Source organism: Vicugna pacos, chromosome 23, assembly GCF_048564905.1.
Source record: "Vicugna pacos chromosome 23, VicPac4, whole genome shotgun sequence".
In the NCBI taxonomy this organism is placed as follows: domain Eukaryota; kingdom Metazoa; phylum Chordata; class Mammalia; order Artiodactyla; family Camelidae; genus Vicugna; species Vicugna pacos.
Genome location: NC_133009.1, coordinates 36,426,346 through 36,498,434, shown reverse-complemented (window position 1 = coordinate 36,498,434; position 72,089 = coordinate 36,426,346). Strand labels below are relative to the sequence as shown.

General features: G+C 41.2%; 1 long non-coding RNA gene across 1 annotated transcript; it reads left to right on the top strand.

The window, feature by feature from the left end:
* Positions 1 to 35,704: 35,704 nt before the first annotated feature.
* On the top strand, positions 35,705 to 39,513 carry LOC140688645 (uncharacterized). Its single transcript, XR_012063360.1, has 2 exons — positions 35,705 to 35,999; positions 36,658 to 39,513. It is a non-coding gene; the product is annotated as an uncharacterized lncRNA (long non-coding RNA).
* Positions 39,514 to 72,089: the final 32,576 nt, after the last annotated feature.

Below are 72,089 nucleotides of genomic sequence, written 5' to 3'. Positions count from 1 at the left end.
GGTTAGTTTCTTCTGCAGCCTCCCCTTGGCTTGCGGACGGCTGCTCTCCGCAGCCTCTTTACAGGCTCTTTTCTCTGTGTGCTGCATCCCTGGTACGTCTTTATGTCACAGTCTCCTCTTCCTACCAGGACACCAGTTAGATTGGATTAGGCTCCACTCTCAGGGCTTCATTTTAACGTAGTAACCTCTTTAAGGTCTGTCTCCAAATACAGCCACATTTTGAGGAACTGGGGGAGGGGAGGGCTTCAACATGTGGATTTGGGGAGGAAACACAATTTAGTCCATAGTATTGTTTGTAAGTAATGCTCTATTGTTTGAAGAGTTATACATTTCTTGGCTTTTATTTTCATGCTTCAATTAAGAGTAAAGAACCATCTATCTTTGGCCATTATCTTTCTGACTTAACAAGTAGGCATGTGCCTAATACACAGAAATGGAAATCTCTTACTTGTTCTAATTCATTAATATAGGATTAAAATGTACTGTTTATCTACCTAATGCTTCTTTTTCTTTATTTTTTTTAAACATTTTTGATTGAAGTATAGTTAAATTACACTGTTGTGTTAGTTTCAGGTGTACAGCAAAGTGATTCAGTGATATATATATGAATATATATATTCTTTTTCAGATTCCTTTCCATTATAGGCTGTTACAAGATACTGAATACAGTTCCCTGTGCTCTACAGTAGGGCCTTGTTGTTTATCTGTTTTATATATAGTGCTGTGTGTCTGTTAACCCCCAAACCCCTAATTTATCTGCACCCCCACCCACCTGCACTTTCCTGTTTGGTTACCATAAGTCTGTCTTCTATGTCTGTGAGTCTGTTTCTGTTTTGTAAGTAAGTTCATTTGTGCCATTTTTTAGATTCCACATATAAGTGATGAGACATGATATTTGTCTTACTTCACTTAATATGACCATCGCCAGGTCCATCCAAATTGCTGCAAATAGCATTATTTTGTTCTTTTTTATGGCTGAATAGTATTCTGTTGTTTATACACACCACATCTTCTTTATCCATTCATCTATTGATGGACACTTAGGTTGCTCCCATGTCTTGGCTACTGTAAATGTGCTGCTGTGAACATTGGGGTACATGTATCTTTTTGAATTATAGTTTTCTCTGGATATATGCCCAGGAGTGGGATTGCTGGATCATATGGTAATTCTATTTTTAGTTATTTAAGGAACTTCCATACTGTTCTCCATAGTGGCTGCACGAATTTACATTCCCACAACAGTATAGGAGGGTTCCCTTTTCTCCACACCCTTTCCAGCATTTTTTTGATCACGGCCATTCTGACTGGTGTCAGGTGATACCTCGCTGTAGTTCTGATTTGCCTTTCTCCAGTAATTAGCAATACTGAGCACTTCTTCATGTGCCTGTTGGGCATCTTTATGTCTTCTTTGGAGAAATGTCTATGCAGGTCTTTTGCCTGTTTTTTGATTGGCTGATTATTTATCTTTCTGCTATTAAGCTATATGAGCTGTTGATATATCTTGGAAATGAATCCCTTGTCAGGCACATCATTTGCAAACATTTTCTCCCATTCTCTAGGTTGACTTTCATTTTGTTGATCATTTCCTTTGATGTGCAAAAGCTTTTAAGTTAATTAGGTCCCATTTGTCTAGTTTGGCTTTTACTTCCACTACTAGGAGACAGATCCAAAAAAAATTGCTGCAATTTACATCAAAGGATGTTTTACCTATGTTTTCCTCTAGAGGTTTTATAATATCCGATCTTACATTTAGGTGTTTAATCTATTTTGAGTTTATTTTTGTATATGGTGTTAGAGAATGTTCTAAGTTCATTCTTTTCCACCGAACTGTCCAGTGTTCCCAGCACCACTTACTGAAGAGACTGCCTTCTCTATGTTGTATGTTCCTGCCTCCTTTGTCACAGATTAATTGACTATAAGTATGTGGGTTTATTTCTGGACGTTCTATCCTGTTCCCTTGATTTATGTATCTGCTCTTGTGCCAGTACCATGCTGTTTTGATTACTGTAGCTTTGTGTTTTCATCTGAAATCAGGGAGTGTGATTCCTCCAGCTCTGTTCCTCTTTCTCAAGATTTTTTTGTTTATTTGGGGCCTTCTGTGTTTCTATACAAACTTTAAAGTGTCTTGTTCTAAGAATGTGGAGAATGCCATTGGTAATGTGATAGGGATTGCATTGACTCTGTAGATTGCCTTGGCCAGGCTCCTGTCAAATTACTGCTTTTGTCCTGGGTCCCAGTGCATGTGAGATTTTGTGTGGCCCTTTAAGAGTGAAGTCTTTGTTTCCCCTCCTGTGGGGCTCCTTTAGCTAAGCCCCATTGGCCTTCAAAGCCAAATGCTCTGGGTGTTCATCTTCCCAGTGCCAGATCCCCAGGCTGGGGAGCCCGATGTGGGGCTCAGAACTCTTGCTCCTGTGGGAGAAGCTCTGCAGTATAATTATTTTCCAGTTTGTGGGTCACCGACCCAGGGGGTATGGGATTTGATTATATCATGAGTCTGCCCCTCTCACTGTGGTCCCTTCTTTATGTCTTTAGTTGTAGAAGATCTTTTCTGGTAGGTTCCAGTCTTTTCCCTCCATGGTTGTTCTGCAGATAGTTGTGACTATGGTGCGCCGGTGAGAGGAGGGGAGCTCAGGGTCTTCCTACTCCAGCGTCTTGGCTGCTCCCCAGAGAGAAGTTTGAATAAAATATTAGATGTGAAGGTGCCTGGCACAAAGAACTAAATCTGGAGATTAATCTAAAGTCTCTCCCACAACTAAAGCGTTATGGAAGTGCTCGATTGTTGTCAGTCTTCCACAAAATAAAATCATTCTACCTGCTGAATTTACAGCATGCACAAGTTATTCTCTGCTTAATGAATATTCATTACTGACCTAGATTGCAAGCTCCTCACAAGAGGAGCTAAAAAGGGGCACGCACTGTGAATGGAGTCATCGAGAAAGAAGAAGTCGGTCTAAATATTGGCAGAATCCTAACCGGTGGACCTCGTCTTATTCCTCCAACGCATTTGAAAACTTCCTAGGCAGTGCGCTTAACATGTCTTTTTGCTGAAAGGTAACTTTGATGGCTGCTGTCAGGTGATCTCTGTCATCCATCAGAGCAATCTGGCTCCACGTCACAGAAAATACAGGAGTTGAAATCCCAAGAAAACTCAACTATTCAATCAAGTGGTGACAAACATACTAATTTAACATCACTGGCCCACGGAGAATACCATACTGTCTTCAGAGAAGAAGAACGGAACCATCAATTATGGCAGCTGAGTAGTAATCTGGGCCATAACACTGCAGTGGGAAACTCAGCTTGCAGTACACTGATGAAGCCTTCAAGTCAAGAAATGCGTCGTGGAAGACAAAACCAAATGGGAAAAAGAAACTTGAAAGACCTGTAGTAACGCGTCGACAGAGAAGACATAGTATGGAGTGTAACAGAATCAGGAGGCCAGGGTAATGGTTCTTGACTGTCAGTTATCTTCGAAGAGCATCATACAATTGGATTGCCATAAACTGCACTGGATCTAATTCATGCTCTTCTGGCTTTTCATGCTTATTTTTCCCTCAGAGAGAAAAATCAAACAGACACATTATTAGAAAAAAGAAAGCAGAACCTCACTGTTGTATGGAAGGTGTTAAAAATAAAAATATTAACAATGAATTTACTTCTATCCCAAATTTCAGGGATATCAATTTGCTTCTTAAACATTTAATTTTACTGTGCCAAATTCTAAGTGATGGGAGTTTGTGGTTTAAAGCATTTAGTTTCCCTTAACACCACTGTAACAGCTGATACTTGTGATTAATAATATATATCTTTTAAATCAATGTTTTATCATCATATTAAAATTGTGTTTTTAAAGAGCTTACGCTCCCTTGGCTAGAATTAGTTAATTTACACTAATGATGCTTTGATTAAGAGAATTTCTTTTTCTTTGGATGTAGCTGGTGTTTAGAAAATTTGTTTAACAGCTCGATATTAAAATTACATTTTATTAATTGGAGCTGGGATTTGATTTCTTGCATGTTAAATGTGGTAGCTCCTGGAAACATCACTTAGACCATTGCTGGTTTACTGCACAGGTTGGTTAAGGTCAAGGAGACCAAATCCCAGCTTAGCTTTCAGAGATGACAGATCATGTCTGTTCTGATCAGGGAAGCACCATGGGTATAAAGGAGTCCTCTCTCTGGGCTCACACCACTTTGCTATTTTAAGATCTTCAATATTTTATGTATTGTGCATTTGTCAGATGGGGAGATGCTTTCCCCCGCTGAAAAGGCATTTTTACTGAGGAAGCTGTAGTCAAAAATAAGAGCTTATGTTCCAGTTAGTAAGCGTTGACCAAAACTGTAAACATACAAGGCCTATTTATGCAAGGGAAATAACCTAAACATAGCTGTAACCCATGAATTAGTTTTTCACCTTGATTTTTGCCTTTATAGTGTATTTTTTCTTAAAAACAGAATGATCTTGAAATTAAATATATATATAATAATTCTTTCAAGTAAAAAAATCAGTATTTAAGGCTATTTTTAATTCTGTAGCTTTCTGTGTTTAATCGCACAATTTTCTAATTGTGCCTTCCATAGAAGTGTCACTCCGATTTCTCATGCCACCCCAAGGTGCGAGTTCAGGCCGGGGAATTTGGCTGAAAGACTAGTCATGATAAAAAGAAAAGTGAGGGAAAAGAACAAGCTGAGCTTTCTCTGTCACATCATCTCCCTCTTCGGGCGAAAGCCCCTAGAACAGAAGGGCCGGGCTCCTGGCCCCGCCTGCCGCCCCGGCCCCTTCGCGTTCTCTGTTCTCTGGGGCGGGAGGCCGGCACGGCAGCAACGGTGGCTCAGGAGCCCGCTCGCTCGCCCCAGGGCCGGGAGGCCGGCCGGCTGCTTCCCCTGGCGTAGCTCCTCGAGGAGACCACGGCCCCAGCGGCAGTGCTGCCCCTAAGTACCTGTGTGGCTGGCTTGCGGCCCTGCTTAGGGACCTGGGTTTCGTCTCCCTGTAGTTTGACCACTAGTGCGCGCGGGGATTCTGATTCTGGTATCTCCATGCTCCAGTTAGATGTGTCTTTTCAAGTAAACGCAGTGCCTGGCCGAACCGCTCTCTGCTTCACCGCTGGCAAGAGCTGGCTTCTTACCCAAGTCCGTCTCACCCCGTTCCTCGTGATCCATCACAGCGGTTGCTCTTAGGCTTCATCACTCACATTTTACGATGACCTTGTCTAGTGATGAAACAGGATGTACAAACCAGCGTGGCCTCCCTATTCTGTACGTGTTCAGCGGTGGTTTTTTGGCCACAAGGGACATTTTTTAATATTTATTGCTTTCAGATTACCTCATATTAGGTTTGACTCACCATCAGTCTACCCTGATGGCAACGTATTAATCTGGTATATAACATACTCCATTCCATTTATAACGTATTTTGGAGATTTTAAAGGGGAGACTCAAAGTGCAGTTTTATTATCATCTTCCCAATCTTAGACTTAAATTTTTTCTATCAAAGTGTGTTCATTTTTTTTGGTATAAAAATAATTTTATTTGACAGAGGAGTTAGAAGCAATAGATTAAGAAACTCAGGTTTTCTTTGTATCATCTCTTGTCAGTGACAAACAGCAACCATGTCTTTTTTGGCATTAGCATACATTTATTTTCTTTATAGAACTTCATCATTAACTATAGTTTTTTTCTTATTTGCTTGCTTGTTTATTGCCTTTATTCCCTAGTAAAGTGTAGTGTATGGGAGTTAAAATTTTTCATCAAGACAAAGGATTTTGAAAATTTTGATTTTTTTCCAAAAGGAGGCTATCCAGGTATTTTTGAATCTCCACAACATCATATTTATTTGTCAAGTTTGCGTATCGCATCCAGAAAATGCCCTTCATTTTTTTGTAGCAGGCTTTGTAGTATATGCCTGAAGTATATTAGTCCTGTTTCTCTTTCCTTTTTTTATTTCTCATAAATGCCAAGCAGATAAACCCACCCTTGGATTCATGGGTTTCAACTGCAAACTCATAATTTCTTTAATTGGGCTACTACAGTGTTTCACCTACATTAATTATGCCTGTTTGAATTAGGTTACACTCCTACCATTTCATGTTGACCAGGAGTCTAATCACATCAGATTACAAGGAGTCCTCTGAAGCTTATTATTGTGCTGAACTAAAGCCTCAATTTATTTTAATTAACTTGCTGATTCACATTATCAACTTATTACTCATAACATACATGCTAGCCTATAGACAGTGCTGTCTCCAAGCTAACACCTCCTGAAACTGTGTCTTATTTTTTGCATAATTTTTTTCATACTCCAGTGTGTGTGTGCTTATCTGGGAACTTTTCTTCTCCATCTTCCCCTCTGCTAAAAACTTTGATGGAGGAAAGTGAAAAATAATGCTAATAAAATGTAAAATATCATCTCATCATAGCATTCTTTGTGCTTCATTAACTTAAAGCTGAATCCGCCCGACATTATGTGGAAAACCATGAGGGTCTCAGTTATGTGCACTCATTTTTATTGTTTTTTCCTGTCCCCTTGCTGGTGTCTGCCACTTCGGAGGCCACTTGAGTTCTGTTCTTCACCACTACTACCACAGTGGGTGTCCCTGTGACAACCATGATGACACTGCCAAGGCCGCTCTTTCCTGGGACAGGTGGTTAAGGCACCTTGACAGCTGCCTTCACTGGCGTTCTGTGGAGGTGCATAATGCCCTCGAAATTCATCAAGTGCTTTTTGTATCAATAGTAATCCACTGGGTAGATCTCTGTCTTTGAGTTGGTGTAATGTGATTACATTTACGTTTGATGTAATTATTCATCTGTTAGGGATTAAGCCTGACATTTTAGTTTCTTGTTTGCTGTTTGTTCCCTCTGTTTTTCACTTCTCTATTTTTTGTTTCCTATGGATTACTTGGACAATTTTTAGACTTCCATTTTGATTTACTTATTGTGGCTTTTAAGAGTGTATCTCTTTGTATGGATTTTTTAAAGTGATTGTTCTGGATATATTACAGTACATATATGCAGTTTATCACATTCTGCTTGTTAGTGTTGATATCTTACCCAGTTCAAGTAAAGTATAGTAACTTTACCTCCCTTAGGCCCCTTTAAATTCTCCTGACTACAATAAGATTGTCTTAAACATCTTCTCTACATAGGTTGAAAATTACTTCAGGCAGTGTCATATTTTTGCTTCAAACATCAAATATAATTTAGAAAACTAAGAAAAGAAGGAAAATCTATTGCATTTTCCCATATTTTTACTTTTTCTGTTGCTCTGATGTTTCAAGATTAAAAAAAAAATCTTTGTTCCAAGAACTTCCTTTAGAAATTTTTCATTTTTCAGCACAGCACTCCTGGCAACAAATTCTGCTAGTTGTCCTTCTGAGAATGTCTTGATTTCTCTTCATTCCTAAAGGATATTTTCACTGGATACCGGATGCTGGTTGACAGTATTTTTCTTTCAGCACTTGAAAAATGTACCATTTTCTTCTGGTCTTCATGAATTCTGATGAGAAATTTACTGTTATTCAAATTGTTTTTACCTTATAGCTAAGGTATAGTTTCTTTTGCTGCTTTCAAGATTTTTTTCTTTCTCTTTTGTTTTCAGAAGTAATATTATGGTGAGTCTTGGTACAGCTTGAGGGGTTTGTCTTGTGTAGGTTCCATTGTGCTTCCTGAATCTGTAGTTTATATTTTTTGATAAATTTGATACATTTGCAGCCATTATTTTTTTAAGTACTGTTTTCAGTCCCCCTTTCTTTCTCCTTTCCTCTGGGACTCTACCCTAATGACACAGATGTTCAGTCTCTGCTGCAGCCCCACACAGCTCTGAGGTTCTGTTCAGTTTGGCAGTGCGATTACCTTTTCTCATTCAAGTTGAGATTTTCCTGGTTCTTGGTATGACAAGCAATTTTCTGTGTATTCTGGACATTTGGGGTATTACGCAATGAGTGTCTGGGTCATATTTAAACCTTCTATGTCTTCTATTTTGGCAGGTCTCCTCTGACACTGCCCTGGTGAAGGAAGTGTGGCATTAGCTCATTACTGCCAGGTTTGCCACCTGGCCCTCACCAATACCCCAAGGAGGAGAGGTGCCTTGCTCCCGCTTCCCACGTGGTCTCTACTGATACAAGGATGGGGAAGCAGTCCTCGTTATTGCCGGGAGGCTGTGAAAGTCCTCGAGTCCGACTTATCCTCTGCTGACACTAATTTAGAAGGGAGGGAGTCGGGAGTATCATTATTCCTATGTCAGAATGTCAGTCCAGCCTCCACACGTGATCTCCGCTGTGACCCTGCCGAGGGGGACGGATGGTACTTCGGGATGGGAATAACATTTCCAGATCTTTGCTACTCAGCCTCCTCTGACTCCACCACGGTGGGGGAATTGGGACACCTTGTGACAGTCTGAGGATGGTGGAGTCCAGGCTCCCGTCTTTGCCTCTGCTGGCAGAGTTGGGGTGAGGCTGCAGGACTGTTTGTCTTGATGTCTGACTGGAGTCGGGCTGTTATTGTCAAGTGTTTGGTTTTGCTGGGCTCCTTTCCTGGCCCCTGGGCCAGAGGGAGCAGGCTTCCCTTGGGACACCTTTGCCTGTGTCTGGTGGCATTCCTGGGTTTCTAAATTCTCTAGCACCCAATCCAGGATATAAGAGACTATAAGAAAATGAGGAAACACCACCATGTCATCCCTTGGTTCCCATGGTCCCTAATCAGTCTTCCCCCCACTTACAGAGCCTTCCTATGTTTCTTTTATACACAGCGTCCAAGAGTTTCTAGCTGTACTTAGAGGAACAGGGAGGGAGAACTATGTCTATTCCAGTTTTGACATTTAGCTTTCTCCTTTCCTCTGGGACTCTACCCTAATGACACAGATGTTCAGTCTCTGCTGCAGCCCCACACAGCTCTGAGGGTCTGTTCAGTTTGGCAGTGCGATTACCTTTTCTCATTCAAGTTGAGAGTCACAAATTGACCTTTGCACCTTCAGTCTAAACATTTGGTTCCAGGTTTGGAAAGTAGTATTGCTAAAGCAACAGATGCTCCTTTAGTAACAATAAAGTGAAAGTCCCATTACTCACAATGCTGAAATCGAGACACTATTAACCCACTCTATTCCTATATGCACTAAGGGCGTTACACTACCCTTAAAAATTCATAATGAGAAACTGTTTTTAAGCAAATAGTTATAGATAAAAGTGAAAAGGGGATGTAAGTCATACTCATTTCCCATGAGATTTCAAAATAGAAAGTTTTTGAAAAAAATTTTTTGTTTACAAAAATGTGCAAGATTTGGCTTTCGAAATGAAAACAATGTTCTATTTCACCACCATAACTGTTCAGGAAAGTTTCGTATGATTTGCATCATCTAATTGTGTATAGTATTATTACTTTTCAACAGACAAGTTTTTTCCTACTGTGATACAGTGCTTCCAATTATTTTACCTATATGTGAATTTTTATTTCTAAATCTAAGTTACTGCATCTTCTGGGAAAGAATTCTGTCCCACAGGTGGTGCTCAATAAATGCTGTAAACTAAATGAGCCTGAAAAAGCAACATGAAATTTTCATTTTTTTCTTGATCGTAGATGATTTACTTCAGGTCCTGGAACACAGAATTTAAGAGATGGAAAGAATCTAAGTGCTTTTTCACACCGATTAGCCATCTTGAATCCATGGCCAGCAGAGATGACAGGGAACAAACGTTGAAACAGTGAGGTTGAGGTCACAGTATAAATATATCCTAAGAAAGGTAAACTTTACAGGCCAATCTAGGACTGAGGGCAGGCGTCTCATTTAAAGAGATGAGAGCTTAGCAGTCAGTAATGAAAAGAGTGATACGAGAGAAAATTTATAATCTAGGGTATTAATTTGTGATTCATAAGAAGCTTTGCAAAGACAATCTTCAGAACTTTGGATGAGTTGTTTCTACCCTGTTCTGAAATAAAAAATTTTCCTTCTTTTTTTGTGGTATGTGCCGATAAGTCAGAAACGTCTGTAGCAAAACAAACTTTATTTCCTTTTTGTTTGTACAGGTTTTTGCACATGTTAAATACAAATATTTCTGTTCAGAAAATAATAGCACACATTTCACGTTGGAAAAAAAATCCAATAACTTGTAGTCTTACTGTTTTGTCTGTATTAATATATCAAGAGGTTCCAGATCCAAAAATACAAACTGCTGAGAATACAGCTATAACCAGCCCCATCTCTGAGACTGCTGTAGCTGTATTTGTAGGAAGGACTAAGCTTGTCATGGGAAGAAATGCATTGTAAGAGAGAGAAATGCAGCTGGATCCGAGGTCAGATGGAAAGATACTGAGATGATCGAAGCCTGATCGCTCAGATTCAGTGTGGACCTTTTTGTCTCTTCTATGCATCACCCACAACTCCAGACCTGAGCCAGTGCCCTGAAGAGAAGCAGTGGCCCTGTGAACACCGCCACCGTTAGGAGGGCTCTGAGCAAGGAGCTGCTGCTCTGTGGAGGGGCACCTCCTCGGGGCCAGGCCTGGGTCCCTGCAGGGAGTGGCCTGGGAGCCTTGCAACCACCCCTGGGGGGCAGATCGGAGCTTGACAAAGGGAAAGTCGCTGGAGGCCTTCCCGGCCTCTATCTGAGACATCCTTTGGATCTCCTCACCATCCTAGTGGACCGGAACATGGGCTAGAAATGTCTAGGGGGTAGCAATTCTGAAATGTGAGCTGAGCCGATGAGAACAGTTTGTTTCCATTGCAATGACTTTTATATATTCTCTAGATTGATGCAGTCTGGAAAGACACCAATTACTTTAGAAACCTAACTTATTTTTAGAATTCATACTCCTTTTGAACTCATTTATAGCACACATTTGAAACTTTGTTGTACTAGTTTATAGCCACCTCTTGCCACTGACCAAATAAAAAATAGTTTGATCAACCACTCTTTCCAGAAGACTTGGTTCCAGGGACTTCTGCCAATCTACAAATATTTGCTGCTGTGTTTCAAAATACAGCTCAGTGTTTTTGAGCTATTATTATTTACAGTGATAAATGGGACTTATTTTATTTTTATTTTAAAAACCTGAAATATTTTTGTTCTGTTTTAAGCCTGGTTGTTTCTACTGGAGGTCTCAAGAGTACCCCTTTGCTGCTGCTAAAAAAGCTTCCACACCTTAGTTCTGCCATTAAGTGGCTCCATGACCTTGGGCAAGTGAGTCATGGAGCCTCTGATGGTTAAGCCCCTGGGCTGTGGCCTTCCCAGGGCTTTCTTCTCTTTTGTGCCCCCTCCAACCCACCCCTTAGTGAGACAGGAAGGCTACAGGGGCTGAAGGCGCCTTCTTGCTGAAGTGAGGTAAGGCTTGGGTGAAGCTTTTCATCCGAGAGTAGACCTTTGCTATGAAGTAGCACTGGTCATACTTCAAAATGGTTACTTTTCTCATCTTCTTACCAAAGACAGGAACAGATTTCTGTTGGTTCCTCATACCTGGTAGTCTTTTCTGGAGGTAAAATCTGTAAAAGTATTGGGAATCCCTCCAAATTACAGCCCCGAGGAGTTTTCACTCTCAAGGAAGTCCTCACTCAGACTCCAGCAATTTATCCAAATTACAATTTCACTGTCAATTCACCTTTAAACCTCGGGCTCCAGCAACTGAGCTGAACTCGGCTGTGCTTCTCCGTTATCTGCCTGCTTCTGTGGATTTTTGCATGCTCGTTTGCCCTGCAATCTCAAGAAAATTCTTGGTTTTTTCCTTCCAATTTGTTAAAATCTTTTCTTGCTGTAAGATCTGGAATAACAATTTCCAAGCTCCCTGTACGTTGGAGCTGAAAGTACCATTGTTTTTAAACAAAAAATTGGCGTTAACTGCACTATGACTTGTCTCATGTTCGTTTATGAGTTGTACTCCTAACAGCTACCTTAATGGAGGCAGAAGTGGTTAATGTACGTAGTAAAATTGCTTTATGCACTTCCGATAGTGTTTCTTGGCAACATTAGCATGTGTAACTCACAGAAATGGTTCTCACACCTCCAGAGATGGTATCTGTGGTATGAAATTTCAGTAACTCTCAGAGGGCTGGGGACAAGGGATTTTTTTTTTTTTCTGTATTGGGAGACTAGGGAAAGAAATCTAAACTGTGCAGACTGACGTGACACGTTTCCCTCAGTCACTGATACATGTAAACGCATTTTGACCCAAACACTGAGCACCGCGTACGTCGGCTTCAATCCAGGCGGCCTGAAAGGCGCCGCCTGTCCGCCCGGCACGCGCGCCGCCCGCGGCACGACGCCCGCGGCCGGGGCGGCGTCGCCTCCTCCCGGCGGCGGCGGCGGGCGGAGCGCGGCCCTTCCCGCGGCAGCGGCGGGGAGCACGAAGTGAGGCAAGACGCGCCCAGGCTGCTCGCGTTTCTTCCCGTCCTGCTTGTCAGAAAGGAAGTTAGGAGCCAGAGGTGAGCGATCCAAGGAGCATACGCTGGCCACACCCTGTGTCGCCTTTCTGCCCTGCTAGGAACTTCACACATTTTCTCAGCTTCCAGAGAAGACCCGCAGAGCCATCTGGCAGCGAGACTTCTGCGGTGGGTCAGGCGAGGCTCTCTGTGACCTCTGTGCCCGGCGAAACAGTCGTAGCTGGTGAAAATTACTTTAAAAGCCAGCTACTTAAAGTCTCCAGGGGCTGTCATGAGGACATAAGCCAACGGAGAAACACTTCCTGAAGGGAAGCTACGAGTCTGAGCGCCGCTGTGAACGCACGCAGCACGCGGGCTCGCCTCCCGCCCAGCGCCGCGCGCCGGGGGCGCGGCTCGGGGCGGGCCGGGGCGCGGCGGCCTGCTTCACCCCTGGCGCCCAGCCTCGGGCAGCGCGTTCCTCCCGCGGGAGGCGAGGCCCCGGAATTCTCGTCGCCGCAGCTCCGAGCTGCAGAAGCCCTGTTCCAGGCAGACGAGGTGGAGAGCTCCTTTCTTCCACCCAAACCCACCCACAGGGTGAAAGCGCAACTCCAGGCATGAGGGACAGAAGCCGGGGCTGGCGGTGCCCACCCCAGCTCCCCCCGAGGAACGATGCCAGAGGCCGCCCGAAGTGAGGGAGCCAGACCTCACTGACCGGGTCCAGCTGAATCACCACACCAGAAAACAAACAAAAACTCACGGTGCTGGGGAAGTCAGCATCCAGAGTTGGCTGCAATATATTATCTAAAATGTCCACTTTTTACCCCAAAATATGAAGTACCCAAAGAAAGTTTAAACAATACACAAGAAGAAAAATTAGATACAGAAACTGCCTTCGAAATGGCCTAGACAGTGGGTTTAGAAGATTAAGACTACAAAGCAGCTGCTACAAACATGTCAGAAAAACTAAAGGAAACTATGATTAAAGAATTTTAAAAAGAGGTAGGAATGACAGAGTCTCATCAAGTGGGGACTGTTGAAGAGAGGTAGAAATTATGAGAAAGAACCAAGTGGAAGGTCTGGCACTGAAAAGTGTAACAATCAAAATGAAATACTGACAAGAGGGGATGAAGAATAGATTTGAGCTGGTGGAAGAAAGAATCAGTGAACTTGGAAATACACAAAGATACAATCTGAAGAACAGAGGACAAAAAGAATGAAGGAAAATGAAGAAAGCTTCTGAGATTACATATGCCAACATTTGCATCATAGGTGTATCTGGAAGAAAGGAGAGAAAAAGAAGAGTATTTTTTAAATGGCTGAACATTTCCTAAATTTGATGAAGAGCATTAATCTACACATCTTAATTGCTCAACAAACTTAGATAAAAGCACAAAGATCCATACCCAGACACATCACAATCAAATGTTGAAAACCAAAAAGAAACAGAAAAACCTTGAACACAGCAAAAGAAAAATGACTCTCCACATACAGGGGAACCCCAATATGATTAAAAGCCGAATTTTCATCAGAAACAATGGCTTCCAAAAGACAAGTGCTATTCAACATGTTGAAAGAAAAAAAAAGCTGCCTACCAAGAACCTTATATCCACTAAAGCTATCTTTCAGAAATGAAGGCAAAACACATACCCATATGAATAACAGCTGAGAGAATGCATTGATAGCAGGCTGTCTTATAAGAAACACCAAGGAAAATTCTTCAGGCAAAAAGCAAGTGACCTAGATAGCATTTCAAATCCATGTGACCAAACAAAGAGACTAGTAAAGATAGGTATATAATTAGAAAAGACAGTTTAATGGCATATTTCTTTTCTCTTCTTCACTGATTTTAAAGCAAATGCATGAAGCAATTTCTACATAATTGTACTGTTGGGTCTTTATCATACAGAAATGTAATGTATGTGTAATACAAGATACAACAGCACAAAGGGGGTCGGTGGAGCAAAGCTGCATTGGAGTGAGGAAGTGACACCAGATGGTAACTCAAACAGGAAGAAATGCAAGCAAGGTTAATACAACAAACTCTATAAAAATATACTTGCTCTCCTTTCTTTTCTTAGTTTTTTAGGAGACATGAAGTTATGTAAAGTAATAGTGATAACATTGTATTGCTGGGTTGATAGCATATATATAAACATATTATATATAATACTCTTGCTCCAAAAAAGAGGGGGGAGAAAATGAAGTAGTAAATTTTTGGTATTTCACTTAATTAAGTTAGTATAAATCTGAAGTGGATTCTATTAAGATGTACATTTTAAGCCCTGGAGCAAACACTAAGAAAATTAAATTTTAAGTTAAAACTATTAAAGGAATTAAAATGTTACACCAGGAAATGCCCACATAATGTGAAAAGAAACAGGAAAGGAGGAACAGACAACAAAAAGACATGAGGCATCGGAAGACAAAAAGTAAAGTGGCAGACTTAAGCCCAATCACATCAATAATGACAGTGAGTGTGAACGTTCTCAACATTCCAGTCAAAAGCCGGGATTGTGAGACTGGATGAAAAACAAGATCCAACCGTACACTGTCTACAGGAGGCACGCTTTAGTTTCAAAGATAAAAATATGTTGAAAGTACAAGAATGGAAAATTATACACTATGCAAATAGCAGCCCTAAAAGAACTGGGGTGCCTGTACTAATATCAAACAGAATAGACTTTAAAGCAAAGAAAATGTTACTAGAGACAGAGAAGGACATTTAATCATGGGGGAAAAGGTCAACCCATCAGGAAGATACACACAATTATATGCATCTAACAACAGAGTTCCCAAATACATAAAGCAAAACTTGACAAACTGAAGGGGTGAAAGACACAAACAACAACTAGAGACTTTTAAAACCTATTTTCAATAACAAATAGAACAACTCTTTAGGACATCAGTAAGAATACAGAAGACTTTAAAAACACTATAAACCAATTAGAATTAACAGACATAGATAGACTATTCCACCCTGCAGAATGGACATTCTTCTCAAGCACACATGAAACATTACTCAGGATGGACCACATGCTGAGCTTTAAAACAAATGTTAACAAATTTAACAGTATTGCAACAGTATTGTGGATTAAAACAATAGAGAAAATGGACCAAATCAAAAGACATTAATTTGAGAATATCAACAAATTGACAAATGATTAGCTAGCATGACCATGCTAAAAAGAGATCTCAAATTACTAAAATCAGAAATGAAAGAGTGGATATCACTATTGCCTTCACAAAAATTAGTATGATTACAAGGAAAAACCATGAACAACTGTATGTGAATAAATGAAATAATTTTGATGAAATGGCCAAATCCTAGCAAGATATTAACAAACTAAATGAACTTGGTAAGAAATGGAACATTTAAGCAAATTTATAATTAGTAAAGAAACTGAATTAGAAATTTGAAAACTTCTGTAAGAGAAAGTCCAGTTCCAGATGGCTTCACAGGTAATTCTACAAAACATTAAAAAAAAAATTACCAATTCTTCATAGCTCCTCTGAAAAACAGGAGAAGGGAGAGCACTTCCAAACTCACTCTTTGAGGCCGACATTAATCTGACACCAAAACCAGACAAAGACAACTCATGAAAATAAAACTACATATCAATAGCCCTTATGATTATTGACACAGAAATTCTCAATGAAAATTTGCAAACTGAATCTAGCAATATAAGAAGAAAAGAAATTATATACCATGGCCAAGTGGGATTTATCCCAGGTTAATTTAAAATATGAAAACTAATTATACCATATTAATAAAGGACAAAACCACATAATCATGTCAGTAGACCACAAGAAAAAAAATGATAAAAATCCAACATGCTTGCATGGTTAAAAAAAAAACTTCAGAAACCAGGAGAAGTTTCCCTAAGTAACAGTGGTCATCTATGCAAAACTGACAGCTAACATTTAATGGTTGAAGACTGCATGCTTTCCCCATAAGATCAGGAACAAAAACAAGGATGTCCACTCACACCGCTTCTATTCAATATCTTACTGGAAGTTCTAGCCAGGACAGTTAGGCTAGCAGGGAAAGTACAAGGCCCAGGTTGGAAAGAAAGAAATAAACTACACCTCCATTTGCAGACGGCGTGATCTTGAATACAGAAAACAAGAAATTCACTAAAAAACTATTAGAACTAATACGTAGGTTCAGCAGCATTGCAGGACACAAAATCAATATATTAAAATCAATTGTATTTCTACACATTAGCAATAAGCAATATGAAATGATTTATTAAGAAAATTCCAGCAGCATCAAAAAGAATAAAACAGTTAGGAATAAATTTAACAAAAGAAGTGCAAAATTTGTACTCAGAAAACTACAGAACATTCTTGAAAGAAATTACTAAAGACCTAAAAGAATGGAAAAACATCCTGTGTTCAGAGATCAGAGGACTTAAGATGTCAAGATGGCAATATTCACTAAGTTGGTCTACAGATTCAACACGATTTTAATCAAAATCTCAGCTTCCTTTTTTTGGGGCATAAATTTACAAACTATTTCTAAAATTCATATAAAATTTCAAAGGACCTAGATTAGCCAAAACGATCTGTAAAAAGAAGAACAAAATTGTAAGGACCACACTTCATGATTTCAGGACTTTCTACAAAGCTGGCATAATCAAGGCAGAGTGGTGCTGGCATACAGACTGACATACAGATCAATGAAACAGAATTGAGAGTCCAGAAATAAACTGCAATCTTTATGGTCAATTGATTTTCAGCAAGGGTGTCAAATGACTCAATGGGGGAAAATAATCTTTTCAACAAATGGTGCTGGAACTACTGGATAGCCACATGCAGAAGAATGAAGATGAACCCATTCTATACACCACACACAAAACTAACTCAGAATTGATCATAGGCTTACACTGACTAAAACTATAAAACTCTTAGAAGAAAGCACAGAAGTAAATCTTTATGACTTTGAGTTAAGTAATGGCTTCTTAAATACAGTACTAAAAGCAAAACCTACCAAATAAAAAGTAGATAAACTGGATTTTATCAGACTAAAAACTGTTATACAACAAAAAAAATCATAATAGTGACAACACCAAAATGGTATACAGAAAACCCACAGAATGGGGAAAAAACTGTGAATCATTTATCTATAAGGGACTTGTTAACTAGAATATATTTTGAACTCTTACAACTCAACAATAAAAAGACAACACAAGTTTAAAATGCACGAAGGATCTGAATAGACATGTCTCTAAAAAGATAAACAAACGGAGAGTAAGCACCTGAAAAGATGTTCAGCGTCATTAGTCATTAGGGAAATGCAAGCCAAAAGCACAAGGAAATGCCATTCTACACCCATCTGGATATTTATAATCAAATAGGTAGACAATAGCGTGTGTTGGAGACGTGGACAAATAAAAATGCTTACATATTCCTGGTGGGAATGTAAAATTGGGCAGCTGCCTTGGAAAATAGTTTGGCAGTTCTCAAAATGTTAAACATAGTCACTACGGCAATTTCATTCCTAGGTATATATACTCAAGAGAAATGAAAACCTACATTCATACAAAAATCTTATCCATGAGTATATATAGTACTATTATTCATAATTGCCAAAAAATGGAACAGCCCAAATGCTCATTAATTTACTGATGGAAAAGTGAAATATAACATATCTATATCTATACACATATACACAGTGGAATATTATTCAGCCATAAAAAGGAACAAAGTACCAACTCATACTACAATATAGATGAACCTTGAAATCATTATGCTAGTATAAGAAGCCTGTCACTAAAGACAACAAACTGTATGATTTCATTATATAAAATGTCCAGAGTAGACAGATCTCTAAAAACTAATAAGTGGTTGCCCAAGGATGGGGGACAGAATGGGAGTGACTGCTAATAATTACAGGTTTCTTTTGGGGGTGATAAAAATATTCTAAAATTAGATTCTGGCGACAGCTGCACACCTCTGTGAATATACTAAAAAACACTGAATAGGCGTATACTTTTAATAGGTGAATTGTATGGTATGTGAATTATATCTCGATAAAGCTGTTAAAAAGACAGTATTGCAGTATTTCGACTAGTCTAAATGGGAATAATTTCTAGTAAATTACAGACTGAATTCCATTAAATACAGAAAAGTTATGGCTGTGTGGATGGAACAGCCATGGAAAGTCCAGGTTTGGTTCATAGCTCTGAGACTGGGATTATGCTTTCAAATTAATTACAAGTTAACATCTGTGTCTGCCTATAAATGTCCATGAAAAGTTGTGGTAAGTTTTAAAATCAAATCTACTCACTGGTCTTACTCCAAAAGTTGCTAGCCTGCCAAAGGTCAAAAAATGAGACTGTGTTTAGTCTCCGTATGCAAAGCCAAAGGAGAGGCAGGACAAACAAGAGTTCTTTCTCCTCTGGGTAATGTCCCCCCAGCTCTTATTCCCCAAAGGAAGGGCAAGATTTTTTTTAACATTTTTATTGTGGTCTGATTCCTGTACAGTAAACAACACATATTTCAGATGTACACTTTGATAAATTTTGATAGATGTACACACCGATGAACCCACCACCACAATAACATCAAGATAGCTAACATTTCCATCACTCCCCAAGAGGTGCAATTTTTGAATTCTCAATTTATCCCTTCCCACCCCCTTAACTCCCTAGTAACCATACGTTTGTTCTCTGTCAGTCTGTTTCTGTTTTGTAGATAAGTTCATTTGTGTCCTTTTTTACATTCTACATGTAAGTGGTATCAACATGGATGGACCTGGAGATCATCATTCCAAGGACAAGCTTTTAATATATCTTTAGATGCCAAATGTCCACGTGAAGAAAAAAGAAAGAAATTCTATGAAATATGTAAATAATCTAATCCCCCAATTCAGTTGCTTCTGCTTGACTCTTTTTTTTTATTTTTGAATAGAATGCTCACTTCAAAACATCACACTATTAGCAAAATGCATTCTGAATCCAAAACAAGTTGTTTGCGCTTCTGTGACAGAGTTCAGCTTTTACACGTTACTATACTTTGTATGGTAATTAGACATTACTATAATTTGTATTTTCCTAAGGAAAACAACTATTATCTGAACACAATTTTGTTTTCCAAGTCGATTTGAAGAGTCATTAATTGGACTTTGAGATAAATCAATTTAGGAGGACAAGATGGGATGTAGAAATACATCTTGAAAGTGATTAATGACATCAAAGGAAATAATGAATAGCATGTTCCTTGGAAATGGACTGTAAGCGTTCAGTGTCGAGTGATATTCTACATCTGCAGTTCTCAGCCCGCCACCTAAGACCCAATTTTTCTGCCATTATAAACACAGCTGTGATATGTTTTCTGCAACTGTAACTGCAAAAGAAAGAGAGAAGAATATTACGCTATTGATATATTACTATTGATGCTGCTTTTGTAAAATCAATGGCTTTTGGGGGGTGCGGAATACTTCAGTGGCCAACAGATGGGCGGAGTTGCTTAGAAGATGGAAATCCTGCAGCCAAAAGAAATGGGTAAGTGGAGGCAGACAGTGACCAAGGGCTCTTCTTGGGGCATCATGGCCCTGATCCTAAGTGCTGTGAGTTAATTCTTACTACTTCTTCTGATAGCTGGTATTTATTGAGTTACTTTTTAATTTACTTAAAATGTTTTTAGAAAGTTGAAGTACAGTCAGTTTATACTGTGTCAGTTTCTGGAGTACAGCATGTTTCAGGCGTAAGTGTACATACGTATATTCCATTTCACATTCTCTTTCATCATAGGTTACTCTAAGATACTGAATATAGTTCCCTGTGCTGTACCGTAGAAACTTGTTGTTTATCTGTTTTATATATAGTAGTGAGTATCTGTAAATCTCGAATTCCCGATTTATCCCTTCCCACCCCCTTTATTGATTTATTTTTAAGTAGCATTTCCCCATTGGACAATGTAAACAAGTCAAGGCTTAAAGTGAGATGAGAGAACGTGGGAAATCCGTAACTGGACGTGCTCACAGGGAGAACCAAAGTTAAGGTCCTCTTCCTCCCACCCTCCCACCACGTTTACAGATTCGATTTACATTAACCTGGGAAGGGTAAGTTTTGGATAACAATGTTCAGTTTCCTTAATGTCACCCAGACTTCTCAAAATCACTTTAATCTTCATATTGAATTTTCTGTTTTATCTTGCAAAAGTAACCATATAAAGCCCAAATAAAACAAAACATCTGTTGATCAGAACCAACCAGATATATACACACAATTAATAGAAACTTGGACAAACAAGTTTGCTGTTTGTTCCTTGTGGAAACTGGAAAACACATTATATATTTAGATGGTTACACATCATTCTCTTCACTACCTCCACCCCCGTGAAAAATGCATTATGGTAAGTTTTATTTAGAAAGAAAAAGACATTTAGTTGTTATTATACAAGCAGCACATGTGAATGCTCCTGCTTGAATAGAACAATAAACAGAATGAATTATCTAATTTTTGACATAATTATATTATAGGAACAGCTTTCTAATATATACTTTATCCTCTGCTAAATTTGTTGGTTGTGATGGCAAAATGATGTGAATGGTAAGGAGTAAGAAGTTTGAAATTCTGGACTATTTTTGAAAGTAAATATTCATTTACAAAACAAGAAACAGAAAACCGTGCAGACAGTGCAGTCTTGTAGTGGCTGCAGGCAAAGACTCACTCGGTTTAGCCCTGTTCCCACGAGCACTGGCTCTCTCACCTTGAAGGTGTAACCTCACTGAACCTCAACGCTTCATCTCTGGAACTGGATAATAATTTGCCTGCTTCATAAAAGAGTTATCAAAACGAACATTTAAAAATCTACTTTAATGATCTGTATTGTTACTAAACCCTGTTCTTCTAAAGATATTCAATTAAATATCAATAAAAGCACCTACTTTATATTACTTCTACAACTATACACAGTAATCTTAAAGTGAGGTCAACTCAAAATGCATTACATAGGTGCTATTTAAGTTTAAAGAGAAATCTTACAGTAGTTAATTTTATTAGCCTGTGCATATTACGTGCTTATTCAAGAACTGACCTACAGGTAGAGATGCTCTTTAAATCAGGCATGAGAAGACTGTACCCAAAGGCACGTCACAGTCTTCTGACGTTCCGAACTGAGACAGCGCTTCAGCACTGTCCTTCAGGGCCACTTTAAACAGCAAAATCATCAACAAAAAGCACAAAAAATGTGAAAAATGTGTCACTAAATAGACCAGAAAAAGGATCCTTGTCTACAGTTTGGCACCTGAAACAGAAGATGGAACATCACCTTGTGTGACCCCGGTGGGAACGTGCGCACTGACTCGTCACCTCCTCATGTTCACCTGCGACCACAGAAGTGCCACGGGTATAGGTTTTAGTGAGAAGGCAAATTTTAAATTTTTTATTAGATTTATTGGAACTTTATTTTCATACAAATGACTTTGTATTCATATCTGAAAAATGACTGGCTTTTTTTCTTTTTCTCATTTTATCAAGGTATTTCCCCTTTTTTAGAGTATAGTTCTGTGTATTTTCACAAATATGCAAACAAAATCAAGATATAGAACACTTACACACCTCAGAAAGTCCCCCATGCTCTTGCACAGTCACCCTGTCGCCAGCCCATCTCAATGCAATCAGTTGCATTTCTGTCCCCATAGTTTTGCCTTTCCCAGAATGACGTATGAACAGAATCCTGTAGTATGAAGCCTTTTAAGTCTGCCTTCTCTCATCAGTCTAAAGCACCTGCTCTGCATATTTGCATAAATGCAATATACGTAATTCATCCACATTGTTACCCACATCAGTAGTTTGTCTCTTCTTTTTGCTGAGTTGTTTTGCATTGTGTGAATAGCCACAATTCGTTTTTCCATCTCCATATGAAGGACATCTTGGTTGTTTCCAGTTTTGGGCTGTCAATGGGTAATGGACATTAGTGTGCAGAAGTTTATGTAAATGTAAGTTTTCATTTCTCTAGAGCAAATACTGAGCAAGAGGATTGTTGGATTATATGGTTAGTGTATGTTAATTTTACCAGAAACTGCCAAACTGTTTCCAAAGTGGCTGTACCATTTTGTTTCTACCAGCAATGTTTGAAAAGTTCCAGTTGCTTTAAACATCTTTGCTGGCATTTGATACTGACAGTTTTTGTTTGTTTGTGAATACTTCCGTTCTAATAGATGTGTTGTGGTATCTCATTATGGTTTGGTTTGCATTTCTCTGATGACTATTAATATTTAGAATTTTTTTCGTGTGCTTATTTACCATTGATATATCTTCTTTTGTGATGTGTCTGTACAAGTCATCTTCGTATTTTAAAATCAGATTATTGCTTTTCTTACTATTGTGTTTAGAGTATTACATATTCTAGATATAAATCCTTTATCAGATATGTGAATTAAAAATCTTTAATTCTAATCTGTGGCTTATCTTTTCATTCTCTTAACAGTGTCTGTTGAAGAACAGAAGTTTCAAATTTTGGTGAAGTCCAGTTTAATTGCTTTTGTTTATGGCTAATTCTTTTACTCTTGCATCTAGAAAACTTTATCTAACGTCGCATCTTGAAGACTTTCTCCTGTATTTTTTCCCCAGCATTGCTACGGTTTTTGATTTTTAGTTTAGAGCTATGATTCATATTAAGTTGAGGTATGCACATGGTAGAAGGCATGGGATGAGGCTCATTTTTAAAAAAATATGTGACTGTCCAATTGATATGTTATAATTTGTTGAAAAGAATTATCCTTTCTCCATTGTCAAATCTTTATCAAAAGTCAATTTATTATATATATATGGAGCTATATTTTTGGACTCTATTCTATTTCATTGGTCTATAATCTTTCCCTTCAACAGTATCACATTATCTTGTTTACTACAACTTTGCAATCTATCTTAAAGAATTGAAATTGGAGGTAGTGTGAATTCTCCAACTTTTCACTTTCACAAAATTGTTTTGGCTCTTTTTGTTCCTTTGCCTTTTTATGTAAATACTGGAATTAACACATCAGTTTCCATCAAACATTCTGCTGGAATTTGATTGAATTTACATTGAACCTATAGATAACCATGGGGAGAATTGGCATATTAACGATGCTGGGATTTCTAATTCATGAACATAGTATATCGTTCCATTTATTTAGAACTTCTTCAGTTTCTTTCATCAGTATTTTGTAGTTCTCTGTATATAGATTTTGCACAGATTTTGCCAGGTTTTTTCCAAAGTATGTCATATATTTTGATGCTCTTAACTTAAATTTCCAGTTATTCATTGCTGGTACATAGAAATACTATTGATTCTTTTCTTGACTTTTTATCCTGGAAATTTTACAAGTCACTTAGTAAGTCTAGTAGCAATTTTGTAATTTTTTTGAATTTCTATGTAGGCAATTATTCTTCTACAAAAAGAGACAATTTTATTTCTTACCAATTTGTCTGCCTTTTATCTGGTTTTGTTGTCAGATTGTATTGCCTAGGTTATCCGGTACAATACTGAATAGGAGTAGTGAAAGATGACATATTTGCTTTGTTCCTGATCTTACTGGAAAACAATTAAGTCTTTGATAATTCAGTCTGATATTGGCTGTAGCTTTTTCTTTTTTTATAGATACTCCTTATCAAATTGAAGAAGATCCTATTTTCCTAGTTTGCTGACTGATTTTTACTTTCAGTTGATGCTGAAATGTGTCAAATTTTTTCCTCTTCTATTAAGTTGGATGCTTCTTTGTCTTTAGGTTGTTGATATGGTGAATTATATTAATTACTTTAAAAATATTGGACTGGTCTTTTATTCCAAGATAAACCCCACTTGGTCATGAATATTATCCTTTCAATACAGAGTTGGATCCAATTTGCTAAATTTTAGTTTGGAATTTTTATATCCATCTCCATGAGGCATAATGACCAGTAGTTTTATTCACTTGAATTTTCACTGTCTCACTTTGGAATCGAGTTAATTCTCTCTTTGGTGAATGGCTTGGAAAGTATTCTCTTATCTCAAATTTGTGGAAGAGTTTATGTAGAATTGGTATAATTTATTCCTTAGATATTTGATGGAATTCACTGGTGAAACCATATAGGCCTGGGGTTTCCATTTTGGGAAGTTTTTAACTGTAGATTCAATTATTTAAAGGTGTAATTGTAGGTTCTGCAGTAATGACCCCTCTCGTATTCTTGATATTAGCAATTTGTGTCTTTTATTTTATTTTCTAAAATCTTGCTAGTGGTTTATCAATGTTCTCAATCTTTTCAAAGAAACAATTGTGTTTTATTTGAATTGATTTTTCTCTTTAAACAACACAGAACATTATGTTTTCTATTTTATTAATTTTTTTCTCTTAATTATTAAATAACATAATTGAATGTAATAAATATATATATTTATATATAATTATATATATAATCAGTATAGTCATATATAACTATATCATATAATTAAATATAATTATATGTAATTATTATAATTATCTTAATTATTTCCTTATTTTTGCTTTTTGGGGGTTTGATTTGCTGTTTTATTTCAATGTCTCTTGCTGGTAGCATAGGTAATTGATTTTAGACCTTTATTTTCCAATATAGGTGTTTAGTGCTATAAATGATTTCATCTAAATACTGATTGAATCTCATAACTTTATTTCATTCAATTCTCCTTTTACTTTCTTCTTTAACCCATATTATTTAGTTGCCAAATATTCAGGTATTTTCTAGATATCCTTCTGTTACTGATTTCCAAGTTAATAACTGTGGTCAGATAATAAATTTGATAATTTAAGTTTTTTTAAATTTACTGAGTTTTTTTTAATGAGTCTGCATTCTGCTATTTTTATGTAGAGTCTTCTATGAATCTCAGTCAGGCCCAGGTGACTGATGGTATTGTTTAAGTCTTCTATGCCTTAACTGATTTTCTGTCCACCACTTATTAAGAAAAGGATATTGAAGTCACTGACTATAGCTATTGTTTGCTGCATGTCTTCTTAGCTCTGTCATATATTCCATTATGCATTTCTTCATAAATTGTGAAGCTCTGTCATAAAGTACACAAGCTTATAGGATTGTTACATACTCTTCACAAATTGACCCTTTTATTGAAATGACCTTCCTTACCTCTGGTACTATTCTATAATCTGAATCAACTTTTTTCTTATATTAATGTAGCCACCCCAGTTTTTTTGGGGGGATTAGTATTAGCGTGATATATCTTTTTCCTTCTTTTAACTTTTAACCTAATTGTGTTTGTATTTTGCATAGATTCTCGTAGGCAGCATATAATTGAGTATTGCAAATTTTATATATATATATATAAAATATATATATTTGACAGTCTCTGTGTTTTAAATGGTTTATTTAGACCCTTTACATTTAATATGTGTATCATTATGTTTGTGTTTAAATATACCATTTGCTATTCATTTTCTATATGTCTCATTTCTTTGTTCCTTTTTACCACATGATCTGCCTTCTTTTGAATCAACTGACTATTTTTGAATTAAATTTTATCACCACTGTTGGCTTATTAGCTATAATGTTTTGCTGTCATTTTAGTATTTGAATGTACGTGTGTAATTCATCAGTCTACTTGCACGCACATTTCTTTTCCCATGCCAGGTCTTTGTGCTATTGTCACACATTTTACTCTACATCTGTTATGAATCCTACAATAGGAAATGTTTTAAACAGCAAATTAACATTTTTAAACAAATTTGTTAATGTATATTTTACATATCACAAAATCTACCCATCTCAAATGTCAATTCAAGGATTTTTAGTAACTTTAGCAAGTGGTACATTCATTATATATGATTATTTCAAGTTGCTGATCTTTTACATTCAAATGCATTTAAACAACACTGCATTTTTCTTCTCCTCTCCCCACATTTACTGTCTGTGTGACATCATATTTTAAATCCTTTTATTTCGTGTATCCCTTAACTACTTATTGTGGACATAGATGATTTTACTACTTTTGTCATTTAAGTGTCCTACCAGCTTTATAAATGTTTGATCTACTACCTTTACTATGTATTTGCCTTACTAAGGAGATTCTGCCCTTTGTATTTTTCATAGTTTTAGTTGTGGCCCTTCCTTTTTCCCTTTAGGAAGTCTCTTTAACGTTTCTTGTAAAGCTGGATTCGTGGTACTGAGCTCCTTTAACTTCTGCTTGTCTGTAAAGCTTTTGATCTCTCCTTCAACTCTGAATGAAGGCCTCGCTGGGCAGAGTATTCTTGGTGTAGATTTGTCCATTTCATCGCTTTACATAGCATGCCGCTCCCTTCTGGCATGCATAGTTTCTGCTGAAAAGCCATCTGATGGCTTTATGGGAGTCCCTTGTACGTAATTTGACGTTTTCCTCGTGCTACCTTTAGTATTCTCTCCTTAACTTTAACTTTTTGCCATTTCGATTACCATGTGTCTTGGTGTGGTCCTCTTCGGGTTGATCCTGTTTGGGACTCTCTTTGCTTCCTGGACCTGGATGTTTGTTGCCTCCCCCAGGTTAGGAAAGTTTTCAGCTATGTCTTCTGACATATTCTCTGCCCCTTTCTCTCTCCTGCTTCTGGGACGCCTATAATAAGAATGTCAGTACATCTGATGTTGTCCCAATGGTCTCTTAAACTGTCCTCATTTTAAAAAATTCTTTTTTCTTTTTTCTGTTCAGCTTGAGTGGTTCCCATTACTCTGTCTTCCAGCTCACTGATCTGTTCCTGTGTATCATCTACTCTTCTGTTGATTCCTTCTAACGTATTTTAAAATTTCAGTTATTGTATTATTCAGTTTTATTTGGCTCTTCTTTATATTTTCTAACTCTCTGTGAAAAAACTTCTAACTTCCCACTCTATTTATCCATCCGTGTCCCAAGTTCTTTGAGTGTGTTTATGATCATTACCTTAAGTTCTTTATCGGGTAGATTGCCTATCTTCATTTCACTTATTTCTTCTTCTGGGGTTTTATCTTGTTCCTTTGTTTGGAACATAATTCTCTGTTGTCTCATTTGGCCTAATTTGCTGTTTTGCTTTCTATGTGTCTTAGTTATATTTTTCAATCTTGGAGAAGTGGCCTTATGTAGGAAGTGTCCTATGGGGCCCAGCAGCATACTCCCCTCTGGTAACCAAAGCTATATGCTTTACGACTGTTCTCTGTCGGCAGCATGACTCCTTCTCTTCTCTGACTTTGGGGTTCTGGGGCCCCAGAGTTGGTACTGGACTGCAGGTGGGCAGGGCTGTGGCCCAATGGGTCCTTGAAATGATGTCTGGCCACTGGTGGGTAAAACCAGGTCTCAGTGCTACTGTCAGTCCACTGGTGGAGTGGGCTGTGTCCTGGCTTCTCTGGCTGTGAAGCCCTGGGGGTATCAAAGTTACTGTTGGCCCAGAGGCAGGTGGGGTTGTGGCTCAGGAGATTCCTGGGCTGGTGTTTACCCCTTGGTCTGTCAGGCTGGGTCCAGGAGCTAGTGCTGCTCTGCCGATGGGTGGGGCCACATCCCTGCCCAGCTAGCTGTCTGGCCTGGGGTATTCCAGGACTGGTGCTAACTGGCTGGTGGGTGGGTCTGGGTCTCAACACTAATAAGCTAGAGGGAGGATTCCAAAATGGTGCTCCCAGCACCAGTGCCCTTGTGGAGGGATCAGCTCCACAAGATGGCTGCTGCCGGCGTCTGCATCCCAGCGTGAATTTCGGCTGCTTCCTGCATCTCCAAGAGGCTCCCCAAGTTTAGCAAGTTTAGCAAGTTGGTCTGACCCAGGATCCTTCTGAATTACTGCTTCTGCCCTGAGTCCTAGAGCATGTGCGGTTTTTGTGCACCTTTTAAAAGTGGAATCTCTATTTCCCACAGCTCTCTGGTTCTCCCCAAAGTAAGCCCCACTGGCCTTCAAAGTCAAATGTTCTGGGGGCTTATCTTCCCAGTGTAGGATCCCGGGCTGGGGAGCCCGAGGTGGGGCTTAGATCCTCCACTCCGTGGAGAGAACCTCTGTAGATGAAGTCACCCTCATCTGCAGACTGTCCACCTGGGAGTGTGGGCCGTGACGGCACCGTGTCAGCACCTTCCTCCTCGTCTGGTTGTGGTCTCATGTGTTTCTTCTCTTCCTTTGTCTCTGTCTTCTCCTTCTGGCTTTCCCTTTGTGTGTGTATTACTCCTTTTGCTGTTGTCCCACAGGCCTTGGGATTCTGTTCTGGTTTTTCAGTCTTTTTTTGCTCTTTGCTTTTCAGTGTTTGAAGTTTCCATTGAGACATTCTCAGGCTTAGAACTTATTTCCTTAGCGGTATTCAGCCTGCTAATAGGCCCATCAAAGGCATTCTTCATTTATGTTATGGCGTCTTTTTACTCTCTAGCATTTCTTTTTCGTTCGTTCTTAGAATTTCTCTGCTCACATTGCCCATCTGCTCATGCATGCTGTCTGCTATGTCCCTGTATGATTCTAATGCTTGCTCTGTCTCTTCAAATTTTGAGGGTTTTTTCCCCCGCCTTTTTGGTATGCCTTCTTGATAATCAGACATGATGTACTGGCCAGAAGGAACTGCTGTAAGTGGACAGGCTTCAGTTATGTGATGGCGAGTTGATGGGGGAGAGGACACACTCTACTACAGCCCTATGATTAAGTCTCAGTCTTTTTGTGAGCCTTTGCTTCTGAACTGTAAACTCTGCAAGTGTTTCTCAGGTTTTCTATTACCCCTTATGTGGGAGAAGAAGGCTAGAGTTGCCTGGAGTTGGGTCATTTAGGCTCTGATGATACCCCAGCAGGTTAGGCTCTGGCTAACTGGCTCTCCTGAGGGCAGCTCTTGCTAAGAAGAAAAGAGTGCTCTGATCTGTTTCCAAAAGGGGAGGTTCCTTTTCCCTTCCTTCCAGAAGCAGGAAGAGATTCTTCTCTGATATATATCATGGAAACCTGGTCTAATTCCTGCAGGCAAATCTCACGTAATTGTGAGAGTTCTGCTCGCACTGGGGCACCCTGGAGTTGTCCACACTGAGCCCATAGTGATTTATCAATGTTGGTGCAAGTTTTTCCACCCAGTCACTTATTCCTGTGGTGAATCTCTGCTCTGGTAAGCTTGACTCCCTATGTTTGCTTGTCTGTCTCTCTAATCTTAGGGGTGGTGGTTGGACCTGTACCTCACTTATGGATCCAAGAAGAGGTCTTGATTTTTTTAGTCTGTAAAGCTTTTTCACTTCTTGTTAAGACAAAATGGGAACTTCCAAGATCCTTACATTTTAAACCCCAAATTGGGAGTTTATATTTAACTTTTTAAGAAGCTTCCAAACTGTTCTCCAAAATGATTGCAACATTCTCTGTGTCTACCAGCAACGTTTTAAGTTGCATTTTCTCCACCTTCTCATCAATATTTGTTAATGTTTGTTTAATTTCTTATGACCGTACATATGTGAAATGGTATGTCTTAGTAGTGCTAATTTGCATTTCTCTAATGAGTAATTATGTAGAACAAATTTTTAACATACTTGTTAATTATCCATATATCTTGTTTTGTGAAATGTCCATTCATGTGTCTCACCCACACTTTCTGCTTTTGGAAGACAAGCCAGGCTCCTTATGTATGACTTGTGAGAGTTACACGCTGTGGACACGAGGCCTTTATGGATGTGTGTTTCGCTGGTATTTTCTTGAGCTTGTTGCTTGGCTTTTCCTTTTCTTAATGGTACATTTTGAAGTGTGCAAGTTTTGAATTTCCATGAGGTCCAATTTACCGACGTTTTCTTTGACAGATTGTGCTTTTGTTGTCATTGTTAGGAAATCTGTGCCTAGCTCCAGGTCTTGATGATTTTACCCCATGCTTTTTTTTTTCCCCTTCAAATTTTACTGTTTTTCCTATTCCATTTGAGTCTGTGATCCATTTTGAGTCAATTTCTGTATATCGTAAAGGTATGGAAATAATCCTCTTTTTAAAAATGTGGATCCAGTTGTCCCAGTATCATTTGTTACACAAGCAGTCCTTTTTCCAGTGAACTGCCTTCACACCTGGTCAGAAGTCAATGAACTAAACAACTAATTATCTTGTGAGGTTACTTAAAATAGAATAAAAACTTCAAGAATGTCCACATTTTTTCCATTTTTTTAATTTTATTTTTTAATTTTTATTTTTTACTGAGTGATAGTCAGTTTACAATGTTGTGTCAGATTCCAGTGTAGAGCTCAACTTTTCAGTTATCCATGAACATACGTATATTCACTGTTGCATTCTTCTTTGGTGTGAGCCACCGCAAGATCTTGTATATATTTCCCTGCACATTTTTTCCATTTCTGATGTTCTTCATTCCTTTGTATAGCTACAGACTTCCATACAGTATTATTTTACCTCTGCCTGAAGAATTTTCGTTAACATTTCTTACATGTTGGTGAAGAATACTTCCAGGTTTCGTCTGTCTGAAAAAAAATATTTCACTTTCCTTTTTGATAGATATTTTTGCATAGCGTAGAATTCTAGGCTGACAAGTGTTTCTTTAATTCTTTAAAGATGTTGCTTGACCATGCTGTGTTTTGATAAGAAGTACTTCATTCTTCTCTTTGTTCCTCTGTGTAAGTCTTTTTCTTTATTCTGCTTTTAATATTTTCTCTTTATCATCAGTTTCGAGCAATTTGATTATGCTGTGCCTTTATGTTGTTCTCCCAATGATTCACTTGTGCTTCACTGAACATCTTTGATCTGTAGGTTTAGAATTTTCATCAAACTTGAAAAAAAATTAGCCGTTATTTCTTCAAATATTTTTATGTGCCCACCCCTCTCTCCTCTTCTTCAAGCCTCCTGACCACATGCACATGCGGCTGCTTGAAGTTGTCCCACATGTTCCTGTCACTCTATTTATTATTTTGGTTTTATTTTTCTAGGGCAGAGTGAGAATTTGATTTATTCAAGACTTGCTCTTAAGGTTTTTTGGCAGGACCAGAGCTGCTTGTAGCCTTGGATGATTCTGTCTCATAACTGAGCTGATACCCGCCGAGCACTCTGCCTGAATGCCCTGGGTAGCCCAAGGTCTCGCCCTCCCTAGCCAGCAGGAATACCACCATCACTGGTCCTGCGTGATCCCCGAGGACTCCGTCCAGGTGGTTCTTCACCTGGCCTCGGGGTGCTTCCTCATCTGCATATTCTTGTCAGTGACCAGCTAGAAGGAAGTGGGAAGTGCCCTGCGAACGTCCAGAGTCCTGTTCTGTGGGCCTCTCTTCCCTCCAGGACTCTGGGCTGCAAACTCCGGCTGCCCTTGTCTCTTGTACTTTCAGTGTTGTCTCCTCAGCTCAGGGAGGGCTCCATCCGAGTCTCCTCTCCCTGGGGTCTGGTTACAAACCCTCAACACAGTGAACTGGAGAAAGTTTCGGGCTCAACTTGCGTGTTTCCTGTTGGTTAGAGACACTTACAACTACTGATGAAATTTGTTCTCAGACTGATTATGCTCGTTGTGATCAAGTATGATCTGACATCCAAAATAACTTATAAATACATTTTTAGGGCTGCATCCACCTCAATTATTAAGGTTAAAATCATTCTTGAAAAAAATCTGTAGAAGGACATATTCATTAAGAATACTGTTACATACTAGGTGAAGCATATTTAAAGAGCCAAGAACACACAGTCCATCTGTGGCGAGGAACCCGCTCTTCATATACATGCATGTGTCCCATTTAGTTGCCACTAAAAGCAATTGGTGTCTTGCTGTGATTGTTCCACCTGTTGGAATTCAACAAAAATGTTATCAGAGGCTGTTGACAGTTTATAACGTCAAACTTACGATGAATTTCATCCAACAGTGTTAAAACTTGAAAGACACCTTGGGGGTCATCTGGCACTTCAGCTTCTTTACTTTACACATGAGAAAGTCAGGACCTAACGTGTTAATCCATTTGCTTCGCACCACAAAGCAACACAAACAGAAAACCTTGCAGTTTCTGTTGCGAGGACTGAGTCCAGAGAATCTAATCGGAGGGCTCTGTGCTATGTTATTTCCCAAATAATCAAGCTGACTGGGAAGCAGAGAACAGAAGCACGTGGATTTCACGGTGGAAGACTGTTTCAGTAGACACGGGCTTAGATCAGCCTCGAGAGTGACGTGTCATTTATACCTTAGTGTAGCTTTTATGCCCAAGAGCAGTAGCCACTGTGTCAGCTACAGTCCTGGCACTTAAAAATTCATCTCAAATGGCTCCAATACGGGCAATTTTAACAGTGGGATTTACAGATGTACACAGAGAAGTAAGAGAGAAAAGAATGGATATTGAGACAACTGCAGACCAGCAGCCCCAGGAAGTTATCACTCTGCTTATTGAGTGATGACAACGTAGGAAGGGAACGGCGGGAAGAGAGATGCGTTTCACAGGGACCCGGCCAGACTGAACTGTTCAGCTGTGTCTCTGCAGGCGCGGAGGTCATGGAGATGCATCGTACCTGCTCTCTGAGACACTGTGCCAAGCGGAGCGGGATCAGAGGAGACATATCCTGACTTCTTTCTCTTGCTGCCCTTTAGTTTCCTGCCAGTACCCCTCAGTGTCTGAACCCCGCGGGAAACCAGCTTTGTAAAGGAGACCAGCTGACATGGCCCATCAGGGTCCGCTTCCTGTGCCACCAGGAAGTGCAGAAACAGGCAAAGATTAAGTGTGGACACGGCGAACACCAGCACAGCTACAGACCCAATTCCAAAGGCGGTTCCTGGGTGGACTTTGTTAAGATGAATATACTCTGCTGTTTTTGAGGATGTAGTAATATCTTAGTTAACTAGAGCTTTTATTCACAGGTGAACATAAATAATTTTGAGTTTCAGAGGTCATAGCAGGTAAGAGAAGTCACCATTTGGAGTTTTAAACACACCCTAAATCAACCCACATTCCTTCCCTCACTTAAAGCCACTTAGAAATAGAGAGAGGGATGTGTGTTTGTCAGATGCTTCCATTAGGTTAACCAAGATGAGGATTAAAATCTGATCATTGGATCTAGTTTGGAGATTGGTCACCTTGAAAAGAGAAATTCTGGTATATCGCTGACGGTGAAGATCTGTTAGGATATGTTTAAGAGGGAACTGTAAGAAAGTGTAACCAATCTTTTTTGTGCATTTTGTTGTAAAAGGGAAAAGAGAAGTGGTTCAGTAGCTGGCAAAGAAAGCTGGGTCAAAGGTTTCACTATAATCAGGAAAAGGGCATGTATCCATGTTACATGTCTCAACGGCAATGAGAGTGAAGAGAAAGACATTTTGATGTGGGAGGAAAAGAGAAGAACTGCTAAATTATCCTTGAAGAGAATGCGAGAGATCCAGTGGAACAGGAGACTGACCACCAAAGATTCCCATTATCTCCACTCACAGACGCCGCCCTCCTGACCATCCGCCAGGATGACCGTCCACCTGTAGGTTCCGGGCAGTGAGCAGGCCCGTCGGCAGGCGTGTGCCCAGCCAGCGGGGGGCCACGCCGGGGTGTGCTTAGGGCTTCGGGGGTTGGAGGGTGCCGAAGCACCCCTCCAAAGTAAAAGCTGAACTGTTCAGTCTCACATTCCATAACACGAGAAAGGCAGCACAAAAGAGACAACACATTCTACACCCTGGGATGCTGACCTCGTCCTGGTGACAAGGGCAGTGGGGATCTGGGTCACAACACTAGGTCAACCACGAAGACAATGGAAGGAAAAGCTGAGGGCAAAGGGAAATTAGGATGGGTGATGGGGGAGGAAGATAAAAGGTATCTGTGTGTCCCAGCTGGGCCAACTGAACTTTTTCTTTCTTTTTTGGGGGTAAATCTTGGGGTCAGCTCCCTAAGAGAAGCCTCAGTAGCATTCCAGCACTCAAGGAAACCATCACAAAAGTGGCTCCTGAGTGCAGGCCCTTCTCTCCTTGCTCTCCTCGGTCTCTCTCCTGTCTTCCTGCACTGGTGTCACCACCTGCCTCCTGGAAGCATCCTGCTGTTCTCTCGGGGTTTCTGGAAGCCTGTAGTAGGTTCACTGCCTATCTCAGCCTCTGAGCAGTTAACTCTGTCTCTTTTCACAAAAACAAAACAAAACAAACAAAAAAACCCAAAGGAAAATTTATCCCTTTAATCCTTTCTATCCTTTTATACATTTTAAGTGAAAATGATTGTCTATCTGTGTATTTCTTGGAACTTTTAAAATATGACCCTGCTATTATTCGAGCTGCATGTTTTGTTCAGAACGCAGCCCACGTACTTAAAAAATATTATGGCCAGTTAATAAAGCCTCTGTCTGTTTCTAATATCAATCCTGTGGTCAAAACACTTGTCTTAGTAATAAACAACAGCACAGTCAGAGCTCCTTCAGTGAATTTGGGTCAGTGTATCACTCTCTTCGAATACTTTTTAAATTTATCACAATTACAGCCTGGGGAAAATTTGGCTTTTTGGCATTCCCTAGTTTGTCATTATTTTGAGAGCAAATTGTTTTCAACCCGGAGTTCAAGTGCAGACGATAAAGCACAATGGCTGAGTAAATGGGCTTCGACTGTCCTGAAAGGGTTTAGTTTGTATTCCTCCCGTATCAAGTAATAATTATTTCAGGATTTCTTGTGATTATACACAACAGCACTTTTTTCCCTAAAGTTGCCTATTGAACCATGTAAGAATTACAAGTTATACCTGTTTATGTGCATTCCGGACCAGGAACAGTGCTGAACACCGTGTGTCTGTGTGTGATGCCACCAGGTAGCTGCTTCACTTTATAGATAAGAGAGTTGAGTCTTTGAGGCTAAGTTCCTTTATCAAGGTCATATATTTGATAAGTGACCAAATGAAAAATAAAACCCAGCAGCTCTAGCAGCAAAAATTCTCATCACGGTATGTTTCCTCTGACATCCAGAGCCATCAAGTTCCCCCCAAACTCATAAAAACGGTTTCTGAAGGATGGATGTTGCCAAGAACACCCACTGCTTCGGCGGGGCCAAAGGAGGATGCAAACTGAGAGACAGGACATTAAATATGGCGACAGAGTCCGCACGAGTGACACTGGAGGGAGGCTGAGAAGAGTGTGCTCAGAAGCTGCACAGAGAAGGTAGAAGTGTGATGTCTGCACACAGTCTGTGGTCTGAGGGGCTGACTGGTCCCAATTCCTAGAAATATGTAGGATTTAAGAAGCAGCGCGTTTGGCGCGTTGTCGGATCGGAAGACAAGGGGCTGTGACACAGTGAGCGCGAGGGCGGGTACACTGGGGAATGAGGCCGGTCCCGGGAGGGGGCTGTGGGCTGTGGGGAGGGGCTGGGCTCTGTCTAAGGGCAGAGGGAAGACACTGGGAGGTTTTGAGCGAAGGAAGGTGACCGTACATTGCAAACGTTTATGTACCCACCCTGCGCGCTGCCCGGGGAGTGCGCTGCAGAGGGACAAGCGAGGCGGCGGAGAGCCCAGTGGGGGCGGGACACGCGCCTGTGATGACGGGTTTAACCGAAGAGCGCATGGGTGAGCTCAAGATCCACTCTGGGAGCAGAAGCAGTAGGAACTGGAGATGGACTGGTTGGAGGCGTGAGAGAAAGATAAACTCAAGGCTGACCCCCTGAGATGACCGTGGAGGGCTGGTGGGCCTTTGAGATGAGAAAGGCTGGGGTCAGAAGCAGCTAAGGGAAGAACCAAAAGCTCTGATACTGGACATTCTGCGGTGTTTTGTTTTTTTCAAACACCCAAGAGAAGACTTTAAGGGGACAAGGACGACACGGTCAGGACGTGGAAGCTGGGATTCTGGGTCTCCCGGAAGGAAGCCGTGGAGACGGTGGGTGGGGCGGCGGTCTCGGGCAGCGGGAGAGAAGCGCTCCGTCGGGGAGGCACGGGGCCCGGGTGGAGGCCGGGGCTCCTCCGCGGCAGCGCGGGTGGGGGACCCCCAGCGGCGGCAGCGGCCCTTCCGGTCTGCGCACGGCGGTCGCTCGGGCGGGGGCGGCGCCGGACCGACTCCCGCGTGCGCGCTGGGCGCCCGCCGGGGGTGGGGGGGCTTGGGGCGGGGGCAGCAGGGGGCGGGGCGCCCAGGGGAGGCAGGTGCCGGCCCCTCGTGGGCTCGGACGGGACGGCTGTAAACCCCCGCCAAGCCCGCACCGTCGCGGGGTGTTCCTTTCCCCGCACAGGGCTTCTGGTCCTGGACTGACCCCCCCGCGGCCGCCAGTGGCCTTTCCTCCCAGAGGAAGCTGCTCTGGGCCGCTCTAAGGTCTAGTCCTCTGTTCATTCCGTCACCCTGCCACCACCTCTCCGGACGACGGCCGTTTATTTGTCAGGGTCCTCCCTCCGGTGGGGCGCCTGCTACAGCAGGACCTGACGGATGGTCCTAACGACACTGCCTTTAAAAGGAGCCTCCATTTCAGCTGTGCACCCCCCCAGCAGCAATGGAACCGTTCTGTTACTGCGAAGACACCCTTTTTTTTTTCCCCTTCCCATTTTAGACATAAGGAGTGGCATCAGCTGTTTGTGGATCCAGAACGTTCTCTTTGGACTGTTCTCAAAGAAACGCGTCATTCGAAGCTGTGTCAATAGAGAATTAAAACTTCCACATGACTAGGGATTCAAAATGTAAATACAGCCAGCTATGGCATTTCAGAAACCCCAAAGTCAAAACTTTACCACCGAAGGAAAAAAATAGCTTGAAAAGAGGACAGCAGGACAAATGAGGACAGCCAGTCTTTTCAGCTTATTTTTGTTGGATTCGTTTTGAGTTTTGTAAACCAAGCTCTGGTTAGATCTTGAGGAGAAAAATCTAACCGACATGATTCAGTAAGTCAACCCTCACACAAAAAGGTTTTGAACATCAAGGCACCATTAGCAGCTTTTGAGCCTCATGTCTTGATTGATTGGTTTAAACAGGGCTAAAAATATAACTTTATAAATACATCAAATAAGGGTAGGGAAAATAAAACTTCATCTGCTCTTTATTGCTAAAGCCCAGAAAGCAGCAGCAACAACACAATCTCGTCTTCTGAGTAATGTCTTTAAAAATAATCAAACCTAAAACTGTATTTGCTTTATTTTTCTCTACCAAATGTATACGCTGCCTTTCTACCAAACGGTAGCTGTTTCCAAATGCTAAATTATACAACAAACATGCTCTAAAATAACAGTAAGCAGAAGATGCCACAAAGAAACTTTGTGTCCTGGGTAAAAATGTATAAAAATCATCTTTTTCTCTTTATGTCATAATCTTTACTCATCTTCAGTACTGCTGCTCTAGTCTCAACCGTGTATTATATGCTCAACAAAAAAAAACAGATGGAATTCTTCTGGGGACTAAAAGTATTCCTTTTGGGGGAAAATGCCTAAGTTTTTGGCTAATTTTATACATTTGTCAGCTGGGCTTTGCATGTTTGACTGTGAACATCGAACTGTCCACAGTGCAGTGTCCTGTGTCTCACCCGCTGGCTCAGAGATGTGGCTTTATGGCCAGCAGTTTCGAGCGGATATGTAACTTACAAGAAGCTGAAGGACTAATGCTGAGCGTTCACATGTATCCTTAGAGTATTTAAATAATCTCCACCACCTCATTACGTTCTCAACATCAAACTCACAATACGAAATTGTATTCTAAAATATAATAATGAGCCACTCAATTCCTAATAAAAGGCCACCAAAACTCCCCTGTGATTTCATTATAAAGTATTATTTTGTGTGACTTTCAAAGAGGGACACCATTTTTCTGTAAGAAGAATTGGTCAACTGAAATCAGCATCTCCAAACAGATTGTTTTAACTGATTGTATTTCTATGGAATCCTCAAAGTGCAGTAAAAATGCCAAAGATGTGAAAAGAGCTTAAAAAAGTAGAATTCTGCTCCGTGCATTAAGTGAGTGACTACAATGTTTTGGATAAGGTTAAAGTTTCACATAGAATGACCTTGGTGAAGGAGATAAAGACAACTTTTTAGACCAAAAAAAAAAAAAACAAGAAACCACCAGTAGATTTTATACTCCAAAAGAAATGTGGGAGTTCTTTCTTTCTTCCTTTTTTGTTTTTCCTTGAAAATATTTCTTTCAGTTTCTTTTATTTCTAAATAAATATGAGGGCTGGTTTTGAAGTAAAGAGGCAATTACAGGCACATTAACATTTCTCCCAGACAGCAAAGATAGTGCTGGCCAGTCAGCCGAGAACAGAAGGCAGCCCGGCGCTGAGCGGGGGCCAGGGCGTGACTCACTCGCCCCTCGGTCACCCAGGGAGGGCGAGGAGCTCCCATTCTGCTGTGAACTTTCATTTAGGACAGCCACGGTGCTGCACACGCAGAGGTGTGTTTTTGTCTTGGGGCTTCTCAGTCTCACATGCCAAAGCCAAGGCCAAGGCCAAGGCGTGGTCTACACTCGGACTTTAAATAATGTCAAAGGAATGAAGTTCCCTGACTCGCGTTTACTCTAGGCTGCCTGGGCCAGATGGCTTCCTAAGGGAGAGGGCAAAGAGGGATGGAAGCTCGCCCTCCTGTGTGGGTGGGCAGCTGTGATTACTGCTAATGACCCGCAGCTGCAGGCGCTGACCCCCCGCCCACTCCCACCATCCAGCCTCCTGCTTCTCTAAGCTTTTGTCCAGTCAGCCTCGCACACAGGGAGGCAGGCTAAGTTTAGGATGGATCACCCTTCAGGACTCACCCTGAGTCTGGCCCCTCATGAGACCCCAACACCAAAGCTTACAGTTCTGCAAAACCCGGCAAACTGACTCTTTTTCTCAATATCCCAACAAACATTTATGACTTGATTAAAGAAATGCAGTTTAAATGTTGCCCTTCATCTTTTGACTGCATCAGTAGCTCCAGACATGGCTAACTCAGATCAGCTCTGAATTCAGCACTGTGAGGAGCACTAGTCCTTTCTAGAATTCCACAGGCACAGAGAGATGGACAGACAGAAGAGAGAGAATTTTTTGGCTATAAATATTCTTCTGAATATATGCCTGGTGCTTGCTGGCCCTGCTACCTTCATCACGTAAACTGGTTTACACCAGTGAGGTGGGGAGCGGCTTTCACAGAGTGAGCCTTTAGACACGGAAAGGACTTGAAATAACTTTGAGATGCTGACTGGTCTAGACGTGTTCTGATATCACAAAAGAGGTCTGTCTCCCCAGCTGCCCTCGCCTCCCACACCCTGTGTCCCCTGCACGTGCTCCACTGGTGCCTCCTCAGAAGACAGGAGATGGCTGCTGCCCGGCAAGGCTCGGGGTTATTACTGTCATTAATACTAATGTTGCTGATGCTTTTTGCTGTCATTATTAATATTAAATGGATGCTATCAACTCTGACACTAAAATAAAATTAGTATTTATTATTACTGTCAGTAGTAATGCCAAGAGTTTCTGTTGCCATGATTTTTGAAGTCTCTGATGGAGCTTTTCTCAGTATTTTTTTTTAATTGGAGTACAGTCAGTTACAGTGTGTCAGTTTCTGGTGTGCAGCACAGTGTCCTGGTCATGCATACACATACAAATATTTATTTTCATATTCTTTTTCATTAAAGGTTATTACAGGATATTGAATGTAGTTTCCTGTGCTATACAGAAGAGAGCTGTTTTTTTTAAATCTATTTTTATATACAGTGGCTAACATTTGCAAATCTCAAACTCCCAAATTTATCCCTTCCCACCCTCTTTCTGGGTAACCGTAAGGTTGTTTACTATGTCTGTAAGTCTGTTTCCATTTTGTAGATGCATGCATCAGTGTCCTCTTTTTTCTTTTTTTAGATTCCACATATGAGTGATACCATATGGTATTTTTCTTTCTCTTTCTGGCTTACTTCACTCACAACGACAATCTCTAGGTCCATCCATGTTGCTGCAAATGTCATTATTTTATTCTTTTTATGGCTGAGTAGTATTCCATTGTATAAATATACCACAACTCCTCTATCCAGTCATCTGTCAGTGGACATTTAGGTTGCTTCCATGTCTTGTTTGTTGTAAGTAGTGCTGCTATGAACACTGGGGTGCATGTATCTTTTTGAATTAGAGTTCCCTCCAGATGTATGCCCAGGAGTGGGATTGCTGGATCATATGGTCAGTCTATTTTTAGTTTTTTGAGGAATCTCCATACTGTTTTCCATAATGGCTGCACCAAACTGCATCCCCACCAGCAGTGTAAGAGGGTTCCCCTTTCTCCACAGCCTCTCCAGCATTTGTCATTTGTGGACTTTTGAATGATGGCCATTCTGACTGGTGTGAGGTGATACCTCACTGTAGTTTTGATTTGCATTTCTCTGATAATTAGTGACATTGAGCATTTTTTCATGTACCTATTGGCCATTTGTATGTCTTCATTGGAGAATTGCTTGTTTAAGTCTTCTGCCCATTTTTGGATTGGCTTGTTTTTTTTTTGTTATTAAGGTGTATGAGCTATTTATATATTCTGGAAATTAAGTCCTCATCAGTCACATCATTTGCAAATATTTTATCCGATTCCACAGGTTGTCTGTTTGTTTTGCTTATTGTTTGTGTGCAAAAACTTGTAAGTCTAATTAGGTCCCATTTGTTTATTTTTGCTTTTATTTCTATTTCTTGGGTAGACTGCCCTAGGAGAACATTGCTAAGATTTATGTCAGAGAGTGTTTTGCCTATGTTTTCTTCTAGGAGGTTTATAGTGTCTTGTCTTATGTTTAAGAATTTAAGCCATTTGAGTTTATTTTTGTGTATGATGTGAGGGAGTGTTCTAACGTCACTGATTTACATACAGCTGTCTAGTTTTCCCAACACTGCTTGCTGAAGAGACTGTCTTTACTCCATTGTACATTCTTGCCTCCTCTGTCAAAGATTAATTGACCGTTGGTGTGTGGGTTTATTTCTGGGCTCTCTATTCTGTTCCGTTGATTGATATGTCTGTTTTTATGCCAGTACCACCCTGTTTTGATTACTGCAACTCTGTAGTATTGTCTGAAGTCTGGGAGGGTTATTCCTCCAGCTTTGGAACTTTTCTCAGTTTGAGGGGTCTGGGGCCTTACGGTGTCGTGGCTCCTGGTTTCAACTGCTCTCCAGGCCTCCAGGCCATGAGAAAGGGAGGACACTGGCCCGCTTGGGCTTATTTGGTGTAGTTCTGTCTCTCTCTCTCTTTTTTTTTTTCTACGTTAAAATGACTCCCACTCAAAATACCTTTCCATGGAAATAATGTAAAATGTGAAAATATGTTTTCTTGGAATTCTTCAGTTTTCTCCTTTTACAGTCTTTTCAAAATCTCCTGTGTTCCATGACAGTTCTCTCTCCTTTACCTGAAATAAAATAAGCCCACTCCTGTATTTCCTTACTCAACAAGTCCAAAGGCAAGGGCCACTCATCCAGGGAGAATTTCTCGTCTACCCTTGCTCTCTCCTGCTCCAAACTCAACAGCGTTTACTACAGATTTCTCACTCACAGCCTTGTATTAAAGTGACTAAGGTGCGTTCCCTCTATCCCTGCATTTCCAGTATTCTTCTCCTAGATTTATGGCTTGATGTCTTTCATCAATTTTGGAAGACCACAGCTTCATGATAAAATTGTTGAAAGACAAAGACAAAGAGTTAAAAGCTGACAGAGAAAAAGAAAAATATTATCTTCAAAATAGCAATGATGGGCTTCTCAATGGGGTCAATGGAAGCCCGTGAACACTGGACTGATCATTGTAAAGGACGGGAGGAAGCATGACTGTCAACAGAGAATTGTTAATGTAGCATTCTACGTGAAAATGTATCTTAAAAGTTAACATAAAATAAAGGCATTTTTAGATAATAAAAAGTGAAAAAAAAATTGCTGCCAGCAGACATATGATATAGAAATACTGAAAACTGTGTTTGGGCAGAAGAAAATAATCCCAGATGAATGCTCAGAGATACAGGAAGTCCTAAAGAACACTGGAAAAAGTGAACATGTGTCTATATCTAAGTAAATATAAAAAGTAATGTCTGGGGAGTTTCAAGAAAACAATACTATGTAAGTTGGCAGAGAGATAAAGAATTATTCTAAGATTCTTGCATTGCTTGAGATGTGGACATATACTCATTTATATTAGATTTTAATAAGACTTCCTACCAAAATCTCTGTGACAACCCCAAAAGAATTGTAAAAAAGTGTAGCAAAAGAGTAGACCAGAAAATCAGAATAATATAATATGTACTCCTAAAGAACAGGTGAGAGATAAAAACAGATAGGACAAAAAGAAAAAGTGGCAGATTTAGTATTTCCCAATATTTTAGAAATTATGTTAATACTTCAACTGAATACAAAGATTGAGAGAATGTCAAAAATTAAAAACTCAACTCATGTTAGTTTCAAGACACATACATTTAATATAAATTGAGTATAACTGAATGGAAAAAATCATCCATGCAAACACTAACCAAAAGGAAGCTGGTATACTTATATTAATTAAAAAAAAAAAGACCTCAAACCAAGGAGTACTGCTAATGTTAAAAAGAGGAATTTCATAATAATAAAAAACTGCAATTTACCAGGAAGATATAATAATTCTAAATTTGGAAGAAGTACCTGTCCTTTTGAAATTAAAGAGAAGAAAGTTAAGAAGAGTGAAGATTTAGGTCAAATCTGCAGAACGTTTTTTGGATCCCAGACTCCTTTGGAGAATCTAATAAATATTATTGTCCTTTTCTCAAAAAAGAGAAAAAGAAACTGTACATTAACCCAAATTTCAGCTCACAGTTGAATAAGTTGAAAAAATCCCTGGAGCAGGGCTGAGACTTCCTGATGCCCTCTATTTTAAAGTTTAGAGGAAGAAAGAAAGTTTATGGACTTCCTAATTTAAATATTTTCAAAGTGAGAACCCAAGTTCTTGTCAGAGTGAGAGAAGTCGGGGCAGAACTGGGGGCCTCAGAGACCTGTGCGGGTTTTGGACAGCTGGGGTGGAGCATGAGAAAAGGAGGTAACTGAAAATTAGTGAAAATGCTGCTGTGTACATTTAAGGCTCTAACTCAAGTTTGAAATAATATTTTTATAATATAGCCTTTGAACACTGGAACTTAATTTTCTCTAACGTTTCTCAGAAGCTGGAAGCAAAGGCAGAGAAAACAAATGAGTTGATCTAGGATTGGAGAGTCATGTGCTCCTGGGTCTTCAGAGTCAAGCGAAAAAAATCTGAAGATTGTCTAGATGATACGGGTACTGACGGCTGACTGCGACACTGGGGGTAGGTAGGGATGAAAGTAAAGAAGGCGGAGGGCGTATCTCGTGGTGGGAAGGACATGAGCTTTGCAGGCGGGCAGACCTAGCCGGCAGGCGGGCAGACCTAGCCGGCAGGCGGTCCATGGCTGATAGACTAAACCTCTCTAAGCCAACGCTTCTCCACTGGCCAAATGGGGAAAATTAAAACCATACCTTTGAGTATTAAATGAGGAACTATGTGTAAAATGCTTAGGAAGAGTCATCATTGCCATCCTGTCAACTGGCTGGACAGGTCCAAGAACTGGAGGCGCTTGTGGGACAGAAGAACGACTTTCATACAGGAGGGAATACGGCAGCAGCAGACAGGCAGAGCAGACGTTATGAGGGGGTTCCGAAGTAGGGCTACTTTGAATTAAAGCAAATTCAGAATGTGGCCCTAGGAGTAAAATCCCAAACTGGAGTAAAAGCCATTGGGATCACGCAGTCAAACACGAGCCGTCACACCGTGAGCCCGGATCCCTCCGCACAGCCGCCCGCTTGCAGGATTCTTGGCCTCTTTCAGGCTGGATGAGCTCATTTTTTCCCTAAATTTTTAGAATTGTTTCCAGTTCTTAACCTTCCATATCTTAGTGTTGTTACTTACGTTCATCAATCTTCTTCTCGTATCAATTCATCACTTACAGACACTAAGCATAAGGAAATGATGGAGGTCGAAAGGGTGGAAGCGTGAGACACGGCGCTGAGCCGGCCGGTCTGACATGTGCCTGGTTAACACAGAACGATGACAACGAACCATTTCTGACAGTCGTTATAATTAACAACAGCACATTTTCTCAAGGTTCCAACAAGCAGTGAACTGAATTCCCATGAACCCTAAAAGTTCAGTTCAGTTCAGGAAAAGGATAAGTTTGATGTTATTCTCTGAATTAGCTTTCCAAGCCCTAATTACGGTAACAGACATGATTTTACAAACTTGGAAAAGGTTCATTTACATGACAGATCCAAGCATCAAATGCTCTTACTATCTTTCTTTTCATTTTGTCTTTCAAATACTGACTTAAAAAAAAACAGAATTAAGAAGTAATTATAAAGAACAGTTTAAGGAGAGGAAACACTGTATTCTTCTACTAAATCATATTATTCATTACATCACCCTATATTGATGAAAGCAAAGAAAATTTCTTTCTAAAAGTTAACTCTTGACAAAGTGGAGAACATGCTCTCATCTAAGAATGCAATTCACCAAAAACATTCCGATTCCATGATGATACGAAGCTCCCTTAATTGATAGGTGAACAACCTGCTCCTGGAAGGAAATATCTTACGTTGTGATTTGAAGGGTTTTTTTTGTTTTGTTTTGTTTTTTAGCGTTTCTTTACCAAATGTGAGACCGTGGTTGCTGCTGTCACCATTGCTTTTCCCTGACACACAAACTGTGCAGGAAGGCTGCGGATGCACAGAAGTGCTTTGACAAAACTCTATCACTCATCTTTGCGACTTCTGCCCATGACTCATTTCAAAAAGGAACGAAATTAATTCTGCAACTTCTCCTCTCCTTGACCTTCTTTTTCTCTTTGTTTGGCACTTACTGCAGAGGAAAAGGATTTCCTGTACATTATTGATGAAATCACAGAACATGTCATGTTTACTTGCATAATTTTATTCACTCTAAAATAGAGATTAATTTAAAAAGAGGGAGGTGGGGAGTGTGTGCAAACATCTTGCTTTTAATATGTGGTTATGCTCTGACAACCTTCATTAATCTTTGTGTGACCTCATGTAATAGGTCTTGGGGAATCGTCCTGATGCAATTTAAGGACCCATCTGAATATTCCCATTTATCCCAAACCACATCATATCAAACCAAAACCACAAATCTGATGCTACGCCCTTGAAAAGTGACATTGATCTTGGCAATAGGTTTCTTGGAGCGATGATAAGGGTGTTTACCTGACAAATCGTAAAGATGCCAACATTTCTCTTTAAACAGCTGTTTCTTTCCCCCAGTTGTTTCCATCTCTCAGTTCCCAGTCCTTTATGTTGAAACCTCACTGCTGTGAGATGTTTCTCTGCTGAGTGGAATCCATCTAACTGAAAGTCCTATCAGATCAGTCCACGGGGGCCTGTATTACGATTATTCTCCAAATCGGCTCCCGTTTTCTCTTGCTGCGTTTACGTCCACTTGCTGATTTTGCACTTAGTCCCCCTCTGCGGGCACCTTGACTGAGGAAGTCTGAAGAAGGCTTTTCTACCCCAAACTGGGTTAGGAGCCCTTGTACTGTTGCTTATATAAACTAGGTTTGCCAGTTTGGGATGGAATTAATCAACCAGCACTTATAATTTTATGTAATTCCAAACTCTGTAAGGCTAATAATTTTATGATTACTAGCCCAGTTTATTTCCTGGAGGGAGCTTCTCCACTTGGAACGTAGCTGCATTGAAGCCTAAATATAAAGACACCCTTTCTGTCATTTTCCTGTGAATAACATCCTCCAGTTTGCACGTCTTCTAAATCATGGTTCCAAGACAGGCAAGTGCAACCTGACATCACCTTTGCTCACGACGCCTAAAACTCAAGTAGCTTTTTCTTTGGCTGTCATATCCCAGGGCCAGCCAGCTCCAACGCAGACTGTAGTCATGTAGCCGCTGATAAGCCACGCTTCTGTACTTAGGTAGTTACCAACTTTCTCACCCAAGTCCAGGGCTGTGTGTTTATTCACTCGAATGTTTACTGAGTCAAATCTGGTTCACGTTCAGAAGCGGTGATTCTTTGTACTTCAATTTTATCAAACAATATCCTAGGAACCTCTACCGCATTAATTTTGGCTGCAGGTATGAACAAGTCATCAGTATTTTCACCCAAACTGTTGAGCTCGCCCTCAAAACCACCTTCATGCACTTGGCTCTTTTCCTCACGGCCTCAGGCCTTTTCAAGTGGCACCTCGGCAGGGCCTTCCTTGAACGTTCTTTTAAGGCGACGCCCGTCACTCCTCCCGCTCTTGGTGCTCCTCTCCCCATTAGCGCGCTATTTTCTCCCACAACGCTGCTCATCTTGCTGCGTTGTCTGGTTTGCTTACTACTGTTTCTGCTGGCTGTGTCCTTCCACTAAATGTCTCCACAAAGGAAGGGGCTGTCTTCCCTCATTTGTTCTTGCTACACCACCAGCCCCCAGCACAGTGTCTGGGAGACGGGAGGCACCCCGTAACCACACCTGGAGTGGATGACTTAGAACTCTTTGGTGATGACTGCTTACAGAGTTTTAACTCTATTATGCTATTGGCTCCACGGAGCTTATAAGGTATTCATAAAGTACTGTATCAGACATCTTGATGACATTATAAAATATATATACTTAATTTATTGTGTTGATTGACATTATGCATCATTGAGGCTTTAAATAAAGTCAGACTGATTAGATTCAAATCCTGGTTCTCTCACTCCCAAGCCGTGTAGACTTGAAGGGGCTTCTAATCTGTTCCTTTTTCCTCTTTCTCTCCCCCCTCCCTCTCTTTTGGTAAAAGTTTTCTCATTTGTAATGTAGGAAAAAGTCGTTATCCAGCCTTATAGAGTTATGAAATTAAATAAAGTGCCTGACATACAGTAAAAAGGTAGACTTCTTGGAAAAGGGTAAAAACTCAGTAAATGATCGTAGGAAAGACTGCTACTTTCACACCTTGTACTGGAGAAGAATCAGGTGTATGTATGTTTTAAAAAGTACCAACACATACTCTTTCTTGTGTGGTTCTTGTACAGTATTCCAGACCTTCAGCTTTTATACCTGATTATGACTTTGATGCCCAAGAAAAGTAAAAAAAGTGTCAGATTTTATAGTCAATGCTGTTCCATGTACTGGACAAAGAGAAATATTCTTCAGTCACACAAGCTTCGCTCTGGTAGGTAGCAAGGTCGTTTATAAGTATGGTCATGAATCTCCAGTTACTTCCCAAAGCCTTTCACTCACTCTCAAGTAAAAGCTTCCATAATTCTTAGGATTTTGCTTAATGAGATTAAGACTGTGAAACCACATGGTCCCGTGAGTTAAACATGTAGAACACAACTGGCAAACCTTTAGCCGGCCTGAGCGGGACAGCCCTGACCCGGTGTGCTCGCTGCATCACCTAGTGGACGGGCCACAGGGACAGATGCATGGGTTTTCACTCTCATCTGTGTAACCCCAAAGCTGCTGGGATTTCTGGAAATTTTAATTATCTTAAAAATAATTCCAAATACCTAAGCAAGAACATTTAAGTGCCCCCCCCCCCCCGCCTCTCCTAACATTTACATCCTAACCTCATTTGGAAATGTTTGTGGCAGCCTGTTCCTAAAGCATAGGGACTTTAAATGAAACAAGAAAACACACACTCAGCACTTTCACAACCGCTGGGTGAGAACAAGACGTATGTAAAACCTATGACACATGAAACTCCAGCAGAAAGAGCAAAAGAAAAATTGAAAAAATCCAACCAAAAGACCTGTTGAACATGAGTGCACATGAAACAATTTACCAACCTTATCTGTAGAACAAAACACACATAAAAGAGAGTCAGCTTGTTCATTAGAATCCCAAGGACACCAAATAATGGAACAAATTTAGAGGATTATAAAATAAAATCATAATGTTTAAAGTGCTTAAGGAGGTAAAACAAGGGCTTGAAAACACAACTATAAACTTAGAATTCAGATATGACAAAAATAGAGCTTGTCAAAAAGAAACATACAGTTACTAAAATTTAAAGCATACTGTGTGCATTTAAGAGCAGATCAAACACAGTTTATAATATTACTGGCTTAAAGAGTAAGTATGCAAAAGAATCACTCAGAATGGGCACAGAAAGATAAAGGTCAGAAAAATATGAATGAAACACATAGAATGAGACATTACACATTTCTAAAAGAAGTTTCAGGAGGAGATAATGAAAGGAGTTTGGAGGAGGAAATATTCGAAGGACTAATGGCTAAGAATTGTTATACTAGAAGGAAGACATGGGTCTTCAGATTGAAGTACAGTGTGTTCTGAGAGGTTAGAAAAGAATCTTTACCTGGGTACATTCTAGTGAGCACTCACTCAGATAAAGCATATTATTATTATTTGCCATCAAAAACATGAAACATAACATTTACCATCCTAATCATTTTCAAGTGTACAGTGAAGTGTTAACTATATGCACATTTTTTTGCAACAGATATCTAGAACTTCTTCATCTTGCAAAACCAAAACTTTGTATTCATTAAGCAACTCCCCCTTTCCCCCAGCCCGCCCACTCAGCCCCTGGCAACCAACCTTCTACTTTCTGTTTCTACGAGTTTGACTATTTTATGTACCTTGTGTAAGTGGGACAGTGCAGTATTTGTCTTTTTGGTGACAGCCTTATTTCACTTAGCATTATATCCTCAAAGTCTGTCCACATTGTAGCAAATGACAGGATCATTTTCCTTTTTAGTATTGCACTGTATGTAAACACCACATTCCCTCCCCCCTTTTTATTACATAACTTTCAGGTGTATAACATAGTAACTTGACAACGGTGTACACCACAAAGTGATGACCTCCGAAGTCCAGTTACTGTCTGTAACCACACAATTGATACCCTTCACCCCTTGTATCTACACCCCACCCCTTCCCTTCCCCTCTGATAAACCAATCTGTTCTCTACCCATGAGTTTGCTTTTGTTTTGCTTTGTTCATTTCTTTGTTTTGTTTCATTTTGCTTTAGATTCCACATATAAGTGAACTCACACAGCATCTGTCTTTTCCCTTCTGACTTACTTCACTTAGTATAATACCCTCAAGGTCACTCCATGTTGTCATAAGTGGCAAGGTTTGATTCTTTTTTATGGCTGAGTAATAGTCCATTGTGTGCGTGCATGTGTGTGTGTTTGTGTAATATTACATCTTATTTATCTCTTCATCAATGGACACATAAGTTATTTTCCTATCTTGGCTGTTGTAAATAATGCTGCAGTGAACAAAGGGGTGCAGATATCTTTTGAAATTAATGTTGCCTTTTCTTTAGATAAATACCCAGAAGTGGAATAGCTGGATAACCGAGTGTTTCTATTAATTTTTTGAGGAACCAAAATCTCCTTTCTAGAGATAGGTTTGTTTAGATTTTCTGTTTCTTCATGAGTCAATCTTTGAAGGTTGTATGTTTCTATAAATATATCCATTTTCTCCAGATTTTCCAGTGTGTGGGGGTGTAATTATACACAGTCTGTCATGGTCTTTTTTTTTATTTCTGTGGCATTGTTTGTAACATTTCTTCTTTCATTTCTAATTTTTAAAATTTGAGTCTTTTCTCTTTTTATTAGGAATTGTCAATTTTTGTGGATCTTTTCAAAAAATCAACTCTTAGTTTTGTTGAATTTTTAAAATTTTTTATTCTCTATTTTATTTCTGTTATATCTTCTTGATGAATTAACCCTCTTATCATGATACAGTGTGCTTTGTCTCTTGTGACAGTATTTGACTGAAAGTCTATTTTGTCTGATGTAAGTATGACCATCCCTACTTTTTTTGGTTACCATTTGCATGAAATCTCTCTTTTGTCATTCTTTTACTTTCAGCCTGAGTATGTCCTTATATCTAAAGTGAATCTCTTACAGACAGCATATAGTTGGATTTTGATTTTTTTAAATCCATTCATCTGCTTTATGTCTTTTGATTGGAGAATTCATCTATTTACATTTAAAGTAATTAATCATAAGGAAAGACTTATTACTGCCATTTTAAAAGTTGTTTTCTGTACATCTGGTAGTTATTTTGCCCCTCTTTTTCTCTCTTGTTGCCTTCCTGTGTCTCATTGATTTTTTTGCGGTTGCATGCTTTGATTCCTTTTTCATTTTCTTTTGTGCATATTCTATATAGGTATTTTCTTCTTGGTTACCATAGGAGTTATACGAAACATCTTATAATTTTAATCATCTGCTTAAACCGATGACAACTTAACTTCATTTGCATACAAAAACTATATTCTTTTACATATGCCACATTTTATATTATTGTCACAAATTACATCTTTTTATATTTTGTAACCTTTAACATAGTTTAAGTGTCATAGTTATTTTTTATGCTTTTTTTGAACTATGACTATAAAACTATGTTAAAAGTTTATATATATATATATATATATACACACATATATATTCTTTTTAACCTTTTAATTGAAACCTCAAATTATAAACACACACAGTTAACAAAGACCATAGTTAATCTCTAGCCTCATCCTCCTTCCTAAAATTATGATGACTTTAGAACACTTCAACTGTGAAATATATTTATATATAACCTTCATATCCATGGTGGGGACAGGGGAGTGGTAAAGAAAACTCAGCACAGTTTTCTTAAAAGGAATGCCATAAAAGAAAATATGTCCCTGGTGATTAGAAATCCTAAAATATGATGACAGAGAATATTAGTGGTCACAGTAAATATCAATAGATTAAATTTATCTGTTGTAAGGTAGAGATTCTGGGACTGGTTCGTAAAACGTCATAGCAGAGAGGTGAAAGGAAAGTGATGGACAGTGGCAGCAAGCAAGCTGTCCAAAAGCAGCTTTGCTTGGTAAGACTAATCTATAATAAATTTTATTTGAAACAACTATATTGTAAATACAGTCATTCCTTAATAATAAAAGTAACACCTTAGCAGAGAGCTACCTCAGTCTTAACACAGATATATCTGTATCAGTCAGGGTCCACTGAGGAGACAGAGATGATAGTAAATTTTAAATCATACAGTTTTATTAACTATTTGTAGAGTGTTAACTAAGAGGGAATACCATCTAATTCCCTTTAAAGAATACCCTGGGACTGAGGAAGAAAACTTATGGAAAAGAACAATCTTGGAAGATGGGGGAGGGGGGAAGCCACCCATGGCTGAGGTTCAAGCTTCACTAGAGAGCAGATGGGGACAGCCCACTGGATGTTGGAGAAGTCCCTTGGGCTGTCCCTGAACTGGTCCAACGTCAAAGAAGCATGACTGGTGGACAGAGAACTGCCTGTTAAATCTGCTGGGATGTCCGCTGGAGCTACGCTGGAGCTTCTGGACAGCCATGAGGAACCTGCCAGCAGCGGGGGAAATGGGTGCTATTTAACTCACTGGAAGATGTGGCTGGAAAATTTCTCTGAGCTCTCACGGAACTCTCCAGAAACTGTCCTGAGGGATGCCACTGGCTGCTGGGAGCCACCTGTGCTGGTAGGACTGAATTCATCAGGATGGGGAATGAGCTTATGGAGTATCCTGCACACCAGCCCAGTGCTAGGAGCAAAAAAGAGCAGAGTGCAGGGACCCAGGAGGAAAAAAATCCTCTGATATTTCTCTAGTTCCTCTACTGATAAAGCTTGACATAGTGCCACCTGACAAGGGACAGATGTTAGAGTCCTAAGGAGGCAGTGAAAGGTGGGCTTGGATTTGAGAGGCAATAAATTGACACCTGGCATAGCACCTAACCATAAAACTTTAAAAGTGAAAACATAGACACTGACAGACAAGAAGACATTAGCAGATTAATAAACTGTGAAGAGCTGTTGTACACAGCTCTGTCAGAAATGGATAGGGCAGATAAGAATCAGTTACAGAGTACTGAACAATAAAGTTAACAAGTTTGAAGTTACTGATGCTTAGAAACATAAATTCTTTCCAACTCATATGGAATATTTAAAAAAATTGGCCATAGGTCACAAGAAATCTCAATAATTATAAAACTAATCAAAACAGATAAACTATTTTATATGACATAAGGCAATAAAATTGAAAACCAATGACACAAATATAGCCAAAAAGGAGTATCTGAGAAATAAAAAATGAAGAAATGAAGAACTAAAATAAAGAATAAGTATTATAAAGACATACTAAAAATTGAACAACAGTGCAGGGAATACTTATTCAAATCTGCAGAAGGCAGCTAAAGTGATACTTAGAAATTTATGAACCTAAATGCACATATCCAATAGAAGACAAGAGTGTGCCGGACCAAGTCAACCACTGCAAATTTAAAACACAGAGATTCTATGACCATTTTACCTCAAATCCCAGAGACTTTGTTTGTTGATGTTATCATCATTTGGTTAATCGATTTGAGATTTCCTGAGGGAGACGCCCCTCTTCTCCCAGGAGAACCTGTCAGAACCTACTGAGGGGCACGTGTGGTTTGGAAAGCAGTTCCTTGTCTTTGCTGTAGAGTTTGTTTTCTCTTAGGGCATTTGACGTCTATATATGTATTATGTATTCTGGTAAAATGGTGGAATGTGCTAATAAATACTGTTTTACTGCTGAAATATAGAAATCCAATGCTCATGCTCTTAAGATTATCCAGCCTTAAAACAAATCTTACAGAGACAGAAAATGGCAAAATTTTCTACTCACTCATTCATTCGTTGAACGGATATTTATTCAGTGCCCTTTATGTGTAATGGGGATTTGTTAGTGAAAAAAATAAACAAGACCCCAGCTTTCCATGCGCTTGTATTCTAGCAGAGGGAACAGGGGAAAGAAAAGATGAAGTGAAATATACACTGCAAAGTACCACTGGGAGAAGTAAGCAATAAAAGGGAGAAACATTTAGGGAAAGTTCAGATTATACAGAGTCACATCATTTTGTCCAGAATAACCCACATTTAAGCTCATTGTTCTGGCATAATTAACAGGAGTCAGCCTTTAACATCCAGCTGGGCTCTGGTTTGGATAATAAAATATACAGTCTCTCTACGTTTTTGTAAAGACCTGGGCTTTTGCTTGGGTAAATGAAAGCTACCAGAGGGCTCTCAGTGTGGGAGAAACATGGTCTGATTTAATTTTAACAATATCTCTTAGACTGTTGTGTTGAGACGAGATGGTAAGGAGCAAAAATAAAAGTAAAATCTACCCAGAACCTGACCACCCCTTCTCACCACCTTCTCACCAGCAGCCTGGTCCAAACCACGACCATGCCTTACTTGAGCTGCTGAAATAGCTTCCAAGTCAGTCTTTCTTGCTATATTTGGTACACGTACAAGCAAAATTTAAAGAAAAGCACCTTGAAAAAACACATTTTCTTGTTTCAAATATTCATAACTTTTCTCTTTCATGCCTATTCAGTTATAAAGAGAGCAACCATTAATACATTTTTTTTCTGTTCAAGTCAGTATCAAAAATATTCTATTTTATTCAAGATTCATCTTTGGACAGATGTAGAAAACAGACCTATGGTTACCTGGAGGGAAAGGGGGTGGGAGGGATAAATTGGGAGTTCAGGAGCTATAGATAGTAACTACGGTATCTAAGATGGTAAACACAAGGTCCCACTGCAGAGCACAGGGAACTACGTTCAACACCTTGTAATAAACCTATAATGAAAAAGAATATATATATGTATGTATAACTGAATCGCTATGCTGCACACCAGAGACTAACACAACATTGTAAACAGACTATAGTTCAATAAAAAAAAGCAAAAATATTTTAAAAATGAAAAAAAATCATATTTGGATTCATTTGGAATGGAAAGTGCCTGTGTGGTTTCCTTTCCAGAAACAATGAATTAATTATACCTCGGTTTCCCTTTCTCTCAGGTAGAAAGACAGAAGTGCAGAATCCGGGCTGGAAGTGCCTCTCTCATCCCCCTGCTCCAGGAAGACAAACAGCTTTAGGTCTCATAGAAGTGACCCTAGGGCTCTCCAGTCGTGTGACTCATGTTTAACAAACAGCTTTACATTTTTTTCCTTGATCATAAGTCTCCCTGACAGTTAAAGTTTTTGAGACAAAAACTGAAAAGCAACACTTTGTCATTGCTTTTTTTTTTTTTTAACCTTCCCTTCCTTGCTGGGTCTTGTGGGAGCTAGATGTTTGCAGCCAACAGCCCCCTTAGGTACCAACATCATCTCCAATAGGAAGCTTCAGGTTCTAGGAATCATTTTGTTCAGAAACCTAACCCGAAGGCGATGATATTTATAAGTAAAAATTCCTTATGGTGGGCCTTCAAGCAGAAAACCCAAAAGACATTTGATTAGACATGAAAACCAGTTTCATCTCTCGTATCATCAGGCTACAAGATAAATGTACTGATAAAACGAGAAAAAAGGGCAGCATGTCGAATAGTCTAGCAGAGCCTCGCCTTCCTGCAGCCTTCCCCAGTTCCTCTCCCCAGTCCTCCTGAATTCCCCCATCTTCTACGGCGAGTCTCTACGGTAAAGTTTTGTGCTTTAGTTTATTCTCTTCTCTCTCTCTCTCTATATATATGTATATATTTTTTGGCGAATGCTACTTTAAATGTTCACCTGAACTAGTGTGTCCCGTCTGAACGAAGGCACTGTATGTAGTGAGCTTTCTGTAGGATGTTACTAACGGCGCCACCCAGGGCTCACACAGTAACTGCTCAGGGGGAGCCGGTGCTGGGAGACGGACTTTCCTCCACGAGCAAAGACTCCTAAGTGGTCACCAGCTGCTGCTGCCTCTGCCCCAAACAGCTGGATCACGCACCTGCCATCGGCACCGACACAGGACCCCCGGAACGTTTTCCCATATAATGCAGTGTGGGGTGAGTGCTCGCCACTGAAAAATGGATTAGACTCATCATGACGGTTTCCAACAACTCCCTGCAGTGCCATCCGTGGCGCGGCTCACACGCTGTCCGCATTCACACAGATGAGTGCTGCCGTTTTGCATTTTTAACATGCAACAAGTTTGAACCATAACTTTTCCAAGCTTGAAACCTAAAACTTTTTTTTATACTAAACTAATTGGAACACCATATAAATCTAATATCTCTTCAGTAAAAGGGGGGGGAAGTACTTTCATTTCAAGAGGAAAGTATTCAAAATTATTTAAAAATTTTATTTGCATTTAATTATCTTACAAACATACCAAGACTCTCTATCATGTCTAGAATTAATTTAAACTCTGGAAAGAGCAACAATATTTGCTTTTTACCACCCAAATCTTAAAATGGTGATTAATTTAATTCTTACATATTTCTATTTCTGTCAACTTGGATTTTATATCAATAAATGGAGGCAATCATGGACCGGAAACAATTGGCCTTAGATGAGAAAAATTAACCAGTAACTAAATATTAGAAATGATATCAGGGAAGGAGTTTAGTTATGTTGTAAGTTTTCATTCCAAGAAATTTTGGATGAGTGTTGGGGATGGAAACCAGGGTAGCCTGAGGCAGCGCCTACCCCATTGGATGGTCCCTGTGTTACTGAAGCCAGATTTGATGACACAGGGCGGGGGATTCGATATATTTATACTTGGGAGTTAAAGTAGCCAGCCTGCGCCCCGCCCCTCCTTTGACTAGGGGACCGCCCCGAGGAAAACAAAAGCGCCATTTCCCCTCTGCAGCTGGGCTCAGCCGTCTTTACCAGGGGAGAGAGACCTTGTCTCTGAAAACGTTCTTGGCTGTGGAATTCAGCGACCAAGTAGAACCCAGCACGGCTCCCGGAGAGTCACGGAGTTTGTGCAGCCCTCCGGGGGCAGAGCGGAGACGTTTTATAGTTGAAAGGCTCCCACTGTGTGAGCAGCCCCTGGACCTCACTGAGAGACCTCATCTATTCAGGGCCAGAGACAACACGTCCCAGGCCTCCCTCTGCTCCACCTAAGGTTTTTGAATGCCTGTGTCCTTGTAATAATCTAGTGAAGCTGATACCAGGCAAGCGCTCTGCCTCATCGAGTCTGACTTGATAATTCAATCCTTTGTGCTCGCCCAGTAACCAGCCGCTACTGTCACCTAAGTCAGTGGTTCTCAAGCACTTCTGTGCACAACTACTAGTCGGGGCGCTTGTCAAAAGCCGGCTCCGGGATTCCTCTGGCAGAGGTGCTGGCCTGGGTAGACCTGGAACGAGGTTGGCGCCCTGTTTCTTCAAGTAGAAATGCGTATGTGACAAAATGATTCGTATATATCTCTTAATCAGTCTTAAGTTGGCGTAATTCTACATCTTCCCACAGCATTAAAATATCTTCAGTGTTTTATGATTTATTCCTTGAATGTGTTGTTTTTGCTTATTTTAATGTATTTGCCTAACATGCAGATTAGCGCTGGAAATACAAACGGGAAATGACCCCAGGCTCCCATTGTGTGGAAATGGTGCATTCTTCATACAAGGGTTACAAAGAGGTAAGTTATGGAGGGTTTTGAAAGACTTTTTCCAAAGCATTTGATGAGTCTTATTTTATTTTTAAATAACATGTCTAAACGTTTACAATTTACATTTAGAGTCAGTGTTGAACAATTTGCTCCGTGCAGTAAGTAAAAGCCCCTTTAAAGAGGAATGTTTGGTTTTTATTCCGCTTTTTACATATGTTTCACAACTGTATTTAGCACTTCTTAATTAAGCCCACTATTTACTTTCAGTGGTGATGGCAGGGCTACGTTCAAAGTAGAGAAGCTGAAACACTAGAAGGTTGTGGGGGCTGTGAATTGGGGGAGAAGGAGAGGGTCTTCCAGCAAGTCTCCTAAATACACAGTATTATCCCAAACAGAGAAATATGTGGCAGGTACAATCTCACCTTCTAAACGAGGTATGCAGTTCTTAGATTACTAAGTGTAACCTGGTGCCAATCAGATTGTAGAAGCAATATATTCTGCAAACATGCAATTTTCTGGCCATATCCTTGGGCTTAGATTCCAGTTTTAAAGTCTCTCTCTCAGTGAAGTGTATTTTCTTCTCTCTTGTTTCTTCTACCATAAAACATTTCACATCAAAAGAGGCAGCCTCCAAATTAATGATTAGTAAAGAGGGAAAATTACATTTAGCCAAGTATAGAAAAACTCAAGGGGTTTTAAATTTTATTTAGAGCAAGCAAAACCCAACTTCCTGGTTCGAGTTAAAAAAACATGCACATGGTTCCTTGGTTGTCAACTGGCTTTTACAAAACACCATCTTGATGAATTAAGAGTAAATGAATGAGAACCATATGGATAAATTTCCTTTGAAATACGCCCAGGATTAAAAAGTTTAAGAAAAATAGCTCTTGGCAAATAGAGTTTTGTAGTTTTTGCTGGAGTGAAAATGTTTGAAAAAATAGTCTGAAGCGTTTTGTTGAACCCAAATTTCAAAGCGCCAAGTTTTGCAATCCGTACGGCTAAGGTGATGACACTGAGTCCCCAGGAAGGTGAAGGTAACGGTCTCATTCCAGGACCAAGTCAGAGAGAGTACTGCCTCCATCACCTGGGAGAGTCCCTCCAGTCAAGACTCATCTCAGAGTTCAGACGTGCACATCTGGCCAGTTACAGTGCGTTTACAGCTTGGAGATAAAGAACAGAAGTTTCAGCCCACTGTTTCTCAACCCATTTCTCCACCTATTTCTCCTTATTTCTCTCCTAAGGAGACTTTAAGTCCTATTTGTTTGTTTTTGCTTTTTTTTTTTAAAAAAAATTGAAGTACAGCCTTAGACATTGTTTTCTGATCCCTCCCGTAAAGTTCTGTGACTACAAATGTACTGCACGCCTACTTATGCACTGGGCGTATATACATGTATTTGCTTCATAACTGAGGAGTTTTCTGCACCCCGTAGAACCAGACTTTTCCCTCTCGAGGGCCATATTGCTCCCTTTTAAGAATGTATACTCCGCGCTATCAGGAGAATTTTTATCCCCCAGAAAAAATTTTGCGATGTCTAAAGACATTTTTGATGGTCACAACCATAGGGTGGCGTGAGAAGAGGGTTGCTCCAGGCAGCTCGGGGGACGAGGCCAGGGGCGCTGTAAGTGTCCTACAGGGAACAGAACAGACCCTCACTGTACAGAAGCATCTGGCCTCGAGAGTTCATCACGTGAGGATGAGAAACCCACTTGAGAGACAGACTGAACTCGAATCTTAGGTGTGTGCTCACTCACTGGGTCACGTACATTCATGTCTGCAAAATGGGGTAACAGTCATACCGGCTCTGTGGGGTCAGCGTGAGGATTAAACGAGTTAACGCACATAAAACACTTAGAATGGCGCCTGCCCGTGAAGCACGCGCAGCGAGCGTTAGCTGTGACTACTGTTTTAAATCACATCATAGTGGAAACAACAGGGTCTCACGTCAAATTACCAAAAATGTATGAGTATCCCCAAATATTTTCTTGAAATGTACACACATCTCTCCATTTTCCTGAGGCGTGAACAGCCCACTTGTCCCCCTTCCAGCTGAAATTCAGAATCCATTTTTGCAGTGGCGAGGAAACGATCACATCTGGCAGATTAGTGATTATACGAGCAAATGTAATAGGAAAGAATCAAGGCCGCCACTGCAGAGTAATGTGCTTTCATTATACTCCGAAAAAGAAAAAGATCGGAACGCAGCAGCATAATAAACACTTCCTGGGGCTTCAGCAGACAATCAAAAAGTGGGACTTTGACAGTCAATGTATCTTGGTGGCACTTCAGGAAATGCTATTTTTAATGAGAATTTTCAGGTTCACAGCAGAGTGAAATACGAATTAGCCACTGATGTGCTTGCGTTACAAATATCTTTGCAAAATACTAGCTGTCGTCTCGGAGCTCCTTGCTGTTTCTCTCTTTCCTGTAAGGACTGCAGTTTGAGCAGGTGCAGTGCAAACTGTATGAGTGAACTGCGCTCTCTGGATCAAGGACAAAGATGGTTTGTCACGGAAAACTGGGGACCATCCCTTTTCCTTTCACTTTACAAAATAAAAATAGAAACTGAGAGGGGTCGGGGGGAGTCACATTGCCTCCGTCCGGATACCTTCGGCAAGCCCCGCGGATTTGCCGGTTCCTCGTCTGAGCCGACCTTCCCGGCCGCCAGCCCAAGCCCTCCCGGCCTCCCGGGCTTCAGCGAGCGCAGCAGAGACAGGTCGAAGTCACTCCCCAGAGACTGAGACCACAGGGTCTTCCACTCTTTCCTCGTCCCCCTCGGCCTCCTCAAATCACACAGGACCATCAGAGAGGAGGGGCTGCTGCCAGGGTCCAGCTGGTGAGAGAAACGGCCGAGGTCAGGAAGCAGGGTCTCTGGAGAAAAACTGCCCAGACTGGAATTCTGATTGTGCCACTTCACTAGTTCTGGTCCTGTTCCCCGGTGAGCACGGAGGGGCCAGCACCCGGGAAGGGCTTGTCTGAGACGCTGACCTGCTCACGACAGGGCCTCAGCTGCTGGCCCTTGGCTCACCTTGGCAAGACCGAATCCTCGCCACGGTGAACACGAAGAAAGAATGGACGTGCCCTTTTTTCAAAACACCGCCTTCCCACTGCGGGCTGGTTTGGCAAGTCTCGTTTTCAGTTACAGAGGGATTTCTTAAGCGTGCCCTTCTTCTTCTTCTTCTTTTTATTTTTTAAATGATGAGCTTCTAAATTTCACCAGCAGTGAAAATCAATCCCAACCTAGGAACAAGAGCCAGCGACCTAACTCTTGGGTGTGACGAGAGAGCGTCCATAAACCTCGCAATGGTGACTTCGGTTTTGAAAGGTCCCTGAATGTCCTTCAAATGTCCTTCCCCTCTTACGAATGGAAACTGTCTGTCCCCGGGCTTGGAGGGCTCCCGGGCCCCTCGTGTGGGGCTGCACGGGCAGTGATGGAGAGGGAGACGGGGAAGAGGAGAGGGCTCTGCTCCGGCCGGGGCTGCACCTGCCGCCGTCCCCGCTCACCTCCGCCACACGCATCTGCCCTCCCTCTCTGCTCCGCTTTCTGCTTGGAATCAGACTCTTGCTGCATGAAACTTCTAGAAATGTCTAGACATGAACTTTTTTTAGTATTCATACGAAGATGATTTTTCTCTCTCTCCTGGGAACTTCGAGGTGAGAGGCACCTGCCCTTTGTGCATCAACCAGGCCACACTGGACGGGAACCCGGGGGGAAGGTCAGGGCCCTGGAGGGGGTAGGCCTGTCTTCACAGGTGCAGGGGGTGTGACTGCACCCCCGCTTGACTCTACTCTGTTCCCTGCTTGAACCCGGGACACGTGGGTCCCTGATGGGGAGCTGGTGCCCTGCCTCAGCTGTGGATGACACCAGGATTTGGGGAAGCCATCTGACCTCAGATGCTTGACAAGCCGGGAGTCAGGCTGGGCGAAGAGCCCATGGGTACAGCCCAGGCTAACCCCCTGGGGCTTTATGAGGATCTGGATGGGATAAAAAGTGCTCCCGAAAGTACTTGTCTTATGCAGACGTTAGGTGGGATTAACATTAGGGGACTTTCGGTCTACACCGACTTGCTTTTTCTTTCTCTTTTACCTGCCGTGACCTTTAATCTCAGCTCACTCGTGTCCATTTTGGACTGATGGCTCTTTGAACGCCCACATTTTGTGCGTGTCAGGCATCCCAGAGGACAGCATGGAAACTGAACAAATGTTGATTCAAATCTAATTTTCTACAAGGCGTAAGAAGAAAGCCCCGAAATGGTTCCCTCTAAAATTTACCTAATAGATGTCAGAAAACCTGAGCGGTGAAGTATCGCGACTACCACCGTCATATGTGTGAGGAAACAGAAGACACTGGCCAAAGCAGACCTGTTTTAGGAGCCAAGACTTTCTAATTCTACTCTTTCACAGTAAACCCTGCTTTCTACAAAAGAGCCTAAATGTGCCTTGTGCTCTGGTGAATAAAAAGGCTGCCTCTGCCTCGCGTCTAATGTGTTGCTATTTTATTCTTAGGTTAAACGTGTGGGAGATAACATTTCATTCAAGGAAAACTTGAGCTGAAAGACAAAGTGGGGAATTTCACAGCTAGGAATTTTAGGTCAACAGACCTTCTCTTGTAGGAGAGAAAGCAGGACGTGGACTGAAATGTTAGAAATGTCAGCTCATTCGCTAGCTGAGCTATTGAGAAATAAGAGCTGACAGCTGAGTCTGAAAGCAGAGCGTCTGTTGTTCAGACAGTTGTTTAGAATCCTGCCGTTCGTGTCGGTGTGGGTGGGGAGAATTCCATTTATTTGAAAATGTAATAGGGATGGTATGTAAACAATGCGAGTGGCTGCGTTTTCTAATGTTTGGATCGATCCTCAAATATATCTTGGATACTGAGTCTGTGCCAGGCAGTCAGGATTTAAAACAAATTAGTAAACGGTTACTGTCTCTATTTGGAGAGATCAGGCAAAAATAATTTAAAATACAAAAAAAAAAAAAAAAGACCTGCCCAAGGGCCAGGTGCCAGGGAGATGGGATGCTGAGGCCGTGCGGGACCGGAGGCCGGGGAGGCCCTCAGGCAGGAGGTGGAACTCGAGCGGGGCTTCAGAAGGATGAGTGGAACTGGATGGAACACATGAGGAAAAGGGGCAGGCGTGCCTAGGAAGGCCAGGGGCCGGCTGGGGTAACCTGCATGAAGTGGCGCTCCTGTTGGACAGACGCAGGAGACGGGGCCAGTGAGGCAGAAGTGGGTGTGACTATGGTGGCTCTTTTTTTTTTCCTATTTTACTTATTTATTGAAAATTTTTTTTAATTGAAGTATCGTTGGGTTACAAAGTTGTGTTCTTTCAGGTGTACAGCAAAGCGATTCAGTTATACATACATACATATATATATTCTTTTCCATTACAGGCTATTACAGGACATCAAGTGTAGTTCCCTGTGCTGTAGGACCTTGTTGTTTATCTGTTTTATATACAGTAGTGTGTATCTGCGAAGCCCAAACTCCCAATTTATCCTTCCCCTCACTTTCCACTTTGATACATTTGTTTCCTATGTCTGTGGGTCTGTTTCTGTTTTGTAAGTAAATTCATTTGTCTCATTTTTTAGATTCCAGGTAGAAGTGACCTCAGATGGGATCTGGGACCCATGGCAGGACCTCCTTCCTTTGCTAGGGAATCCCATGAGAGACATGTTATTTTAGTAATATTAATATGCACGATCAATTAGAGGGGCGAGAACAGCGGGAAGACAGTGTGAACAAGCAGGATTTGGAACTGGGTGGCGGCCGGGGAAGCGCTGAGCGGTGTGACACGCAGGTGCCACACACGACTCACCTCCCCACGTTCACACTCACTCTCAGCACTGCCGCCTCGCCGCAGGTGCTGCTGTCAAGAGCAGACCAACAGCCTTTTCCAAACGACCGAACAGTCTGGGAGAGCCACCCTCTCCTTCCAGGCTTTAGCTGCTATTTGAAGAAGGTTCACTTTTTTGCCTTCCGCTTAGACCCCAATTCCTCTCTCAAACTGAACACGCTCGCTTCTCCTTGCCCCTCACAGGAGGCCCCACCGCTCTCAGCAGCTGGAGCAGGTTCACCTGTCTGGATGTGGAGACCGAGGCATCTTTCTGTTCCTAGCAGTGATCAGGGCCTCAGGCATGGCGAAGGGCTTCACATACGCCATCTCATTAAAACCTCCCAATGCCTCCATGGAGTACAACTACTATGATGAGATCGCTGAGGCACAGAGGAAAACTTGCCCAGGGCCACAGTCAGGAGGCGGAGGACCCAGAATATAACGCAAGTCTGGCTCCTGCAAGGACACTCCTAACCACGAGGCCACACTGCCTCCCACGTGCCTCCCACTGTGACAGCCGTGGTCTCCCGTGATTTATGGAATTGTCACATTACACCATCTCCCGTGATTCCTTCAATTACCTGACGAAATCTTAACTATTTTCCTTTTCCAGATGAAAAAAGGGGGGCTGAAGCCATGAAGGGGTACCTGGTAACTGCTGTCTTGGGGACCTGCGTTCAGGGTGCCTCAGAGCTGTTTCGCTCCATGATCTGAGCTCGGTGCCCATCACAACTGGGGAGCCTGTCGGGAAGCAAAGAGCACGGGGGAACTGCGTGCTGGCGTTTCGTATTTTGATAGTTAAAAAAATCACATAGAAAACACACTTATGGTTACCAGGAGGAAAGGGGGTGGGAAGGGGTAAAGGGAGTTTGAGATCTGCAGACACTAACTAATATGTATAAAATAAACAACAAGTTCATACTGTGGAGCACAGGGACCTATATTCAGTATCTTGTAGTAACTTACGGTGACAAAGAACGTGAAAATGAATACATGTGTGTTCACGTATGACTGAAGCACTGAGCTGCACACCAGAAATTGACACAACCTTGTAAGCTGACTCTACTTCAATAAAAAAAAACATGTAATTTAAAAAATTAAAAAAAAGAAATCAAATATTCATAATGTTCACTACGTAAGATAAAAGATTTAGATCCTTTCTTCTGTTTAATTCTAACATATGCTAAAAATGCTCTGAGAAAGGCCAAGAAATGTAAGATGAGTGTTAATACTTGTGACCAGTTTTATCTCCTGTTAATAATTAAATGGAGAAACGCCTTTTTAAAACTGATTTATGAAATAACACTAACGAAGACACTAATACCATCAAAGGAGAACATGCATGAGGGCAGTAAAAGCTTCCGTCTTTCCTCCCCGACCCGTTGCTGGAAGATCCCTTGGTGTTTCACTGGATGAAGGTGCAGTTTCCTTGACAACCAGCTTTCCGAACAGACTGCCTGTGCCCAGCTTGCTGTAAAAGTCAAAGTGTGACGTTCCTGCAAGACGCACAAAAATTTACTTAGGAGTGACTTTACCATTTGTGGATGATTCCTGCTAGACCCTCAGAGAAGGTGTTAGCTCACTGAGATGAGGTTCTAAATGCTTAGTGTTCAGGACCATAAAAAAGACTCAAATTTACAGTTGTTCCTTAAGTAAACGTTGTCATTTCTTTGTGATTATCTGTTTATGGCTGCTTGTTCATTAGCCTAGAAACAGGTAACACTGATCTAAAGACAGAAATACTAGGAGAGTAGCGACTGTTACGACGTCCCATTAGTCAGTGGCCAGCAGCGATGCCAAGCTGCTTGGGGAGACCGCAGCAGCACGTGCAGCCTTTCTGAGAAGCTTCCTTTTCCAGGGGACTCTTCCTGCCTCAAGGAACTTCTGTGCAGTGAGAAGAAGGGGAGGAGATGGGACTGGGTTTGGTAGAGCTTTTCAAACAACTTGTTTCGTGTCTGGAAATGGGAAATCTGTCGAGCCTACAGACGCGGGTCCAGAAGCATCACATACCGGTTCAGTTTTCTTTAGGGGACACTGGCTATGCATTTTCCACCACCCTTTACCCTTGGATTTAAAACAAAATCACAGCTTAACCTCTGCATCCGTGAATGTGCCTTTTAAAACACAACTATGTCTTCCACCCACTGTGGTCCATGACTTGTGTTTAAAATGCATAATTCACGGCGGAGTTTAGATGCGGCATTCCCAAATCATATGCATCCGTGAATGTGTGCCTTACTCTGAAAGGGGCTCCGGCTCTCCTGTAAGACTCTAAAGGCGTCCGCGATGCCCACCAGTGCTAACAGCTACCACCTTCATGGTTTCCCGCTGCCTTTCCGTCCTCCCTCCTCCTCACTGACCACACGGTCCTGCCCCCTGTCAGTTCTCACCTTCTCCTTCCACAGTAAAACTCCCCATCCTTCTGCTGTGTTCCTTGCTCCTTTCTCTTGACTGCTTGGACCAGATTTTTTGGTGCAGATTAGTCCACACATTTACCTAGTTAATCGACTAAACCTGTAAGTTAGTTAACAGACCAGGATAACATGTTAGCTCATCACATAATAAACCAAAGCCCAGTATCAAAGGAACGACACGAATCCTGGACTCAGCACATCTGAGAGCTTCCCCTGGAGGCCCCAGCCGTGCATCCGCCCGGCCAGTTCTAACGAGCCCTGGGAATGACACGAAGTTAGCTGACCACAAAGAGTCTCCTTCTTTTACCAAAAGTGGCACTCACACGACACAGCTTACAAGCTAACGAGGGCAGTCAGATCTAGAGGACGTGGGGCCAAGTGCTGATCAAGGTAGGACGTGCTCAGTTTCTTAGAGCCGTGGTGTCTGTAAACAATGGAGTTGGGGACATGTGACAACTCCTTACGTCTCCTGGGGCCCACAAGACCCCTGGGAAAGGACCGGGCGGCATATTCTAGAAACTGTCCTCTTCCTAGACATGCAAGCATCCTGAAGACAGATCCTTCCGTCTGAGCAGCCTTCTGGCTCGCGTGGGAGAACTGAACTGAGAAGATGCGCACAGAGGAAGGCTTGCTCACTCTCAAAGGAAACGATAAATGTGTACGTTATTTTCATTGTGTCTCACGATCCACCTGTTTTATGAAAATGTGTCACTGTTACGTTTATTTAATGCAGAAATTAACCGTATCACATCTTGTTTACAATGCTTCGTAAGTACCTACTTTCTCTGAAACCTCGGTCTTCCAGTCCCCTAGGCCTCCCCTGTCCACATGGCAGATCATCACTGCTGGACAGAGAACGGGGACCATCCCGTGGAAGGTTCTAGCAGGGCCTCCTACGGCACTGATGGTCACTGTGTGGATCCTTTCTCCAAACCCCAGGACGAAGAGCACCTTCTCTCTGAGCAACGCTCTTAACGGTTTACTGAACCACATCCCTTGGAAAATCCTGCAGGATTTAAACTCTCAGGTTCTCTTCAGCTTCTCCTCTCTGGGGTCTAATTTCCTTCCCATCGCCCTAGGATTTTCTCGTGTAGGGAAGCCCGTTTGCACGTTGCCATCGTGGAAGTTCGTTCCGCTCTCCTCTCTGATGCTTCACGCACGCCTCTGGCCAGGAGTGGAGAAGGACACGGAGATGCTTGCTTTGATTCTTCCCGAGTTTCCTCCCCTTCTCTGCCTGCCTGCAGGACGGGTGTATTTGGTTCTGCACCAGATTCCAAATGGCAACCGAGCAAGAGTCAAGGCAAAGCTGACCTTCTAAAGGCAGGTCTCTCGGCCAACTTCTAGTCTCCTCCACCGGATCTCAACGAATACGAAGCAGCGGATGGGTTTTCTGGTTTAGGCGCGATCAGAGTGTTCATAGCCATCTAAATGTGGCTGGTACACACCTTCCCATCCAGCTGTAACCAGTGATCAAGCGGATAGTTTGAACTTTATCATTCTGATTTTTTTGGTCTAAACTTATTTTTGTCCATTCTAAACTCCAGCGGGGATAGAGGTGGGAACATCTCCTCTTCAACAAACATTCTCCACTCACCCTAGCTTCTTTTTGTTAAGACTGTTTTTTTAAAGAGCGCCTTGAAGTTTACAGCAAAACTGAGAGGGAGGTACGGAGATTTCTCGTATCCCCCTGCTCCCACACACGTACAGACAGTCCCGTATCAACGCCGCTCACCACAGTGGTACCTTTTTGTTAAACCAGGGATGAACCTACCTTGACACATCATAACCACCGAAAGTGCCACAGTTTACCTTAGGACTTGCTCTCACCACTGTGCTGTCTGTGGGCCGGGACAAAGGCACAGTGACACAGACCCACCATTACAATACCATCCAGTACTTTCACCACCTTCAAAGTCCTCTGTGCCCCCTGTTCACCTCCCTAACCCTTGCCAAACACTCAGCCTTTTATTGTCTCCATAGTTTTTCCTTTTCCAGAAAGTAATATAGTTGGCGTCCTATGCTATGTAGCCTTTTCGGATTGGCTTCTTTCACTCGTCACATGCATTTTAGGTTCTTGCATGTCTTTTCATGGCTGGATGGCTCGTTTCTTTTTAGTGCTGAATAATATTCCATTGTCTCCATTCACTTAACTGAAGGACAGCCTACCTACTTCCACGTTTTGGCAATTATGCATTACATATAAATTATATAATTACAATTATAAACATCATATAATTATAATTATATTATAAACATCCATGTGCCAGTTTTTGTGTGGGTATAAGCTCAACTCCTCTAAGTAAATAACAAGGGACGTGACTGCTGGATGCACGGTAAAGGTATGTTTAGTTTTGCAGGAAACTGCCTAACTGTCTTGCAAGGTAGCCGCACTGTTGTGCATTCTCAGCAGCAATGCACAGGGGTTCCTGTTGCTCCTCATCCCTGTCAGCATCTGATGTTGTCAGTGTTCTAGATTTTGTCCACAGGCATGTAGTGACATCTGAGTCTTGCTTTAATATGCATTTTCCTGCTGACGTAAGACGCAGACCATCTTTTCACATGCTCATTTGCCATCTGTATACCTTCTTTGTTGACGTGTCTTTAAGGTTATTCACTTATTTTTTCATCAGGTTCTTTGTTTCCTGTTGTTGAGTTCTAAGGGTTCTTTGCATATTTTGGATAACATGTTTTCATCAGGTTTGTCTTTTGCAAATATTTTCTCCCAGTGCGTGATCTGTCTTCTAATTCTCTTCACATTTTCTTTTGAAGAGCAGGATTTTAAAAAAATTTTAATGAATTCCAGATTACCAATCACTTCTTTCACAGGCTGTGTCTTTGGTGTTGTATCTGAAAAGGAATCAGTGTCGTCATCCAGACTTTCTCCTATGTTATCTTACAGGAATTTAGGTTTACATTCCATTTTGAGCTAATTTGGGGGAGGGTTTAAGGTCTGTGCTAGACTAGTTTTGTGTTTGCATGTGGATGTTCGCTTGTGCCACGTGGTATGTTGGAGAGACCACCTTTGCTCCATTGTGTTGCCTTTGCTCTTCTGTTAAATCAATTGACTCTTTATAGAGTTCTGTTATCAAGCCCTGTGTTTTGTGCCATTAATCCACTGATCTGATCTTTCCCCCAAAGAACACTGTCTTGATTCCTGCAGCTTTGTAGTAAGTCTCCCAGTGGGGTAATGTCAGTCCTCCAGCTCTGTTGTTCTCCAATGCTGTGGTGGCCGCTCGGGGTCTACCTTAGCTTCTTCATCCAGCATCTCTCCTTATCCCTACCAAACGTCTTGAAATGTGTCATCTACAGCTGCTGCCACCACTGCTCATTTATTCATTTTATACAAACATAAAAATACAGTCATTATCTACACACATATAATCACTTGTTTTATTACATGAATACATACTCATGTTTTTTTTTAAATTAGCTGACAGTAAAAGATTTATAAAGAAAAACTTCAGAAACTCTATTCCCTCTTCCATCTCCAGCCTACCCATTTCCATTGCCAGAGGTAAACAGTTTATATCTTTTTCTTCTAGAAGATATTTCCATATTATTATAGTATACATGCACTGCCCTTCTTTGATTTATCAACTATTAGCCATTATTTATGTTGGCTATGATAGAGAATGACTTAGTTTACACCACTGTGTACCCCCTTCCCTCTAGGCTCTAATCTGGTTTAAGTTAATAAACTCTATTTATACCTTTCTTGACTCTTCGTCTCTTACTCTACAGGCAGCTCATCAGCAAGCCAGTCACTTCCATCTTCAAAATGCATGTTGAACCTAAGTGCTTCTTGATAATTGCACCTGTTACCGCCTAAGGTCAGATCTTTTCACATCTTGTATGGGCTGCTGTAACTGATTTCCTAGCTATTTTTCTTGTTTCAGCTCTTGGCTGTCTGCAGTCTATTTTGTGCACAGAAGCCAGAGTGACTTAAATAAAATCAGTTCTCTTGTACTCTGCCCTCCAAAGACTTCAACCTTCTTGGTATTTCTAAAACCTTCCCCACATCTCCTAAAGACCTACACGAAATGGGCTCTGGCCACTGTCAAATGCCATCCTCCCCACTGATCACTGAATTCTTATCCTATTGACTTTCTTGATGTTTCTCAAATACACCAAGAACACTCCACTCGGAGCCCCTGGACCTGCTGGTCCCCCAGCCTGGAACGCTCTTGCTCCACACACTGAGGTCCATCTCCCTCTTGCTGCAGGTAGGCCTCATTTGGGAAGTCTTACATTTGAAAGTCATCTCATTAGAGAGACCACCCTTGACAGCCTTATCTAAAAAAGCGATCCCCTTCTCCCCTCAAAACCCTGCAATCTGTCTTTAAATCCTTATCTAGAATGTGAGCTACATGAGATCGGAGGCAATGTTGGCTTTTGTCATTGCAAATCTCTCGCACCAACAGCAGTGCCTGGCATTAAAGAGTGACCAACAAACGTGTGTAGAATGATGAACACACGGCTAGACCATTACAGCTCGGAAAGCACGCATGTTTCAGTGGTGTGCTACATACGGCATCCTGCAAGTCTTGAACCCGAGAGGGGCGTCATTCCATAGAAATACGAAAATGAGAAAACAACTGCACTTGCCTCAATCCCTGAGAGTCAGAAGCCTCTTACAGTCTGCCCCTTCCGAAAGATCAGGAGGAGTTTTCATCTGGTTAGAAATGCAGTCAGGCTCGGTGAGCCTTATTTCAAGCAGGAAAGTTTGTTTTTCATTTCAGAGATTTCAGAAGCCTTTCCAGTACGACCTTCCTGAGAGCCATTTGTGGACTCTCCTTTGACTGGGCTCTTCAGTCGTGAAACGCACTGTGTAGAAATATTTGTTTTCCTGTTGCAAAGTAGTTCATGTTGAAGCGCTATATACTCACCCACAGACACGCATCCTCAGCCCCCGGTTCATCTCGCTCGCACAGTCTCCTGTCCAAAGCCATGGCATTAACTATCACTGACTCCTAAATTGTTAGGATGTTTCCCCAGTACCTAGCTCACTGATGATCTGTCTGGAGATGCCATAGAAGGTTAAATGGGAGAGAAAATGTGTAATTATTTTCCCTAAACCTGTTCTTGTTTCTGTATTTCTCACTTAAGAAGACTGACAGTCACACCAGATCTCCTTTTCTCATATAGCCTACGTAAGCAGTAAGTCACCACATTGTGTAGATTATTGCTTAAGAGACCTGTCTGCTCCTCTCTGAGCGCAGTGAGACCTCTGACCTTCAGCATTCTCTTTCCTACCCTACTACTCACAGACCCAGCCTCTCTGACTCAGGCTAACGCTCTCCCCAGCTGTCCCTTTTACCTCAGGCAGGTTCATGTCTGCACGTGCTCCATGTCCTTCAGTGACTCCCGGAGTGTCCAGGATAAAGGTCGATTAAAGAGTCACGCGATGCCCTTCGCTGCTGGACTGTGTGTCTCTCTAGCCCAGGCTCCTGCCTCTGTCCTGTGCAGATTCTTTGCACCTGCTGTTCCGAATGCTAACGGTTTGCCAAATGCACCACAGTGTTTCCTTCCCATGTTGTTCCCTTCACTTCAAGTGTCCTTGGCTGCAGTCTCTGTTGAGTTAATTTCTACCTGTCCTTGAAGACCAGCGTAAGCACTGCCTCTGCTAGGAATCCTCTTCTGAGTTCCCAGTGTGATCAGTACGGCCCTCCTTGGTGCTCCCAGGACAATGTGTGTGTAGCTGTTTCATAGACTTGTGATGCCGTCCTCGCTGTGCTGTCATAATTATTCCTCTCTCTCTACTCTCTTATTTGTGTATGTTGCCAATTAAGTTCCTAAAGGTCAGTGGTGGTAGCTGATCATTTCTACATCCCTACTGGCTAGCCTGGTAATGCTCATTAAGCATCCAAGCAAAGAAGGAAGAACGAATGAAGGAAAGCTTTACTACTCAGACCTGGAAGAAATTTCCAGAACCAAAATAACTTTATGCTGCGTCATCAGGGCCCCGTGGGCGAACATTACGTGTGGGTACAGAGTGTGGGCTTGCGTGTGCAGAACTGAGGATAGCAACTTTTCTATTTTGGTTTTCCACCAAACAGTAAGCATTATTTAATTGTCTAATGCAGTCCCGGTGTGCGTGTGCATGTGCGTGTGTGTGTGTGTGTTGAGCGAGAGGAGGGGTAGTTTGCAGAGCAATATGACCTCCGGGGACTTGATTCAACTCGTCTCATTAATTCCTTTTCCACAAGCATTCGGACTATTGTTGTTGTTGGCATAGATGATAAATCTACCTATGTCTCCAGTATGTGCATAATTCAGTAAATAAGGAGCTGGATAAATAAGACAGACCTGCATAGCACTGATACAATCACCAAATTGCCACGACCTAAAGTGTGCTAAAGCCATAGAGTGAGTGATGAAAAGTCAATACATTTGAAATCCCTCTAATGGTCCTTAACATTAATGAACTGGTACATTTTCTTCCAGACACCTGTGGTGTGACGAGCACAGATGTCTTTCAGGCATGTACAGTTCCCTCTACGTCCTGCTATCTTCCCCCTGTGCTTGCTTAGGGACATCCTGTGTACAGGTTTGGTTCTAATTAGGGCCTGAACGTTGTGGCTTGATTGTACACTCATAAGAACATAAAAAATAAGGGGAAAAAGACTATTTAGCAGATTAGAAGTTACAACAGCAAGAAATCCAATGGTCGAATAACCCCGGGGTCCTTCACCTCAAAAACCCTGCCCAGAAGGCCAGCCGAAACGTTTACGACTTGCAGAACGAAAAGGTGCCTCCTTATGTCTGTGCTAACTGTGTTTCCCTTTAACTTCCGTTAAAGCCCCCTGGTGCTACATACGCTGAAAGGGAAAAGTGACCTGCATCATCTGCACGTGTGATTCCGTGCACTTTACTTAGACCCTCCGTGTTACTTCCGTAGCAGGAAAGGTCTGCTCTACCAGGCCTTGTGATTCGTTCCTTCCCAGCTATTGTCATCTGGCTTTCAGCTTTTCTCTTTCTCTTTCTCTCTCTTCTTTTTCTTAATTTAATTTCATTTTGAAAAAAAAAAAGTTGAGATGTAGATACGCACCCTCAAAATCCTTTACTACCGATCGCAGCGTTTAACTAGAACTGCACTTGTAGGACGAATACATCTTGACAAAGGACAACAAAAGCAAGAGCTCTGACGGGTGATGATAGAAGCGTCTCCTCTGCGGCCGGCATGTGATTAAGCACAACAGCACATAACAGCTTTCTAAGATTTCTGACACCAGGGTCCACCTCTTTTATGTGCTCTGAATTGTTACTGGCACCCCATAGGTGTTTAATAAATATTAATACTGCTAAGTTTAATAATAAATGAAAAAGGAAAAACTGATCTCGAGAAAATCCTGGGGTGGAGACGTGCCGGAAGATGCGATTCCGTTTTCAAGGACAATATTCTTTTATTTCAGGCATAATCTTACAGGTGTAAAATTTTATCTGCTTCATTTAAAAATAATACAAAGGT